Source organism: Neolamprologus brichardi, chromosome 11 (assembly GCF_056152115.1).
Source record: "Neolamprologus brichardi isolate AB-2024 chromosome 11, ASM5615211v1, whole genome shotgun sequence".
In the NCBI taxonomy this organism is placed as follows: domain Eukaryota; kingdom Metazoa; phylum Chordata; class Actinopteri; order Cichliformes; family Cichlidae; genus Neolamprologus; species Neolamprologus brichardi.
Window position 1 is genome coordinate 389,484 of NC_142114.1, and position 60,948 is coordinate 450,431.

The 60,948-nt window shown below is 41.2% G+C and overlaps 1 protein-coding gene across 1 annotated transcript; it reads left to right on the forward strand.

Moving 5' to 3' along the window:
* Positions 1 to 7,171: 7,171 nt before the first annotated feature.
* Positions 7,172 to 53,000, forward strand: tgfb2 (transforming growth factor, beta 2). Its single transcript, XM_006796007.3, has 7 exons — positions 7,172 to 8,455; positions 44,689 to 44,852; positions 47,535 to 47,667; positions 47,758 to 47,868; positions 48,468 to 48,642; positions 49,897 to 50,050; positions 50,165 to 53,000. Exons 1-7 carry the CDS (start codon positions 8,110 to 8,112, stop codon positions 50,321 to 50,323), a joined length of 1,242 nt encoding a protein of 413 aa, XP_006796070.1. The 5' UTR covers positions 7,172 to 8,109; the 3' UTR covers positions 50,324 to 53,000.
* Positions 53,001 to 60,948: the final 7,948 nt, after the last annotated feature.

Sequence of the window (60,948 nt, forward strand, 5' to 3'; positions counted from 1 at the left end):
GCATGTCCAGGCCCGTCTGAAGTTTGCCAGAGAGCACATGGATGATACAACAGAGGATTGGGAGAATGTCATGTGGTCAGATGAAACCAAAGTAGAACTTTTTGGTATAAACTCAACTCGTCGTGTTTGGAGGAAGAAGAATACTGAGTTGCATCCCAAGAACACCATACCTACTGTGAAGCATGGGGGTGGAAACATCATGCTATGGGGCTGTTTTTCTGCCAAGGGGACAGGACGACTGATCCGTGTTAAGGACAGAATGAATGGGGCCAAGTATCGTGAGATTTTGAGCCAAAACCTCCTTCCATCAGTGAGAACTTTGAAGATGAAACGAGGCTGGGTCTTCCAACATGACAATGATCCAAAACACACCGCCCGGGCAACAAAGGAGTGGCTCCGTAAGAAGCATTTGAAAGTCCTGGAGTGGCCTAGCCAGTCTCCAGACCTCAACCCCATAGAAAATCTGTGGCGGGAGTTGAAAGTCCGTGTTGCTCGGCGACAGCCCAAAAACATCACTGCTCTTGAGAAGATCTGCATGGAGGAATGGGCCAAAATACCAGCTACTGTGTGTGCAAATCTGGTAAAGACCTATAGTAAACATTTGACCTCTGTTATTGCCAACAAAGGTTATGTTACAAAGTATTGAGTTGTATTTTTGTTATTGACCAAATACTTATTTTCCACCCTGATTTACGAATAAATTCTTTACAAATCCTACCATGTGAATTCATGGATTTTTTTTTCACATTCTGTCTCTCACAGTTGAAGTGTACCTCTGGTGCAAATTACTGACCTCTGTCATCATTTTAAGTGGGGGAACTTGCACAATCGGTGGCTGACTAAATACTTTTTTGCCCCACTGTATGTATATTTAGAAGTAGAGGCTTTAAAACCAAGTTAATGCTGAAAGTACAAACATCACTAGTGTCACATAACTTTGCCGACATGTGGCCAACAGCAATGTTTTAATGTTCTTCATTATTAAACATTCGCACATGAATAAGTGACGTCATATTCAGTACTTACTTTTGACAGTTCACTTTTCGGCCGCTCCCTTCTGCCGTATTTTGCGGCAAAATTATCCACACCCACCGCCGCGCTATGAATTGTGGGATATATGGGACCACGAAGCGTGCACCGGACCACGCTTGATATTTGGGGAAATCGACGGTGCATTTGGAGTATGCATTTCAAGTACACTTCGAATTGGGACAGCCGTCGTCGCGTGGCGGTGACGTAACCGCACTGAAAATGCGTACTTCAAGCGTGCAGACCCTGAAATGGGACACAGCATCAGACAAGGATATTTATGGCTGAATCTTATAGAATTCAATATCTCCATGTTGTCCAAACAGGTTTTGTAGCTGTTTAATCGAAGATTTTCAAGTTATGCACAAAATGAAAACCTAAACTTGGTTTTGGGCAAGAACTCCATTCAAATGTATGTAACAGTAAGAATTGCGTCTTCTGGTGAAATAAAACGTTTTTGTACAACTTCATAAGGATAGCTGTAAACAGCTGCAAAACCTGTTTTCCCACAATGGGTATGTTGAATTGTATAAGATTCAGCCATAAATACTGTTGTCTGTGTCTTCTTTTTACACTTACAGCTATCTTTATGAAGTTGTACCAAAACACTTTATTTCACCAAGACAATGCGCAGTCAGTTATAAGTTTTCTTTCTCGCCTAAAGAAACAAGCTTCTTTATTTTGTGAATAATTTAGACATAAGACTTTATGTCAAACAGCTGCAAATACCGGTTGCAAACAACAGGTATACTGAATTCTATAGTATTCATGCAGAAATATGGTTGTCTGTATCTTCTTTTAATAATTACAGCTATCTTTATGAAGTTGTACTAAAACACCTTATTTTACCAACACAATATGTTTCTCACCTTTACGTGCACTCGCAGTGGGTTATAAGTTATCTTTCTCACCTAAAGAAAAACGTTTCTTTATTTTGTGAATAATTTGAAGGCGAGGCGGTCTGTCTGCAGTGTAAAATATGAGAGCTTCTTTTTCAACAGTAGAGTACTTTTGTTCTGTGGCAGACAATGTGCGGAAAGCAAACGCCACAGGTTTTTCTGTGCTATCAGGTTGCACTTGAGCAAGTACAGCATCTTGTGTGTTGTGATCTCTACACACAAGGCAGGATCAAACAGTGCCAGTGGAGCATTATTTAACAGAGTTGTTTTTCACTTCTTCACAGCTGGCTTGTGCATCTGAACTTCACAATATGTTCTTTTACTGTAGACAATAAGGTCATCCGGGTAGTTTTGGACACCTGGGAGGTCTTTAAAGATTTCAGCCATCATTTTCCGAAAAGGTGAGGGGGCAGAGATCAGTCCATAATCTGCAGAATCTGAAGTGTCCATCATGTTTAATGAATGCTGTCAAATCTCTGCTATCTTCATGCGGAGGCAGCAGATAGTGTGCATTTGCAAGATCAATTGTAGAAAACATCTTTGCACCTTGTAAGCTGGCAAACAATTCATCTACATGTGGTAAAGGGTAGCAATCAGTAATCACAGGTTTGTTTGGTTCACGGAGGTCTGCACACAGCCTTATTCCGCCAGTTTTCCCAACTGTCACAACAATTGGGAATACCCATGGTGATGCATCAATTTGTTCAATACCAGCTTTGAGTAAACGATTCAGTTATGCCAAAACTGAAGCCCTCACAGCAAATGGGAGCACTAGACAGCAAGGCTAGCTGACAGGAAATGCCAGACACCAACACCAGCCAGCGAGGATAATCGCCTGGCTCCACCAAGCTCAACCACCAACCAACGAAGCTCACAGGCAGGCCGAGCCGGGCTCCACCTACAGGCAGCAAGGCTAACTGCCAGGACAGGCTGGGTTTCGGCAAGCCACAGAGTTGATCTGGGCTTCGCAACTAACCTAATAATAATAATAACTAGAAAGCGAAAATTTCAGAAAAGATTTTAAGTGTGCCTATGCCGCTGCTAATCAGTGTAGTTTGCCATTCATACAGCTACAGAGAGCAAAACTCAGCAGAGCAGCCATTCTCCACCATGAACTATGGTAAAAGCAAACACCGGTCGCGCCTCACAGATGACAGCTTACAGTTTTGTGTAAAGATGAGGGGACTTCGTACAGCCCCGATTTGCAGACGCTGTGCACAGAGGTTCATGAGCAGAAGTCCCATTGTACCACGGCAGACCCGACAATGTTTGCATGAACACGCTTTGTAGCATTACTTTATTGACCACTTTTCACACATGGTTGTTGTACCCACACAGCCGGCTGTAGCTTTTCATCTCACAGCCCGACACACACCAAAAAAAACCAGCCGAGAGAGCACAGACTTTACGCCTGAGAGGCGTGATTGCAGATGCCGCTTAGGTGGGTCCACCTCCCCTGCAGCGGCACTGCAGACCATGCCCCGCCACACACATCAAACACGTAAAATAAATATTTATGCACTTTTGCATTCACTTTTTGTTATTTTTACACAGTGTTCTGAATGATTAACAATTGTCTACAGCCAATCTTGTGTATTGTTATACAAACTTTGGTTGTAAGATTCAGATAACTATTTAATAAAAGCTAAATATTTTATATGAGATTAAGAAAGAAAAGTATATCTTTGTGCCCCCCTTTCCCTGTTAATGCCCTACCTGGCCCCCTGGCAAAAGCTTTGCTAGATCCGCCCCTGCACAGTTACCAGCTGTCAGCTACACAGAAAAAGGAGCTTGGTGTTATTTGTCTCTCAGAAACAGTTAATAACTTCCCTTCAACTCATTCATGTCACCTAAAAGGTAAACCTGTTTCTCCATCACCAGTTCAGCTCTGATGATTCAGTAAGGACATTTCCTGGTTTGGACCAGCCCTTTTTTCAGCTGTGTCTCCAGCAAACATCAGCTGATACTAGAAATTAAAATCAAATGAATTCTAACAACAGCTGATCAAGCTTAAACGTGCTGCTGTTGTTTAGCGCAATAAACAAACAAGAGACAAAAGCCGATCATTGATCAATTTCATGATTGAAGTTGCAACAGGCAAGAGAATGACAGGGGAGGCTGTCATAAAGTTCAACATCAGTAACTTAGCGCACACAGCTGTATAGAAACTCCGTCGTGCTAGCTAGCACGCATTACGAGTTATTGTAATTGATTGTAAAAAGTCAGCACAACGAAAATAAACTACACCTAAACTCTGTTTATATCTGACCCAAATAGAGTGCAGTTCATAACTTCTTACCTGAAATTTAGTTCACCTCACGCTCCGACTGGCAGCCGCCTGCTTCTCCTGCCTTCGGTTTCCCTGATCCATGATAGAGCTCCGCGTCAGCCACCACCGGTCGATCAGCGGCCGCCTCGTATGTCTCTTTCCCCGCATGCCCTTTCTGTCATACACCGGTGACTAGCTGCCTTCTGTTGTAGCTCCGCGTTAGCCACCACCAAACAACTGTTATTTTTTCCACATCGACCAGCATCTGGACAACCACCTTTCACTGTTTATACCGTTACTAAAATGAATAAATGAATCATCGGCCCATATAAACAAAAAATAAGTCCAGCTGAGACACAGACTATTTATGAGCAAGGGGGGGGGGACGAGAAACGAGTGCAAGCTGCCTCACTGAAAGCCAAGCCCGGGTGCTTTTGAGCTAAGCAGCGCTAGCTAGCTAGCTTACTAGCAGCGCTAGCTAGCTAGCCGGCTAGCAGCAACATCGTGAGAAAACTGTTGCTAATATGGGATTTCTGGATAAAACGAGCAGATATTTGAAGTTTACACACCTACATTCTCACCTGAAAATATCTTAAAAGTTTATTTTGTGACCTAGAAACACGAATAAGAGGAATATAAAAACGAGGTGGCAGCCGCCATTGTTTCACTCGGTAGAGGCGTGCTATGAATTGTGGGATATGGAGTGTTCCACCAAGCATACACCCTTACGGTTACGTAACTATTCAATGGTTCGCGCAACCTTAAAACTTCCAATGGTTTCTGAAAGCAGCGACGCTGTGCACGCCGTTGATATTCTCGTCATTACGGTAATCCAAATACGGGTAGACAACCCCCTCAACAGCAACATTGTACCCATCAGGTAAAACATAGGCTACGTTTGCTTTGCCTTGTTGCCACCTCACAACAGTGACATAGTATGATGCGATCCCATATTAGATTCTTGATGAATGTGTGTTTTTGTTATTCAGCCTGGTTCAATGTGCCTCTTTTTAACTTTGAGCACCTGTCCGTTTAAACATCTCTGTACGGCCCTGGAATCATGTATGATTTTCGTTCCATTTCTCACGTGTACACCACTTTGTATTGGCCTTTCACGTGGAATTCCAATAAAATTGATTCATGTTTGTGGCTGTAATGTGACAAAATGTGGAAAAGTTCAAGGGGGCCGAATACTTTTGCAAGCCACTGTATGTAGATTCTTCTGGGTCACTTGGGAAGTTTTGTAAGCAAAATTGGCTATTGCAACGCACCCCATGAGCAGCCACAAAAAACGAAAATACAAAGTCTTAAAACAATAAATAACATGTTGGTAAAGATTGGTGAGCTTTTCTCTGGGAAAGCACACTTTGGAGATGTAGTCACTAAAAGAAATACACATATTTTTTCTTTATTAAAAGATCAACAAAACAATCAGTCCCTTTTCACTAGCTGTGTGCAAACACTGGGGTGACTTCTGCTCCTGAGGTAGAGCAGGGGTTGCACACTTGGATTAAAATGAATTGAAACCAGTGTGGCTTTGTGAGTTCGCCCTTACTGTATCTGCTTGCCTGCAAATAGACATAGCACAATGTTACACACTTTTGCAGTCTCACACAACCCTTATAGGCGCACTGCCTTATGGTTAGTGGCTGGGCTTCTTTACTCCTGCTAGAGCTGCTCATTTTAGGGGATACTCCCTCTTGTGGTGTAACGGAGGAATACCCTTCCTGCACTATGCCATTTTTGGAGACTGGGGCACACATTATTTACAACAATCAAAGAAAATACATATTTGAACAATCAGAACATTTAACTAACTATAATACTGTAACTAAAGATGATGGGGGGGGGGGGGGGGGGGGGGGGTGTCCTGTTTTGTCCACAGTGTCTTTCTTGTCCTTACACTCTCCCCTCAAAAAGTTAATGGCGTCCCGACATTCTACCAATATCAGTCCTTATGTGGCAACTATACGTTGCTTGTAGGAGGCTACATCTCTTTAGGAGTCAGAGTTCAGCATCACTGCTAGCCACAGTGAAACACATGACATGTATCTCCCCTTCATGTCATATGTCGCAGCAGGTGTTATTGTGCACGATAACAGTCCACTGCTTTTTCCATCCATATCACGGGTATCTGCATCTTTACTGAGTAAGGTGCCGTCACCTGGACATAACCTCGCTACATAAAATAGTAGTAGTAATAATAGTAATTGTAGTGTCTCCTCAGCATGGTACAAAGTTGCATGGGGGTGAGGTCTGTTTTAATCTCCAACATATCACGGAGACTTAGGCCTGGGCTTATGGCTCCTGTTTTGTCCACAGTGTCTTTCTTGTCCTTACACAGGTCGTTTTGTTTCAATCCCTGGCTGCTCTAGTTTGCATGTTAAATATACTAACCCCACATTGCTTACCAATGCATCCATTGGAGTGTGGGAGTATTATACCTTATAACATTTAAATAGAAAGTTAAATAAAAATAATAATAACAATAAGCATAGAAGAAAAAAAAATCTTGTACAGATAGGTGAATGAGCCATGCTGTACAAAGGGTTTGAGTGCTCAGGTAGAATAGAAAATTACTATATAAGAACCAATCAATTTTCCATGATGTTTTTCTTAAGTTATGCAGCTCTATTTTTTTCCCTATCATTTGGCAACCCCATTTCTGCTTTTGATTTTGGAAATAAAAACCACTAATCTCATTATGCAATTTTATTAAGATAATATGTGTTTTTGAAAATGTATGGTTTCAATATCTAAAGTTTAAGAGTCAAATTCTGGTTAAAAATAATAATTTAAAAAATCAATTTGTCTATTGTAACAGATCGTGGACCCATGTACACATGCCCAGGCCATATTAGAAAGGACAGAACCCCGGGTATAAGACCCCGCATTCATGACCCGTGATGAGCCAGCGTATTAGAGTACTGTTGCCGCGCTGTCCCACTGTGCAAAACGAACACCCCTGTTTACCACAAATCGTCTGTTGACCTGGAATTGAAAGCATATCCTGCTCCGAAAAGTGAGGACGATAACTGTGGTTCAAAGCTGGTAGAAGGGGTAGCACGCCGTACGACCAGTCCCTTAAAATGCTCCAGTAAGCAGCCACTACTAACAACTTAGCATTTGTAAATAAGAAACGATCCTTCCTCCCACTGGATGAGCTGAAGGGAGACGCTCTGCAGTCGTACCAAGAACAACCTCCGAGTTTTTTTGCTGTTGGTTTATTGTTTTCTTTCTTTCTTTTTTAAAGTGCTCTGCTTTTGCAGGAATACTTTAGCGTCGTGAGAACAAGACTGGAGCTATTTTTGATTCGACTTCGCTTAAGTTTAAGTTTGTGGTGCTGCTAAGAGCACGTTCGAGTTTTGATGCTAGTGTAAACCCATTTATCTGTCTGGACCATCAAAGCGCTGAAGTGTGACAGAGTGACTGTTTGGATTCCAGGAGAGCGATGAGAAGAGCGTTCGGATGCTCAGGCTCGTGGAAGATAGCTCCTCGGTTTTAGGCTCCCCTTCGTCTCTTTAAAAAAAAAAAAAAAAAAAATCCGTGTGGGCTATTGCAGATCCGTTTGGTTGGCGAAGGTCCTTATCTGGACACATTCAGTACCAGATTTACTCCTCACCCCCTTCAACGATCAAACAAGCCGGGAGCAGACCCTCGCTGTCCCACAGTAACGGATTTCTTTTTGGACTGAGGCAGTTGAATGGATTTTCCGGTACACTGCTAAAATTGGTTAAAACGAACTGTTCGAGATTCAAATAATTTTTCGGTACCAGCTTACTCGTACTCGTAAATGCTCCACTTTGATCGTTGATAAAGGAATATATCTGTTTGGCGATATTCAAAAGCAAAGCGCTCTTGATTTTGTTTCCTGATTATTTATTGTGATATTTGAATACGCTGGTGGAGAAAATGAACGTGTATCTCGTGTGCCTTTTCCTTACTTTGGATATAGCCACCGTGGCTTTCAGTCTGTCTACGTGCAGTACGCTGGACATGGATCAATTCAAGAAAAAACGCATCGAAGCCATCCGAGGGCAGATCCTGAGTAAGCTAAAACTCGCAGCCCCCCCAGAGGACTTCCCCGAACCCGAGGAGGTGTCCCGGGACATCGTCTCTATCTATAACAGCACCCGGGACTTATTGCAAGAAAAAGCGAACGAACGGGCGGCGACTTGCGAACGGCAGCGGAGCGAGGAGGAGTACTATGCCAAAGAGGTGCATAAGATCGACATGCAGCCCTTCTACCCGTCAGAGAGTAAGTCTGTGTGCCCGCACTGATGCCATTTCAGGCCAAAAGGCACAACTTCGAATACCACTGTTATGCGTGTTTGTGATTCTTTTGGAAAATCCTCTCCATCACGCTGTGCTGGTAGAGTGTAAGGAAAAGCAGGCAGTGCTAATATTAAAAATAAGCTACACTTTTTATATATCGGTTTCTTCTACTCTTCACGAGGCTGTGTGTTGCCTTGTAACTTTACCATTACCATTACTCTCACTCGAACGACAGCGTCAAGTGTGAGCTTTATTGTTTGCCTGAGTAATGTGATACCAAGTTAGCTGGCCACAATACATTTGTGAGCTTGAACCTATGGCACAAAAACAAGCAAATTACTGGACTTCTTGTTCGCTTCATCATGTCGCTAATTGAACTTGATATGTTTTGCTTCCTGATGTACACATTGCACATGTAAGTTTATTTTCCTTCCTCCTTCCTTTATCTTAGGGCTAAAACTGCAATTTGAGACAAATAATTAACTAAATATATGGCCAGATTCTCTCAGGATTTCATGATAGATTAGTGATCATTGATTAGTCTGTTAACTTATTAATTTGGCATTTACCATCCAGGTGGAATGTTACCCGCATTACTCTGACCACTACAGTTTATATTCAGTCACACACACGAATGATTTAGTCAAGTAGGGTAACAAAAACATACTTTGTAGGTTAAACTTATTATTGCCAGGATTATCAAGGTAACAACTTCCCAGGAGATTTTCCCATAAATATAAATTGTCAGTGCTAATGACTAGTTGAAAAAAAATTAACATTTATGCATTCAAGTTTAATTGTACAAATGGAGTAACACACCAGTGCTGTGGATAGCACTGTCACCTTCAGTGGTGGGATTGTTAAAACCCTTTTATGTAAGAAACAGCATCTGCTACTGTCCCCACTTGCTGGACACGAATGGCCCAAAAATTTTGTTGTGCTTGCTGCTGCGTTCTACCTGTACATAATTTCTTTACACCCATTTTATGTGTACTAGACGCACCTGTTCTGTCAATTCAAAACATGCATTACTCATCCATAAAGAAGAAAGCTTTGGCACTATCCCTACTAGTGAAGAGGTGTGTTGTTTCCACAACATTGCTTTCCTCACAAGTCTAGTGGCATTCAGTCAGTCAGTCAGTGGCATTCAGTAGTGGCCTCAGTGTTTGACACACAGAAAGAGCAACTACACAGCACACTAACCATACACTCCAAACATGCCAAATGTCACAAATCTTTGGGTTCTCTGAGTTCTTGGCTAGCTTAGCATTAGCATGCTGTCTGTTCATTTTTTTGCATAAGCTGAGGTTGTGTTAGCAGCATAATGCAGTTGTTTCTGCCCTGGATGCAGTTTTCACTTTACCATGCTTATGGCCTTATATAATAATAATAATAATAATAATAATAATAATAATTAAAGCTGCAAGCAGCGTTATGAGGGCCCTCGCACCCCAGCGCGTCAAGCCCCGCTCAACACCTAAAACCAGCACGTCCGATCTCATGTCACATTGATGGAATTCATGCATTTAACCACCAGCTAACATTTCATCTCATTAAATTATGAATATAGTCGTCCCACTAGGTGGCGCCATGACCATTATTGACAAAGGGCATAACAAACATTTCCGAGCTCGAGTCTCTTCACGCCTGCGACCTTTGGGAGAGATTGGACTTTGTGTTTTTGAGTGACAGCAGATTACTGCTTTTTGGCGAGTGATTGACATTTATGTGCATGACCACCCCGTTTTCCTGAACGTAAAAAGCTTCGCAATTTAACATCACAAGGGTCTTTAGATTCCACACACTGGAGAATGGTTCAATATGATGAAATCCCTTGGAGGAGTTCGTCAAAGTATGAGGCCTGAAAGGAGGGGAAAATGTTGCCAAAATTACACATTAATTTTAAAATGGCTGACTTCCTGTTGGATTTGGGATGTTGCTCCAAGAGACTTTTTTGTACATCTTGATATCTTCCATAAGCTTACCAGGTTTCAGACTCATAGATGAAACACAGAGCAGGGGCTGTTGTTTTGAAATTTTGTAGGGGGCGCTGTGGAGCCATTTCGCGCTATTCAATGACAATGATCACATAACAACAAAGCCTTCATCACATTGGAGGTGTGCGCCAAATTTCAAGACTTTCTAAACTTTCCAAGCCCCTCAAAAGCCACTTCATCTTTCATGGTGAACCGCGTTGCCACTAGGGTGCGCCGTTCAGTTTAAAGTCACAATTTTCTCACTGAAGCATCATGAGGGACTGATGGTGATATTCACCGCTTTTGAGGTGTCCACGATGAAGCTGTGAAAATCAGTACAACAAAGTGTAAGACATGACATTTCCTGTTCCCACTAGGTGGCGCTCTGGGTATTCCTGACAATGGGCACATCAATCTGTTCAGGGCGGGTCTGACATCATGCCTGTAAAGTCTGGTACTGACCAGATTGGATTTCATTGAGTTACACTAATTTGTTTCTTCATGGCGAGATATCAATGTTCGCCATGCTGCTGGGGTTACACCCTTTCGCGAAAACTCAGTTTTCACTGTAACCCAAGACCAACTCCTTAAGGCTTTCCTGTAGAAATTTGAGGCTGCAGATGTCACCCATCACAATACTGTACCCCAAAGTGTAAAACATGACATTTCCTGTTCCCACTAGGTGGCGCTGTCCTTGATGTCAAAAATGGCCATTGAAATTTTTTCAGGGCTGGAGCCTTATCATATGTGTGCTCTTTGGTCCAGATCAGACAATGTATGACAGAATGAGAGGCAATAAGATTTTCATGGCGAGTCATCGAAATTCGCCGTGGCGCCACGTGCTCACTGTATCACGAAAACTCAAAAGCTCCGCAATTTAACATGGCCCCGGTGTGTAGTTGACACTGACCAAAGATGAAGGTTATACGACCAAATCCCAAGGAGGAGTTCGAAAAAGTTTGAGGCATGGAAATGGCAAAATTAGAGCCAAAAGGTCACCTTCACGTCCATATTGCGGACTTCCTGTTGGGTTTGCGTCAATGGGCCCACAGACTTTTTTGTTTGTCTTGGCATGATACATATGTGTGCCAGATTTCATACATGTAGCTCAAACGATGTGGTCGTAGGGCCGCATTTCACAAGGCATAGGTGGCGCTCTAGAGCCATTTCCCAGTGCTCATATGTAAAACCATTAAAATACAAAATTTTTCACCAGACCTGGCATGTGTGCAAAATTTCATGAGTTTTTGAGCATGTTTAGGCCCTCAAAAAGCCCCTTGTTTTGCCTGAATAATAATAATAATAATTAAAGCTGCAAGCAGCGTTATGAGGGCCCTCGCACCCGGGCGCGTCGAGCCGCGCTCAACACTTACAACCATCACGTCCGATCTGATGTCACATTGATGGAATTCATGCATTTAACCACCAGATAACATCTCATCTCATTCAATTATGAATATAGTCGTCCCACTAGGTGGCGCCATAACCATTATTGACAAAGGGCATAACAAACATTTCCGAGGTCGAGTCTCATCACGCCTGCGACCTTTGGGAGAGATTGGACTTTGTGTTTTTGAGTGACAGCATATTACTGCTTTTTGGCGAGTGATTGACATTCACGTGCCGCCATGACCACCCCGTTTTCCTGAACGTAAAAAGCTTCGCAATTTAACATCACAAAGGTCTTTAGAATCCACACACTGGAGAATGGTTCAATATAATGAAATCCCTTGGAGGATTTCGTCAAAGTACGGTGCCTGAAAGGAGGGGAAAATGTTGCCAGAATTACACATTAATTTTAAAATGGCTGACTTCCTGTTGGATTTGGGATATTACTCCAAGAGACTTTTTTGTACATCTTGATATCTTCCATAAGGTTCCCAGGTTTCAGACTCATAGATGAAACACAGAGAAGGGGCTGTTGTTTTGAAATTTTGTAGGGGGCGCTGTGGAGCCATTTCGCCCTATTCAATGAAAATGATCACATAACAACAAAGCCTTCATCACATTGGAGGTGTGCGCCAAATTTCAAGACTTTTTAAACTTTCCAAGCCCCTCAAAAGCCACTTCATTTTTTATGGTGAACCGCGTTGCCACCAGGGTGCGCCGTTAAGTTTAAAGTCACAATTTTCGCAGTGAAGCATAATGAGGGACTGATGGTGATATTCACCGCTTTTGAGGTGTCCACGATGAACCTGTGAAAATCAGTACAACAAAATTAAAGCCATAACATTTCCTGTTGCCACTAGGTGGCGCTCCACGAATTGCTGACAATGGGGACATCAATCTGTTCAAGGCGGGTCTGACATCATGCCTGTAAAGTCTGGTACTGATCAGACTGAATTTCATTGAGTTATACTAATTTGTTTCTTCATGGCGAGACATCAAAGTTCGCCATGCTTTCGGGGTCACACCCTTTCGCGAAAACTCACAGTTTTCACTGTAATCAAAGATTAACTCCTTAAGTCTTTCCTGGAGAAATTTGAGGCTGCAGATGTCACCCATCACAATACTGTACCTCAAAGTGTAAAACATGACATTTCCTGTTCCCACTAGGTGGCGCTGTCCTTATGTCAAATATGGCAGTTGAAATATGTTCAGAAGTGGAGCCTTATCATATGTGTGCTCTTTGGTCCAGATCGGACAATGTATGACAGAATGAGAGGCAATAAGATTTTCATGGCGAGTAATCGAAATTCGCCGTGACATCACCCCCTCACCGTATCACGAAAACTCAAAAGCTCCGCAATTTAACATGGCCCAGGTGTGTAGTTGACACTGACCAAAGATGAAGCTTATACAACCAAATCCCAAGGAGGAGTTCGAAAAAGTTCGAGGCATGGAAATGGCAAAATTAGAGCCAAAATGTCACCTTCACGTCCAAATGGCGGACTTCCTGTTGGGTTTGCGTCAATGGTTCCACAGACTTATTTGTTCGTCTTGGCATGGTACACATGTGTGCCAAATTTCATACATGTAGCTCAAACGATGTGGTCGTAGGGCTGCATTTAACAAGGCATAGGTGGCGCTCTAGAGCCATTTCCCACTGCTCATATGTAAAACCATTAAAATACAAAATTTTTCACCAGACCTGGCATGTGTGCAAAATTTCATGAGTTTTTGAGCATGTTAAAGCCCTCAAAAAGGCAATTCATTTCGGTGAAAAATAATAATAATAATAATAATTAAAGCTGCAAGCAGCGTTATGAGGGCCCTCGCACCCCATCGCGTCGAGCCACGCCCAACACCTAAAACCAGAACGTCCGATCTGATGTCACATTGATGGAATTCATGCATTTTACCACTAGCTAACATTTCATCTCATTCAGTCATCATTATAGTCATCCCACTAGGTGGCGCTCTATAAAATGCATAACAAACATTTCCGAGCTCTAGTCTCATCACGCCTGTGACCTTTGGGAGAGATTGGACATTGTGTTTTTGAGTGACAGCAGGTTGCTGCTTTTTGGCGAGTGATTTAAACTCCACGTGCCGCCATGACCACCCCGTTTCCCTGAACGTAAAAAGCTTCGCAATTTAACATCACAAAGGTCTTTAGATTCCACACACAGGAAATCGCATCAATCTGATGAAATCCCTTGGAGGAGTTCGTCAAAGTACGGTGCCTGAAAAGAGGGAAAAATGTCGCCAAAATTACACATTAATTTTAAAATGGCTGACTTCCTGTTGGATTTGGGATGTTACTCCAAGAGACTTTTTTGTACATTTTCATATCCCCTTTCAGCTTACCAGGTTTCAGACTCATACATAAAACACAGAGCAGGGGCTGGTGATTTGAAATTTTGTAGGGGGCGCTGTGGAGCCATTTTGCCCTATTAGAGGAAAGTGATCACATAAGAAGAAAGCCTTCATCGAATTGAGGCAGTAGGCCAAATTTCAAGCCTCTATAAACTTTCCAAGCCCCTCAAAAGCCACTTCATTTTTCATGGTGAACCGCGTTGTCACTAGGGTGCGTTGTTCAGTTTAAAGTCACAATTTTCTCACTGAAGCATCATGAGGGACTGACGGTGATATTCACCGCTTTTGAGGTGTCCACGATGAACCTGTTAAAATCAGTACAACAAAGTGTAAGACATGACATTCCCTGTTGCCACTAGGTGGCACTCTGCGTATTCCTGACAATGGGCACATCAATCTGTTCAGGGTGGGTCTGACATCATGCCTGTAAAGTCTGGTACTGATCAGACTGGATTTCATTGAGTTATACTAATTTGTTTCTCCATGGCGAGACATCAAAGTTCGCCATTCTGCTGGGGTCACACCCTTTTGCGAAAACTCAGTTTTCACTGTAACCCAAGAACAACTCGTTTAAGGATTTCCTGGAGAAATTTGAGGCTGCAGATGTCACCCATCACAATACTGTACCCCAAAGTGTAAAACATGACATTTCCTGTTCCCACTAGGTGGCGCTGTCCTTGATGTCAAATTTGGCAGTGGAAATATGTTCAGGGCTGGAGCCTTATCATATGTGTGCTCTTTGGTCCACATCGGACAATGTATGACAGAATGAGAGGCAATAAGATTTTCATGTCGAGTCATCGAAATTCGCCGTGGCGCCACGGCCTCACCGTATTGTGAAAACTCAAAAGCTCCGCAATTTAACATGGCCCAGGTGTGTAGTTAAAACTGACCAAAGATGAAGCTTATATAATCAAATCCCAAGGAGGAGTTCGAAAAAGTTCGAGGCATGGAAATGGGAAAATTAGAGCCAAAATGTCACTTTCACCTCCAAATGGCGGACTTCCTGTTGGGTTAGCGTCAATGGGCCCCCAGACTTTTTTGTTCGTCTTGGCATGGTACACATGTGTGCCAAATTTCATACATTTAGCTCAAACCATGTGGTCGTAGGGCTGCATTCAAGAAGGCATAGGTGGCGCTCTAGAGCCATTTCCCAGTGCTCATATGTAAAACCATTAAAATACAAAATTTTTCACCAGACCTGGCATGTGTGCAAAATTTCATGAGTTTTTGAGCATGTTTAGGCCCTCAAAAAGGCCCTTGTTTTGCTTGAATAATAATAATAATAATAATTAAAGCTGCAAGCAGCGTTATGTGGGCCCTCGCACCCCAGCGCGTCAAGCCACGCCCAACACCTAAAACCAGCATGTCCGATCTGATGTCACATTGATGGAATTCATAGATTTAACCACCAGCTAACATTTCATCTCATTCAACCATGATTATAGTCGTCCCACAAGGTGGCGGTCTAACCATTACTGACAAATGGCATAACAAACATTTCCGAGCTTGAGTCTCATCACACCTGGGACGTTTGGGAGAGATTGGACATTGTGTTTCTGAGTGACAGCAGATTACTGCTTTTTGGCGAGTGATTGAAACTGCACGTGCCGCCATGACCACCCCGTTTCCCTGAACGTAAAAAGCTTCGCAATTTAACATCACAAAGGTCTTTAGATGCCACGCACTGGAGATCGTGTCAATCTGATGAAATCCCTTGGAGGAGTTCGTCAAAGAACGGTGCCTGAAAAGAGGGGAAAATGTTGCCAAAATTACACATTAATTTTAAAATGGCTGACTTCCTGTTGGATTTGGGATATTGCTCCAAGAGACTTTTTTGTACATCTCAATATCCTCCATAAGCTTACTAGGTTTCAGACTCATACATAAAACACAGAGCAGGGGCTGATGTTTTGAAATGTTTTAGGGAGCGCTGCGGAGCCATTTTGTGCTATTCAAGGAAGGTGATCACATAACAACAAAGCGTTCATCACATTGAAGCTTTGGGCCAAATTTCAAGACTTTTTAAACTTTCCAAGCCCCTCAAAAGCCACTTGATTTTTCATGGTTAACCCCGTTGCCACTAAGGTGCGCTGTTCAGGTTAAAGTCACAATTTTCGCACTGAAGCATCATGAGGGACAGATGGCAATATTCACCGCTTTTGAGGTGTCCACAATGAACCTGTGAAAATCAGTACAACAAAGTGGAAGATATGACATTCCCTGTTGCCACTAGGTGGCGCTCTGCATATTCCTGACAATGGGCACATCAATCTGTTCAGGGCGGGTCTGACATCATACCTGTAAAGTTTGGTTCTGATCAAACTGGATTTCATTGAGTTATACTAATTTGTTTCTCCATGGCGAGACATCAAAGTTTGCCATTCTGTTGGGGTCACACCCGTTTGCGAAGAGTCACAGTTTTCACTGTAACCCAAGACCAACTCCTTAAGGCTTTCCTGGAGAAATTTGAGGTTTCAGATGTCACCCATCACTATACTGTACCCCAAAGAGTAAAACATGACATTTCCTGTTCCCACTAGGTGGCGCTGTCCCTGATTTCAAATATGGCAGTTGAAATATGTTCAGGGGTGGAGTCTTATCATATGTGTACTCTTTGGCCCAGATCGGATAATGTATGACAGAATGAGAGGCAATAAGATTTTCATGGCGAGTCATCGAAATTCGCCGCGGCGCCACGGCCTCACCGTATTGTGAAAAGTCAAAAGCTCCGCAATTTAACATGGCCCAGGTGTGTAGTTGGCACTGTCCAAACATGAAGTTTATACAACCAAATCCCAAGGAGGAGTTCGCGAAAGTACAAGGCATGGAAATGGCAGAATCAGAGCCAAAATGTGACATTCAATCCAAAATGGCGGACTTCCTGTTGGGTTTAGGACATGGCCATAATATACTTTTTTGTTCGACTCTGAACGGTAGATATGTGTACCGACTTTCAAACATGTAGGTCATACCCATATCGGGGGCTCGCGTTTTTCATTTTTCTAGGTGGCGCTACTGAGGCAATTTTCCCCTGCCATGTCTGACAAAATTAAAATACGTAAATTTTCACCAGACCTGACGCGTGTGCAAAATTTCATGAGTTTTTGAGCATGTTTAGGCCCTCAAAAGGCCGATTCATTTGCCGAAATAATAATAATAATAATAATAATAATAATAAACAGAGCAGATACAATAGGGCCTTCGCACTGTCAGTGCTCGGGCCCTAATTAAAGCTGCAAGCAGCGTTATGAGGGCCCTCGCACCCCGGCGCCTCGAGCCACACCCAAAACCAGCACGTCCAATCTGATGTCACGTTGATGGAATTCTTGCATTTAACCACCAGCTAACATTTCATCTTATTCTAACATGATTATAGTCGTCCCACTAGGTGGCGCTCTAACCATTTCTGATAAATGGCATAACAAACATTTCGGAGCTCGAGTCTCATCACACCTGCGACGTTTGGGAGAGATTGGACATTGTGTTTTTGAGTGACAGCAGATTACTGCTTTTTGGCGAGTGATTGAAACTCCACGTGCCGCCATGACCATCCCGTTTCCCTGAACGTAAAAAGCTTCGCAATTTAACATCACAAAAGTCTTTAGATTCCACGAACTGGAGATTGTGGCAATCTGACGAAATCCCTTGGAGGAGTTCGTCAAAGTACGGTGCCTGTAAAGAGGGGAAAATGTCGCCAAAATTACACATTAATTTTAAAATGGTTGACTTCCTGTTGGATTTGGGAAATCGCTCCAAGAGACTTTTTTGTTCATCGTGATATCTCCTATAAGCTTACCAGGTTTCAGACTGATAAATAAAACACAGAGCTTGGGCTGATGTTTTGAAATTTTGTAGGGGGCGCTGTTGAGCCAATTTGCGCTATTCAATGAAAATGATCACATAACAACAAAGCCTTCATCACATTGGAGGTGTGCGCCAATTGTCAAGCCTCTATAAACTTTCCAAGCCCCTCAAAAGCCACTTCATTTTACATGGTGAACCACGTTGCCACCAGGGTGCGCCGTTCAGTTTAATGTCACAATTTTCTCACTGAAGCATCATGACGGACTGACGGTGATATTCACCGCTTTTGAGGTGTCCACGATAAACCTGTGAAAATCAGTACAACAAAGTGTAAGATATGACATTTCCTGTTCCCACTAGGTGGCGCTCTGCGTATTCCTGACAATGGGGACATCAATCTGTTCAGGGCGGGTCTGACATCATGCCTGTAAAGTCTGGTACTGATCAGACTGGATTTCATTGAATTATACTAATTTGTTTCTTCATGGCGAGACATCAAAGTTCGCCATGCTTTCGGGGTCACACCCTTTCGCGAAAACTCAGTTTTCACTATAACCCAAGACCAACTCCTTAAGGCTTTCCTGGAGAAATTTGAGGCTGCAGATGTCACCCATCACAATACTGTACCCATAAGTGCAAAACATGACATTTCCTGTTCCCACTAGGTGGCGCTGTCCTTGATGTCAAATATGGCAGTTGAAATATGTTCAGGGTTGGAGTCTTATCATATGTGTGCTCTTTGGTCCAGATCGGACAATGTATGACAGAATGAGAGGCAATAAGATTTTCATGGCGAGTTATCGAAATTCGCCGTGGCGCCACGGCCTCACCGTATTGTGAAAACTCAAAAGCTCCGCAATTTAACATGGCCCAGGTGTGTAGTTGACACTGACCAAAGATGAAGCTAATATAATCAAATCCCAAGGAGGAGTTCGAAAAAGTTCGAGGCATGGAAATGGCAAAATTAGAGCCAAAATGTCACCTTCACGTCCAAATGGCGGACTTCCTGTTGGGTTCGCGTCAATGGGCCAACAGACTTTTTTGTTCGACTTGACATGGTACACATGTGTGCCAAATTTCATATCTGTAGCTCAAACGATGTGGTCATAGGGCTGCATTTAACAAGGCATGGGTGGCGCTCTTGAGCCATTTCCCAGTGCTCATATGTAAAACCATTAAAATACAAAATTTTTCACCAGACCTGGCATGTGTGCAAAATTTCATGAGTTTTTGAGCATGTTTAGGCCCTCAAAAGGCAGATTCATTTGCCGAAATAATAATAATAATAATAATTAAAGCTGCAAGCAGCGTTATGAGGGCCCTCGCACCCCGGCCCGTCGAGCCACTCCCAACACCTAAAACCAGCACGTCCGATCTGATGTCACATTGATGGAATTCATGCATTTAACCACCAGCTAACATTTCATCTCATTCAATCATGATTATATTCGTCCCACTAGGTGGCGCTCTAACCATTACTGACAAATGGCATAACAAACATTTCCAAGCTCGAGTCTCATCATGCCTGCAATGTTTGGGAGAGATTGGACATTGTGTTTTTGAGTGACAGCAGATTACTGCTTTTTGGCGAGTGATTGAAATTCCACGTGCCGCCATAACCACCCCGTTGCCCTGAACGTAAAAAGCTTCGCAATTTAACATCACAAAGGTCTTTGGATGCCACGCACTGGAGAATGGTTCAATATGATGAAATCCCTTGGAGGAGTTCGTCAAAGTACGGTGCCTGAAAAGAGGGTAAAATATCGCCAAAATTACACATTCATTCCAAAATGGCTGACTTCCTGTTGGATTTGGGATATTGCTCCAAAAGACTTTTTTGTACATCTTGATATCTCTTATAAGCTTCCCAGGTTTCAGACTCATATATGAAACACAGAGCAGGGGCTGTTGTTTTGAAAAATTGTAGGGGGCGCTGTGGAGCCATTTCGCGCTATTCAATAAAAATGATCACATAACAACAAAGCATTCAGGACATTGGAGGTGTTCGCCAAATTTCAAGACTTTTTAAACTTTCCAAGCCCCTAAAAAGCAACTTCATTTTTCATGGTGAACCGTGTTGCCACCAGGGTGCGCCGTTCAGTTTAAAGTCACAATTTTCTCACTGAAGCATCACGAAGGACTGATGGTGATATTCACCGCTTTTGAGGTGGCCATGATGAACCTGTGAAAATCAGTACAACAAAGTGTAAGACATGACATTTCCTGTTCCCATTAGGTGGCGCTCTGCGTATTCCTGACAATGGGCATATCAATCTGTTCAGGGTGGGTCTGGCATCATGCCTGAAAAGTCTGGTACTGATCAGACTGGATTTCATTGAGTTATACTAATTTGTTTCTTCATGGCGAGACATCAAAGTTCGCCATGCTGCTGGGGTCACACCCTTTCGCGAAAACTCACAGTTTTCACTGTAACCCAAGACCAACTCCTTAAGGCTTTCCTGGAGAAATTTGAGGTTTCAGATGTCACCCATCACAATACTGTACCCCAAAGTGTAAAACATGACATTTCCTGTTCCCACTAAGTGGCGCTCTCCCTGATGTCAAATATGACAGTTGAAATATGTTCAGGGTTGGAGTCTTATCATATGTGTGCTCTTTGGTCCAGATCGGACAATGTATGACAGAATGAGAGGCAATAAGATTTTCATGGCGAGTCATCGAAATTCGCCATGGCGCCACGGCCTCACTGTATTGTGAAAACTCAAAAGCTCCGCAATTTAACATGGCCCAGGTGTGTAGTTGACACTGACCAAAGATGAAGCTTATACGACCAAATCCCAAGGAGGAGTTCGCAAAAGTTCGAGGCATGGAAATGGCAAAATTAGAGCCAAAATGTCACCTTCACTTCTAAATTGCGGACTTCCTGTTGGGTTTGCGTCAATGGGCCAACAGACTTTTTTGTTCGACTCGGCATGATACACATGTGTGCCAGATTTCATACATGTAGCTCAAAAAATGTGGTCGTAGGGCTGCATTTAACAAGGCATAGGTGGCGCTCTAGAGCCATTTCCCACTGCTCATATGTAAAACCATTAAAATACAAAATTTTTCACCAGACCTGGCATGTGTGCAAAATTTCATGAGTTTTTGAGCATGTTAAAGCCCTCAAAAAGGCAATTCATTTCGATGAAAAATAATAATAATAATAATTAAAGCTGCAAGCAGCGTTATGAGGGCCCTCGCACCCCGGCCCATCGAGCCACGCCCAACACCTAAAACCAGCACGTCCGATCTGATGTCACATTGATGGAATTCATGCATTTAACCACCAGCTAACATTTCATCTCATTCAATCATGATTATATTCGTCCCACTAGGTGGCGCTCAAACCATTACTGACAAATGGCATAACAAACATTTCCGAGGTCGAGTCTCATCATACCTGCGACCTTTGGGAGAGATTGGACATTGTGTTTTTGAGTGACAGCAGATTACTGCTTTTTGGCGAGTGATTGAAACTCCACGTGCCGCCATGACCATCCCGTTTCCCTGAATGTAAAAAGCTTCGCAATTTAACATCACAAAGGTCTTTAGATTCCACGCACTGCAGATCGTGTCAATCTGACGAAATCCCTTGGAGGAGTTTGTCAAAGTATGGTGCCTGAAAAGAGGGGAAAATGTCGCCAAAATTACACATTAATTTTAAAATGGCTGACTTCCTGTTGGATTTGGGATATTGCTCCAAGAGACTTTTTAGTACATCTTGATATCTTCCATAAGGTTACCAGGTTTCAGACTCATAGATAAAACACAGAGCAGTGGCTGATGTTTTGAAATTTTGTAGGGGGCGCTGTGGAGCCATTTTGCGCTATTCCAGGAAAGTGGTCACATGACAACAAAGCCTTCATCACATTGGAGGTGTGGGCCAAATTTAAAGCCTCTATAAACTTTCCAAGCACCTCAAAAGCCACTTCATCTTTCATGGTAAACTGCAGTGCCACCAGGGTGCGCCGTTCAGTTTAAAGTCACAATTTTCTCACTGAAGCATCACGAGGGACTGATGGTGATATTCACCGCTTTTGAGGTGTCCACGATGAACCTGTGAAAATCAGTACAACAAAGTGAAAGACATGACATTCCCTGTTGCCACTAGGTGGCGCTCTGCGTATTCCTGACAATGGGCACATCAATCTGTTCAGGGTGGGTCTGACATCATGCCTGTAAAGTCTGGTACTGATCAGACTGGATTTCATTGAATTATACTAATTTGTTTCTCCATGGCGAGACATCAAAGTTCGCCATTCTGCTGGGGTCACACCCTTTTGCGAAAACTCACAGTTTTCACTGTAACCCAAGAACAACTCGTTTAAGGCTTTCCTGGAGAAATTTGAGGCTGCAAATGTCACCCATCACAATACTGTACCTCAAAGTGTAAAACATGACATTTCCTGTTCCCACTAGGTGGCGCTGTCCTTGATGTCAAATATGGCAGTTGAAATATGTTCAGGGGTGGAGCCTTATCATATGTGTGCTCTTTGGTCCAGATCGGACAATGTATGAAAGAATGAGAGGCAATAAGATTTTCATGGCGAGTAATCGAAATTCGCCGTGGCGTCACCGCATCACCATATTGTGAAAACTATAAGCTCCGCAATTTAACATGGCCCAGGTGAGGAGTTGACACTGACCAAAGATGAAGCTTATACAACCGAATCCCAAGGAGGAGTTCGAAAAAGTTCGAGGCATGGAAATGGCAAAATAAGAGCCAAAATGTCACCTTCACATCCAAAAGGCGGACTTCCTGTTGGGTTTGCGTCAATTGGCCCACAGACTTTTTTGTTTGTCTTGGCATGGTACACATGTGTGCCAAATTTCATACATGTAGCTCAAACGATGTGGTCATAGGGCTGCATTTAACAAGGCATAGGTGGCGCTCTAGAGCCATTTCCCAGTGCTCATATGTAAAACCATTAAAATACAAAATTTTTCACCAGACCTGGCATGTGTGCAAAATTTCATGAGTTTTTGAGCATGTTTAGGCCCTCAAAAAGGCCCTTGTTTTGCCTGAATAATAATAATAATAATAATAATAATAATAATAATAAGAAACGGAGCAGATACAATAGGGCCTTCGCACTCTCAGTGCTCGGGCCCTAATTAAAGCTGCAAGCAGCGTTATGAGGGCCCTCGCACCCCATCACGTCGAGCCACGCCCGACACCTAAAACCAGCACGTCCGATCTGATGTCACATTGATGGAATTCATGCATTTAACCACCAGCTAACATTTCATCTCATTCAGTCATCGTTATAGTCGTCCCACTAGGTGGCGCTCTAGCATTTCTGACAAATGGCATAACAAACATTTCCGAGCTCGAGTCTAATCACATCTGCGACCTTTGGGAGAGATTGCACTTTGTGTTTTTGAGTCACAGCAGATTACTGCTTTTTGACGAGTGATTGAAACTCCACGTGCCGCCATGACCACCCCGTTTCCATGAACGTAAAAAGCTTCGCAATTTAACATCACAAAGGTCTTTAGATGCCACACACTGGAGATCGGGTCAATCTGATGAAATCCCTTGGAGGAGTTCGTCAAAGTATGAGGCCTGAAAGGAGGGGAAAATGTCGCCAAAATTACACATTAATTGTAAAATGGCTGACTTCCTGTTGGATTTGGGCTATTGCTCCAAGAGACTTTTTTGTACATCTTGATATCTTCCATAAGGTTACCAGGTTTCAGACTCATAGATGAAACACAGAGAAGGGGCTGTTGTTTTGACATTTTGTAGGGGGCGCTGTGGAGCCATTTCGCCCTATTCAATGAAAATGATCACATAACAACAAAGCCTTGAGCACATTGGAGGTGTGCACCAAATTTCAAGACTTTTTAAACTTTCCAAGCCCCTCAAAAGCCACTTCATCTTTCATGGTGAACCGCGTTGCCACCAGGGTGCGCCGTTCAGTTTAAAGTCACAATTGTCGCAGTGAAGCATCATGAGGGACTGATGGTTATATTCACCGCTTTTGAGGTGTCCATGATTAACCTGTGAAAATCAGTACAACAAAATTAAAGCCATGACATTTCTTGTTGCCACCAGGTGGCGCTCCACGAATTGCTGACAATGGGCACATCAATCTGTTCAGGGTTGGTCTGACATCATGCCTGTAAAGTCTGGTACTGATCAGACTGAATTTCATTGATTTATACTAATTTGTTTCTTCATGGCGAGACATCAAAGTTCGCCATGCTTTCGGGGTCACACCCTTTTGCCAAAACTCACAGTTTTCACTGTAACCCAAGATTACCTCCTTAAGGCTTTCCTGGAGAAATTTGAGGCTGCAGATGTCACCCATCACTATACTGTACACCAAAGTGTAAAACATGACATTTCCTGTTCCCACTAGGTGGCGCTGTCCTTGATGTCAAATATGGCAGTTGAAAAATGTTCAGGGGTGGAGCCTTATCATATGTGTGCTCTTTGGTCCAGATCGGACAATGTATGACCGAATGAGAGGCAATAAGATTTTCATGGCGAGTCATGGAAATTCGCCGTGGCGCCACCGCCTCACCGTATCACGAAAACTCAAAAGCTCCGCAATTTAACATGGCCCAGGTGTGTAGTTAACACTGACCAAAGATGAAACTTATACAACCAAATCCCAAGGAGGAGTTCGCAAAAGTTCGAGGCATGGAAATGGCAAAATTAGAGCTAAAATGTCACCTTCACCTCCAAATGGCAGACTTCCTGTTGGGTTTGCGTAAATGGGCCCACAGACTTTTTTTTTCGTCTTGGCATGGTACACATGTGTGCCAAATTTCATACATGTAGCTCAAACGATGTGGTCATAGGGCTGCATTTAACAAGGCTTAGGTGGCGCTCTAGAGCCATTTCCCAGTGCTCATATGTAAAACCATTAAAATACAAAATTTTTCACCAGACCTGGCATGTGTGCAAAATTTCATGAGTTTTTGAGCATGTTTAGGCCCTCAAAAAGGCCCTTGTTTTGCCTGAATAATAATAATAATAATAATAATAATAATAATAAGAAACGGAGCAGATACAATAGGGCCTTCGCACTGTCAGTGCGAGGGCCCTAATAATTAAAGCTGCAAGCAGCGTTATGAGGGCCCTCACAACCTGGCACGTCGAGCCACGCCCAACACCTAAAACCAGCACGTCCGATCTGATGTCACATTGATGGAACTCATGCATTTAACCACCAGCTAACATTTAATCTCATTCAGTCATCGTTATAGTCGTCCCACTAGGTGGCGCTCTAACCATTACTGACAAATGGCATAACAAACATTTCCGACCTCGAGTCTAATCACACCTGCGACCTTTGGGAGAGATTGGACATTGTGTTTTTGAGTGACAGCAGATTACTGCTTTTTGACGAGTGATTGAAACTCCACGTGCCGCCATGACCATCCCGTTTCCATGAACGTAAAAAGCTTTGCAATTTAACATCGCAAAGGTCTTTAGATGCCACACTGGAGAATGGTTAAATATGATGAAATCCCTTGGAGGAGTTCGTCAAAGTATGAGGCCTGAAAGGAGGGGAAAATGTCGCCAAAATTACACATTAATTGTAAAATGGCTGACTTCCTGTTGGATTTGGGATATTGCTCTAAGAGACTTTTTTGTACATCTCAATATCCTCCATAAGCTTACCAGGTTTCAGACTCATAGACAAAACACAGAGCAGGGGCTGATGTTTTGAAATGTTTTAGGGGGCGCTGCGGAGCCATTTTGTGCTATTCAAGGAAGGTGATCACATAATAAAAAAGCCTTCATCACATTGAAGCTTTGGGCCAAATTTCAAGACTTTTTAAACTTTCCAAGCCCCTCAAAAGCCACTTCATTTTTCATGGTTAACCCCGTTGCCACTAGGGTGCGCTGTTCAGGTTAAAGTCACAATTTTCGCACTGAAGCATCATGAGGGACAGATGGCAATATTCACCGCTTTTGAGGTGTCCACAATGAATCTGTGAAAATCAGTACAACAAAGTGGAAGATATGACATTCCCTGTTGCCACTAGGTGGCGCTCTGCATATTCCTGACAATGGGCACATCAATCTGTTCAGGGCGGGTCTGACATCATGCCTGTAAAGTCTGGTACTGATCAGACTGAATTTCATTGAGTTATACTAATTTGTTTCTTCATGGCGAGACATCAAAGTTTGCCATGCTTTCGGGGTCACACCCTTTCGCGAAAAGTCACAGTTTTCACTGTAACCCAAGATTAACTCCTTAAGGCTTTCCTGGAGAAATTTGAGGCTACAGATGTCACCCATCACTATACTGTACCCCAAAGTGTAAAACATGACATTTCCTGTTTCCACTAGGTGGCGCTGTCCTTGATGTCAAATATGGCAGTTGAAAAATGTTCAGGGGTGGAGCCTTATCATATGTGTGCTCTTTGGTCCAGATCGGACAATGTATTACAGAATGAGAGGCAATAAGATTTTCATGGCGAGTCATCAAAATTTGCCGTGGCGCCACGGGCTCACCGTATCACAAAAACTCAAAAGCTCCGCAATTTAACATGGCCCAGGTGTGTAGTTGAAACTGACCAAAGATGAAGCTTATATGACCAAATCCCAAGGAGGAGTTCGCAAAAGTTCGAGGCATGGAAATGGCAAAATTAGAGCCAAAATGTCACCTTCACGTCCAAATGGCGGACTTCCTGTTAGGTTTGCTTCAATGGGCCCACAGACTTTTTTGTTCGTCTTGGCATGGTACATATGTGTGCCAAATTTCATACATGTAGCTCAAACAATGTGGTCGTAGGCTGCATTTAACAACACATAAACAAGAACAACTTGTTTAGGCTTTCCTGGAGAAATTTGAGGCTGCAGATGTCACCCATCACAATACTGTACCTCAAAGTGTAAAACATGACATTTCCTGTTCCCACTAGGTGGCGCTGTCCTTGATGTCAAATATGGCAGTTGAAATAGGTTCAGGGGTGGAGTCTTATCATATGTGTGCTCTTTGGTCCAGATCGGACAATGTATGACAGAATGAGAGGCAATAAGATTTTCATGGCGAGTCATCGAAATTCGCTGTGGCGCCACGGCCTCACTGTATTGTGAAAACTCAAAAGCTCCGCAATTTAACATGGCCCAGGTGTGTAGTTGAAACTGACCAAAGATGAAGCTTATACGACCAAATCCCAAGGAGTTCGAAAAAGTTCGAGGCATGGAAATGGCAAAATTAGAGCCAAAATGTCACATTCACCTCCAAATGGCGGACTTCCTGTTGGGTTTGCGTCAATGGGCCCACAGACTTTTTTGTTCGTCTTGGCATGCCAACAAATTTCATACATGTGTGCCAAATTTCATACATGTAGCACAAACTATGTGGTCGTAGGCTGCATTTAACAACACATAGGTGGCGCTCTAGAGCCATTTCCCACTGCTCATATGTAAAACCATTAAAATACAAATTTTTCACCAGACCTGGCATGTGTGCAAAATTTCATGAGTTTTTGAGCATGTTTAGGCCCTCAAAAAGGCCCTTGTTTTGCCTGAATAATAATAATAATAATAATAACAATAATAATAATAATAATAATAATAATAATAATAATAATAATAATAAGAAGAAGAAGAAACGGAGCAGATACAATAGGGCCTTCGCACTGTCAGTGCTCGGGCCCTAATAAGAAACGGAGCAGATACAATAGGGCCTTCGCACTTTAGGTGCTTGGGCCCTATTATGCTAGGGTGGCTGTAGCTCAGGAAGTAGAGCCGGTCACCTACTGATCGGAAGGTTGGAGGTTCGATCCCAGGCTCCTCCAGTCTGCATACCAAGTATCCTTGGGCAAGATACTAACCCCAAGTTGCTCTCCGATGCGTCCATCGGAGTATGAATGTGTGTGAATGTAGTTAGAAAAAGCACTAAGTATAGATAAAGTGCTTGTGAGAATGGGTGTGACTGGGTGAATGTGCCATGTTGTATAGAGCGCTTTGAGTACTCCGGGAGAGTAGAAAAGCGCTATATAAGAATCAGTCCATTTACCATTACCATTTGGGCCCTAATAATACATTTTATTTGAAAGCGCCTTTCAGAACACTCAAAGACACTGTATACAGCAGAATAATAAAAACAAGCATAAAAGCAAGCAATTTACACAATCATAAGAGCATAAAATATAAAACAAATTTAAAATAGCAGAGTGGTGAGGTTATGTGGGATAAGCTATTTTGAACAAGTGAGTTTTGAGTCTAGACTTAAAAAGAGAGAAGGAAGTGATATTTCTTATGTCAGGAGGTAGGGAATTCCAGAGTCGAGGAGCAGAGCAGCTGAAAGCCCTGCTCTCCATGGTGGCAAGACGGGGAGAAGGGAAAGAGAGAGCGAGAGAGAAGAAGATCTAAGACCCCGAGATGGAATGGTGATCTGAACCAAATCAGAGAGATATGGAGGAGAGAGATGTTGAATAGCCTTAAATGTATACAAAAGTATTTTAAAATTGATGCAATATTTGACTGGGAGCCAATGAGCTGTGGGACAGCAGTGATGTGATAATTAGAAGGGGTCCTGGTGATAATACGGGCAGCAGAGTTCTGGACACGTTGGAGCTTGTGCATGGATTTTTGAGTAAGACCAACAAGAAGTGAATTGCAGTAATCAATCCAAGAAGTAACACGGCTGTGAACAAGAATGGCAGTGGCATGTGGAGTAAGAAAAGGATGGAGACAATTAATGTTGCGCAATTCAAAATATGCAAACCGAGTGACATTATTAATGTGTGAATTAAAAGATAGAGTGCTGTTGAGCATGACACCCAAACTTCACAGAAGAAGAAACGGAGACTGGCGAGTTATTGATAGTAATAGAGAAACTGTTGGTTCTGGATAATGTTGATTGCCCAGAACCAAATAAAAATAGAAATTAAAAGTAATGTCCATGACTCTGCTCTAGATCACTCCACCATTTACTAGGGATGCAACAATACTCGTATCGATATTGAATCCTTCGATACAGTGCTTTCGGTTCGGTACGCATATGTATCGAACAATACAAATTTTTTAATTTATTTTTTCAACTTTTCTTCTGACGATGCTGTCTGTGTTGAGCAATGACTAGGGATGCACCGATACCACTTTTTTGGAAACGAGTACGAGTACGAGTACTTGCATTTCAGTACTCGCCGATACCGAGTACTTAATAAAAACATGATTTAAATTTACAGGTAACAGCTTTAGTCCTATAATTTAACAAAAAAAAAAAAACCCCAAAACAAAACAAGGGACTGGTTTGGAATTAAGAACATTTATTTAAAATGAAAAGCATGTTGTATGCAATATATTACAGAATAAATAATTATGGAAAAAAAATTTAACAGTGACAGTGCAACTCAAGTATTGTTTTCAGTTTATTGTAAACTCTGCCGCTTTGGACAACACAAGGGGCATTAATAAACATCTTTGCTATTTAGTGCACAATATTTGAATAAACTAACAACATCCACCAACATAGAACTGTGGCAGTCAGTGCAACTGAGGTAGGTATTAACATCAAGTCTAAGATGACTCACTTAATGGAGAGAAAAAGTGAGTGGCAGGGTTTTTTTTTAAGAAAAGTAGCTTTTCTGCATTATCAGCAGTCAGACTGTTTCTGTTTTCATCTATAATGTGTGACACTGAGCTAAAAAGCCTTTCACTTTCCACACTGCTACATGGGGCTGAGAGGTATTTACTTGTCTGTTTCTCTGTTTAGAAGTCTCACAAGCACAGTCACAGCTGGGATGACATCAGAGGCTAGTGCGTCGTAGCTGCTCACTTTTTTAGTTAGTTCCTCAAAGGGGGCGAGGATGGCAACAGTCGTCTCCATAAGAGCCCATTGGTGAGCGGTGAGAGAGTCAGGGAGTTCATGCTCGGACACATACACGCCCAGCCCTAGTTTTTTCTCAATGAGGGACTGGAGCATGTAATACGTGCTGTTCCAGCACATCTATACGTCCTGCTGCAGTCTCTTTATTGGCTGGTTGAGCTGTCCCTGAATGTCCTCAAGGTGGGAGTAGGCTAAGGCGGAATGTTTAAAATGCCCAACTATTTTCCGTCCCACTGCTATAGCATCACCTATGCTCCTCTGTGCTAATAAGCATGGGTAAATAAGCGTGGGTGAACTCTTTGTACTCGTTGTCGTGTTGGGCTTTTGGTGCTTGATTAAATTACTTGTGTTAAATGCGCTACCTTTTGAGCCTCCTCTGGACAATTTCGCTTAGCACAATTTGCAGTCTGCCTTTGTTTTCGCGTCTTCGTTCACTTTGAAATAGTTCCACACGGCTGACTTGTCTCGCCTGCCCTTCTCTCAGCTCTGAGCTGCAGCCGGGCCTGGGGGCGGGCACTCGGGGCCTGGGGGCGGGCACTCGGCACCTGTGATTAACCCCTTACATGCCGCATAGACAGGTCTCAGACCGTGGTATCGGTCCCCGGTATCGGGGGACTTTTAACGAGTACGAGTACTTTAGAAAATGTGGTATCGAGGCCGATACTCGATATCGGTGCATCCCTAGCAATGACTGTATAAAAGATGGACGACGCGTCACCGCCTCCTACCATTGTGCAAAAATGAAGCCAAAATATCCCGCTTGTGGAGGCTGCCATCTTGCAAATTTGGAGCCAGAGTCTGCGCAGTAGTGACTTGAGGTGGAGCGACTGTGTAACGCTCCCGCCCACACACCCGCTGGACGTGACCGCAAACACGCCCCCCTACACTTTTTACGTAGCCCGGCTGCTCGAGTTTTTTTTGCTGGTTTACCACGACTGACGACTCGTTTATTTAAGGTAAATACAACCATGTCACTGTTATAAAAAAGACACACAGCTTATCATCTTATAGTTCTAAAATCACTCTGTTGTTAATTCGTTAGTTAGATTAGCCGCTAGCATACGCACTGTGTTGGAGGCTTGTTGCTAGCTAGTTAGCGATGCTACACACCTACTACTCTAATAGTCTTTAACACTTGTTTTTTTTATCCATTTTTAGACAGCGATGAGATCAGCTGCACACTCTCCCGAGGCCCAGAGTTACTGTTAATATCAAAAATATAATGCTGTCCTTTGAGATTTTAACATAAGACTGTGAGTGTAATGGATCTAAAACTGTTTAAATCTTCAGAGCCCTCTACAGACTGGTAACATGGAGACTTTAAAAACATCAGCAGAACGTTTCAGTAGTGTAGTCTAATTTGTTCTTTACATTTAATAATAGAGTCCATATTATATCAACAGCTACATTCACCCTGGAGAGAAACTAGTGAGGGAGACCATCAGGACCAAGCTTGGTTTCTGGGTCCAGAGGTTTGGAGAAACTTCTTCCCTTTCTTTCATCACTGCTGTCCTGTGCCATAAGTTCTGTTGACCCGCTGTAAGAGGCTTCATTTAAGAAACACCAGGAAGACTGAAGCTCATGGCAGTGATCAAGCAGGACTCATGATCTTCACCAGCAGCTCCCTCACAGGGAAATCTTCAGCACTCCTCCGTAGGCCCGCCCCAGGAGATGGAAAAACCCAGCATTTCATCAACACTGTGATGAGACCTTTGGTTTGTGTAATGTTATAAATACTCAGATACTCCCTAGAGGCTCCGGACTTTTACATAAAGATATATTATTCAGTCCTGTAGAAAGTTATATATTTAAAAAATATGTGATCCTCTCTGGTTACTCTGGTATGAATAACTCTGAATCACTTTATGGTAAATAACAAACTATGTGTAAAAAAACTGTGAAAAAATTCCAGATGACAAGTTTGTAGTTCAACATACAAGTGACGACCTTCTACCTTCATCAAGTTTTATTTAATTGTGTTAGAGAAAATCTCATATACTCTTCATGCAGCTGAGTACATCAAGTGTTTAAAACAGAAGCTGTGCAGGTCTGAGATCAGCAGCTTTGTGAAACACCAAACTGAGGTCCTGTTAATGCTGATATACAGTGGGCCAAAAAAGTATTTAGTCAGCCACCGATTGTGCAAGTTCCCCCACTTAAAATGATGACAGAGGTCAGTAATTTGCACCAGAGGTACACTTCAACTGTGAGAGACAGAATGTGAAAAAAAAATCCATGAATTCACATGGTAGGATTTGTAAAGAATTTATTCATGAATCAGGGTGGAAAATAAGTATTTGGTCACCTCAAACAAGGAAAATCCCTGGCTCTCACAGACCTGTAACGTCTTCTGTAAGAAGCTTTTCTGTCCCCCACTCGTTACCTGTATGAATGGCACCTGTTTGACCTCATCATCTGTATAAAAGACACCTGTCCACAGCCTCAACCAGTCAGACTCCAAACTCCGCCATGGCCAAGACCAAAGAGCTTTCGAAGGACACCAGGAAAAGAATTGTAGACCTGCACCAGACTGGGAAGAGTGAATCTACAATAGGCAAGCAGCTTGGTGTGAAAAAATCAACTGTGGGAGCAATCATCAGAAAATGGAAGACATACAAGACCACTGATAATCTCCCTCGATCTGGGGCTCCACGCAAGATCTCATCCCGTGGGGTCAAAATGATCATGAGAACGGTGAGCAAAGATCCCAGAACCACACGGGGGGACCTGGTGAATGACCTGCAGAGAGCTGGGACCAAAGTAACAAAGGTCACCATCAGTAACACACTACAACGGCAGGGAATCAAATCCCGCAGTGCCAGACGTGTTCCGCTGCTGAAGCCAGTGCATGTCCAGGCCCGTCTGAAGTTTGCCAGAGAGCACATGGATGATACAGCAGAGGATTGGGAGAATGTCATGTGGTCAGATGAAACCAAAGTAGAACTTTTTGGTATAAACTCAACTTGTCGTGTTTGGAGGAAGAAGAATACTGAGTTGCATCCCAAGAACACCATACCTACTGTGAAGCATGGGGGTGGAAACATCATGCTATGGGGCTGTTTTTCTGCCAAGGGGACAGGACGACTGATCCGTGTTAAGGACAGAATGAATGGGGCCAAGTATCGTGAGATTTTGAGCCAAAACCTCCTTCCATCAGTGAGAACTTTGAAGATGAAACGAGGCTGGGTCTTCCAACATGACAATGATCCAAAACACACCGCCCGGGCAACAAAGGAGTGGCTCCGTAAGAAGCATTTGAAAGTCCTGGAGTGGCCTAGCCAGTCTCCAGACCTCAACCCCATAGAAAATCTGTGGCGGGAGTTGAAAGTCCGTGTTGCTCGGCGACAGCTCCAAAACATTACTGCTCTTGAGAAGATCTGCATGGAGGAATGGGCCAAAATACCAGCTACTGTGTGTGCAAACCTGGTAAAGACCTATAGTAAACGTTTGACCTCTGTTATTGCCAACAAAGGTTATGTTACAAAGTATTGAGTTGTATTTTTGTTATTGACCAAATACTTATTTTCCACCCTGATTTACGAATAAATTCTTTACAAATCCTACCATGTGAATTCATGGATTTTTTTTTCACATTCTGTCTCTCACAGTTGAAGTGTACCTCTGGTGCAAATTACTGACCTCTGTCATCATTTTAAGTGGGGGAACTTGCACAATCGGTGGCTGACTAAATACTTTTTTGCCCCACTGTATAGTGACACAGTAACATGAGTGATTAATCATTTTGTTTTTTTGTCTTTAACGTTATCAATAAAACAGCTGCAGCTTTTACTACAGCACGTGTGGTACTTTAACCTTTGTACTGTTTTCATCAGTTCATTTTGCAGTAAACATGTTGGATGATCTGTCTGCTGTCACTGGGTGGTGCTGAGGTCTGAATCTGAGGGCAGCTCCTGTAATCACAAAGACAACAGAACCATCAAACTCAGATATAAATTTTATCCCTCAAAATTGAAAGAAAGCTGATTCTTCTGTCCTCACACACTCAGGATCTGAAGTTCTTCTCTTACATTTTTTTCAGTATTACAGTACACTACAGTACTTTAATCCATAGTTCCTGATTAATGAGGACTTACTAAAGTACAAGCTTTTAAAAAAAATGTTACTGTCTTTACAGATGTGGCAAGAGACTGAAAACATACTGTTGTTTGCACATATTTAATATTCAGCTCTGCACAGGAGCTGAAGCAGAGTGCAGCCTGTTGCTTTTACAGTATAATACTTGTAATAAAAGTACAGTAACAGTAATTAGTGACTGAGCAGCCTGGGGCGTTTCTCTTGATTTCTTTAGTAAATTCATTCACCTGCACAGCTAAACGAACCCTGACAGCCGAGTGCTCATTTTAGCTAGCTAGGTCTCAGGACCGAGCTAAGGACGGTAGTTACGGATTAGCTTACAAACACGTTTAACTTACCGAAAAAGTGCAGCGGGGCCTCGGGTACTTCTGTCGGGTAGTCCAGTTTACTGAAGAACACCTCAGGCTGTCAGATTAAAACACTCGGTCGTGTTTTCGTAGCGTAAACGCTGGGCGTCCTCTCAGAGCCTACGCTCTATCTGCCATTCGCGAACAGAGATACGCAAGTTTCTCCGTGACTGCAGCTGTCAGTCAAAGCTCTTATGATGACGTTTCACCCCAATTTAACATCACCGCGGTAGGAATTAGAATCAAACTTATGGGAAAGGAGACCCCTTGGACATCAATCAGCGTGATGAGAACTATTGAAAACAAAAGAAAGAATCTTTGGAAAAAAATTATCTAAGGAGAATTAAATAATTTTAGTCTGACCCCAGTCCCGTCCGCTAACATGGAGGAGGCGGGGTTTATGACCTATACTAAGATAATAAGCGATAGAGACGTTTTGGCTTCATTTTTGGGGAGCTGTCGCGTCGCCATGTTTTCTACAGTCAATGGTTTATACTCAAGTTTAAATAAACAACAACACTAAAGCTATTCTGTTATACCTGTATGTAAAAAAAAAAAAACACACTGCACCCAAAATATGTCATAGTTCAGCAACACTGATCAATCTAATAAAGTTAAACCTACTCCATCCTCCCTATTCTGGTATTTTAAAGAGTACTTAGCAGAAATATTAAGCAACCTAACTAATAGGGTTGCAAACTCCCAACAAAAGAAAATAGGGAACCCCCGACCCTCCACCTCATGATGCTTAATCGATGTAATCAACTTTAATTTGATGCAGGGTGAAAAAAATGCACAGAAATAAATTATTTTTCAAGAATAATTAAATAGATTCAACATCTATCTTCAACAGAATTGCAGAATTCACAGATGGTACTTTCCCAAAGGAAAAAGCACTACAGCTTACTAGGGTATATTAGACTTACTAATATACCCTAGTATATTACTATATACAGTAATGGACTTCTATACATTTTACATCAGATTAAAACTTTGGGTGTAAGATTCAGATAATTATTAAATAATTAAAAGCTAGATATTTTAAATGAGAATAAGAAAGAAAAGTATGTCTTTGTGCCCCCTTTTCCCTGTTAATGCCCTATCGGCCCCCCTGGCTAAACTTTGCTAGATCCGCCCCTGCACAGTTACCAGCCGTCAGCTACGTAGAAAAAGATCCTGGTGTAGAAAGTAATATTAAATAAATTCTAACAACAGCTTATCAAGGTTAAACGTGCTGCTGTTGTTCAGCCGCTGGTTTCCTCTTTCTGTTGCAAAGTGGGCCAAAAACAAAGAATAGAGACGGACTCGCGACAGAAAAGCCGATCAGCTGATCATTAAGCAGTTTCACGAAGTAGCAGCAGGAGAGAGAGAGAGGCAGTCGCTCCATATATCGGTTGTTAAGCTTAACATGAGAATGCTTCACAAACATTCAGAGATGAATATACACACTTGCTTTACTTCTCTCTGGAATAACTTCCTCGGAGATGAAATGCCGGTTTGGTAGCGAGACTACAAATACACACAGCCGCTCTATCACCTGAGCACACTGCTCTGACGTGCTAGGGTTATGAGCCGAGTTACGCCGTGTTGCAAGTTTTGTGAGGTGCTTTTTTGGTGCTTTTTTGATATTTAATGAGATTACATTTTTTATTTCACACCGATATCCGATCCAGTAATTTAGGTCAGTATCGGACCGATACCGATACGTAATATCGGATTGGTCCATCTCCAGTTGTGACGTCATACTTTTGCAAGCCAAGCGATTCATTCATTTATGAAATTCCAATGTTGCTAGGACAATATCTATAATGCTTACCATTTATTAAAGAACAGTATCCTGAAATGTAAAGAATTCAAATTGCTGGATTGGCGGACAGAGGCGGTTTCTCGCAAGTTAAGTAGATATTTTTTTTACGGCATTTTTTTCTGAAGTCTCAAAAGTATGACGTCACAACAATGTGATTGGTCACTTGCAATGTTGAACCTGGAACAGCATTTATTATGATGATGTGGGAACAACACCAACACAATGACATCAGATGTTACATGAGTGACCTCAGCCAAGGCCAAGTAAAGAAGTTGATGCAATCAGAAACCGCTAGCTCCAGACCAGTTCGCTTTGGGGATGGTACTGTAGTGTATTCCAGCAAAAAAGTAAAACCTTCGGCCAAAATTGGACAAAAGAAGTGTGACATTGAAAGTGAAGTAGTTCCTGTTGATATCCCACTACCACTAAGGAAAAAATGTCTCTCATACATGGTTACAGTCCACATCAACTTGTATTTTGCCAAAACCCTAACCTTCCTTCTGTGTTGATGAATGAACTACCTGCCTTAGAGGGCACAACTGTAAGTGCAAGAGTAGCTGAACATATATCAGCATTACATGCTTCCAGGAAAGCATTTATAGAGGCAGAATGTTCAAAAAGGATCAGGAGAGCACTATGCAAGTAACTTGGGCCTATAGATGACAAATATGAGGCAGGAGATAAAGTATACTACAAACGAGTCGACTGTACAGAGTGGAAGGGTCCAGGTGTAGTTATTGGGCAGGATGGAGCTGTTGTATTTGTAAGACATGGGGTGACTCTTATAATAGTGCACCAGTCAAGGTTGAGTAAAGTGGATGCACAGAGTGGAGAATAAGTACCACAGAGTAGGGCTGGGTATCGTCACTGATTTCTAGAATCGATTTTAATCGATAAATCGATTATAAAAACCCGCCCCTAGCACAGAGTACTACTGATGATGACACTGACAACAAAGACACAGTTGAAAATGATGAGACAGAAGCACCCGATGGTGGACAGAGTATTAGCGAGGAAGAAGACATCACTAGTGACAGAGAAACTAACACTACAGAAAACATGTCTGTGACACACTGCGAATGAGCCTTCTACATACACTGATCCTGTCTCCTCTGCAGATGTAAAGTTAAGGGGAGGACAGTTGATCACTTTTACTCACAGGGACAACAGTGTTCAAAATACAGCCAGAGTATTAGGTAGAGCAGGAAAAGCCAAAGGGCAATACAAAAACTGGTATAATGTGCAATATCTTGAGCCTGATGGTACTGAAGGTGAAAATAAAGCTTTAGACATGTCACTTGTTGATGGTTTTTGCACTGAACCTGAAAACAGAGATATAGATGTACTCATAACAAAAGATATCTCCTTTGATGCTGCTAAGCAGCAGGAGATTGAGAAATAATGGTGTATTTGATGAAGTGAAAGACCTGGGTCAAAAATGTGTGTCTACTAGATGGATCTGTACAGTTAAAGAAACTACTAATGGTATAGAGATCGACAGACCACGTGACTTCCGCGCATTGCATTGCAGGTACGAGTGGCAGCAAAATCAAAACACTGCATCAAGCGCTAGCATTTCCAGCACGGGTAATCATTAATTCTGCGATTTTAATCCATACTTGCATTTTATTTGCCCCAAAAACAGTTATGTACAAAATAAAGGAGAACACGGCAGGTCCGTACAAAGACAGAGTTGACGAAAAGGCAAAAAAAAAAGTACGAGGAAAAAATCAAAGGAGTGAAAGGGTCAGACTAATACGGGCATACAGAGTGGACTAAAGACGTTAGCGTGCTGCCCAACTTGCATCACGCACATATTTATAACTATATGGTCCTAAGTGTGAGCGCATACACTCACAAAATGTTTAGTAACTTCAGATCCCTGCAACAAGCCCAGGTCCAGTTTACTTTGGTGATTTGGACAATTCCATTTCACAGCTGTTGTTAAATTTTTTTCTTCATCTCCTGTACAGGCCAACGCAGTCTATTTGTCTTCTCAGGTTGTAGTATTACACAGCATTTTCAGATCCAATAGAAATAAAATAAGTGTTTTGTAATTTGTAAAACAAATCAACAATGCAAAAAAACCCAAAAACTTTTCATGGTTGTTTTGATATTGCTCTCTCTCTTAACCGATCAAATCTCACTGTGGTAGCAGCTTTAAACTCTGTATGACGCAGGTTGATATAGGGTGCCCAGTCTGGTTCGCATTCCAGCATTTTTTAGACTGGTTTTCCTACAAAACACAACAAACATTAGCCCGCAAAGCCACAGTAAACAAAGCAGCATAGCGCTTATTTGTGACCTACATCAACAATTATGTTATGATAAATTACGTAACAACTACAACAAAAGACTTACCTTTTTATGGAAATGCTTAGAGCAGACTAACATGTGAGCTGGAGTGTTCTGGAATGTTATATTTGGTCTTCGAATGGCTGCAATCCAGGCTCTTTGTTACTTCGGAAACATGGCTTGAACAATTTCTCTTCCACGATGGAATCCGAACTGGATCTCTTTACCAGTCGGCTTCCCGTGGCTGTTATGCGACTGGCTATTGCAGTTAATAATACAACAGCTTCTTGCCATTCTTTGTGTTTCTTTTTATCGCTGTGTGACTGTTTTCTTCTGAAAGCCAGCCTTTTTGCAAGGAATAGAACTGTCAAGAGACATTTATCTTAGCCACCTGAAGCTGGCAAGGACAATGTTCTATGGAAATTCAAAAAAGTGTGTGTATGGACTTGCAGATGCTTCACTTTATTGGTACAATAAGGTCAAAGACATTATGATCCCGCAGTGTTCTATTGGCAGAATGAACAATCTGAGATTACAGGAGTGCTTGCATGCCACTTGGATGATTTCCTTTGGGTTGGTTCAAGTCACTTTGCAACTCATGTCATTGCTGTACTGAAATCTACCTTCCTTGTGGGACGTGAAGAACATGACAGCTTTTCTTATGTTGGTATGGACATTTGTACAGTTAATGATGTAATAGAGGTGCATCAACAACTTTACATTGACAACCTACAACCGGTTCAGTTACAAGCAGCACGGGCTGTACAGGGGGATGCTTCCTTAAGTGAAACAGAACAGGAGCAACTCAGGTCAAAAATAGGACAGATTTTGTGGGTTGCCAAACAAATGAGGCCAGATGTTATGTTTGACATATACAGCCTGGCATCTAATATTAAAGATGCAACTGTGCAGTGCATTCATTATGTGAACAAAGTTATCCATAAACTTAAGGCAGAGAAAGTGACTCTTAAGTTTCAGCACTTGGGTAACAGTGAGGATTTGGCATTGGTTGTTTTCAGTGACGCATCATTTGGCAACCTTCCTGATGGTGGTACTCAAGCAGGGGCATTAATTGGCCTCATGGGTAAAGGAGGAAAGTTTTGTCCTCTCTTTTGGCAGTCTAAAAAAATCAGGCGTGTGGTCAGAAGTACACTGGCAGGAGAAACTCTTGCCATGTCAGATGGAATAGACAGTGCAGTCTTCTTGGCAACACTTTTTTCTGAGCTTACAACTGATAACACTGGTCTGAATGCTCTTCCGTTGATCTGTGTGACTGACAATCATTCCTTGTTTGATGCACTCAAGTCCACTAAGCAGGTTACAGAGAAGAGACAGAGGCTAGAAATGAGCAGCAAAAAGAGCTCATACAAGCCAAGAAAATCAGACAGGTTTGTTAGTCAGATTCCAAATCCCAACTTGCTGATTGTCTGACAAAAAAGGGAGTTTCACCTTTAACCCTCCTAAAAGCACTAGACGAAGGACTCTGGATACTGTGATCCTTTGTTTACTAAGTTTTCTTTGCATTAAAATGCACTATTGTTTATTTTGTGCAGTGATAGTATGCTTTAAGTAAAGTGAAGTACATTGAAATGTTTTCTGAATGTTCAACAATGTTGACAATTTTTTTGTTTACATATATATTTATGCAAATGTTTTAAAGAGGTGTTTATACTTTTATTTTAAAAAAGAAAGAGGGAGATCGTTAACTTGTTATTTTCTGTTATATCGCGAGAGTACTGTTGCCTGTGAGGAGTTGTTGTTTTTGTGTACGTGGTGTATGATGGCGTAAAGAATAAAGCGCTTGGAGTGAGACTACGACGTGTCTTTTGACTTTACAATCTGTATGTCAAATCATGGGCGAGATACTAACATGAAGTTTCTCTCTGATACGTCCATTGGAGTTTGAATGTTAAAGCACTTAAGCATGGAAAAGAGTCCTTGTGTGAATGAGATAAGTATAAAGTACTTTGAGCGCTCAAGTAGAATAGAAAAGAGCTATATAAGAACCAGTGGAAAACCTAGTTTATGCGTTTATTACTTCTGGCCTGGACTATTGTATGTCACTATTATAAGGATGTCTTAAAAACATTTAATCCAAAATGTTGCAGCCAGAGTATATCTTTGTTTCCTCATTTCAAGGACATTGAAGTGCCTCCCCAAGAGTGTAAACATTTATCCACTCTCTCTGTCAGAGTTTTTTGTTAACATGAATGTTCAAGATGTTCAATAAACATGTGAAGTGCATATATTTTCCCTTTTTTCTCCAGTCTGTTTGCTCATGCAAAATGAAATGTGATTTATATAGAATAAAAATGAATGATATTTAATTATGATTAATCAAAATTAATGCACAGTAACCCTGTGATGAATCTGATTAAACGTTTTAACTGTTTGACAGCACTAATATAATATATATTAGTGCTGTCAAACAGTTAAAACGTATATATTATATATTTGTGTATACTTTTTTTTTTTAAGTTGCATTTCACAGGAGAGAACCTGTGCTAAAAGATCTAAGAAAACTATTCAAATTCTCTTTGAATTTAAGCATACATTCTTTGTGTTTATTCTGCATTTACTTCCTTATATTGCATAAATGTCAGTTACAAGCTTAAATATAAAGTTAAAAAAATATAACTGCAACCATGCTCTTGATCGAGTAATTGTGATTAATTGTAGAAAATTGTGAGATTAATTAGGGTTTTTTTTTAGATTTTTTCAAATCTATTCACAGCACTAGTTTTTAGAATTAATGAATCAATATCGCATTATTCAAACTAAAATCGATTTAAATCAGGAAATTGACTTTATAAAGCCAAGAGTTGGAACACCTCTAGGAATCAGTAGCACCAACTTTCAATAGATTAATATAAGATACGATGGGTCCTGATTATTCAAGACCTTGTATGTAAGGAGAAGGATTTTAAACTAATCCTGGATTTAAGAGGGAGCTAATGAAGAAAAGCCAGGATAGGAGAAATATGCTTTCTCTAGTCTGTCAGTATTCTTGCTGCTACATTTTGGATGAACCAAAGCCTTTTCAGGATATTTTTGTGGCAGCCTCATAATAATGAATTACAGTAGTCCAGCCTAGAAATAATAAACGTATAAACTAGTTTTTCAGCATCCCTGAGACAGGATGTTTCTAATTTTAGAGATATTGCAAAAATGGAAGAAAGTGTTCCTAGGCATTTGTTTAATATGCGCATTGTAGGAAAAAAAACAACTTCAAGATTCCTCATTGTTACTGGAGGTTAAAGTAATGCCAACCAAAGTAAGCATCTGGTTAGATGCCATACTCCTAAGAGATCTTTTATGCCTAAGAATAATACAATAATCTCAGTTTTATCTGAATTCAGAAACAGAAAATTAGAGGTCATCAAGGTCATTCCCACAAAACATGGGATGTATCAGATAGATACGCGGATCATTTCTATATTGGGTCCGTTGCTCCATGACCAATTCTGGACATAAGTTTTCTAAACTAGGCCCACAATTTGGACATCCAACCATGACCCAACCTGGTTGTCAATATGATGTTCAATTTAAGATATGTCTGGAAGACATATCTGATTTCCTGGCTGCTTGGGACGATCTGCGTGTTTGGGCGTGCTCTCTGCAATATCAAATGTGGAGCTACCCAGTGTGGTAGTTCCACACTGAGTAGCTTGTGAATAAGGTAGCAACCACATGAAAATTGTTCTGCTGAGGAAATATGTTTTAATTTTGTAGTGATCTCTGTGTAGAAATGTGACAAAAAACTGCAACATCTCAGTTAAGGTTGGTTTCAATAAAATATGAGTATTACTATAGAGGAACAGAAAGGGACTTAAACATGCAAGGTGAGGACTCAATGAAGAGTTACAGGGCAGGGTCGAATTTTTGGACTATGTTCAAAGCATTGCACCATCTGCCTGGGACTATTATGCACTTGTTCTGAAAACATTTCCCACTCTCATTCCCAATAAATAAAACACCTCAAATGTCACTAGCCCCATATACTATATATACAAAACGTTTGTAGGTTTAACACTAAACAGAAAAATAGTACGTTTAACACTAATCTTCATAAATCATATTTATATGAGTGATTGAAATACTCTTCCCCCCAAATTTTGTGCTATGAAAGGGACACTCCTTATGGAAAAAGCCCAGCCACAAAATATATCTGTCCATGCTTTTCAGCTAATCTTTACTGTTTTTCCATTCTCTATTCTATTCTATTCTCTTCTGAGTTGTACCAAGAATCTGGTCTTCTCTGATTCAATGCTTGTTTTTTCAAAGGGACCAACAGTATTGAGTGTCATACACAGTGAGGCTGTCAACAAGATAGCTGACTTGTGTGGGAATTGTAGGTAGGTGTCCTCTACTGTAATGGTACATGAAATGCAAGTAAATAATAGGTTCATGACTTTCTTAGATGTGGTTACAGCACTTTTGATATAAAATGTAATAACATTTCTCAAAAAGTAACAAAAAAAATGGTAGGAGCAAAGAAGATTTGAAGAAGTACTATTAAATGTTTATTTTCTGTATGCCAGAAAAGTGTAATTAAAATAATGAATGGGTTTATTTATATTTGAGAGAAGTCAGTTGACTCTATTAATAAATTAAATGTTTCAATGAAGCTGCCCTTGTCAACATCTTTATCAATAGCCACACACTGTAATGACTGTAGCAGGCTTTGTGTTGGTTCACCTGATTTGAGGAAACTTGACACAACACAGGGGCGTTCAGCTTGGTGCAACACCATTTCTTTTTAGTTCTTTTTTTTATTTCCCTTTGGATTTTCAGCTGGTTACTTTAGATGTTGCTTACTATACTATCTCTGTGAAGGTTCTCAGTCATCCAGGTCATCGTAGTCAAAGGAGCTTGCAAAGAAAAGCGTCTGGACTTCTTTAAGTTACTTGAAGACGTTTCACCTCTCATCCGAGAGGCTTCTTCAGTTCGTTTGACCTTAGTTTGACCTTAGAACTGAAGAAGCCTCTCGGATGAGAGGTGAAACGTCTTCAAGTAACTTAAAGAAGTCCAGACGCTTTTCTTTGCAAGCTCCTTTGATTACTATACTATCGTTCTCAAAGACAGGGGGAGGCATAATTAAGCAACTGGCCACAGCTGCATTTCTGCATCAGATCTACGTCATAACTTAAGCCATAACTGGGAGTCCCATTTTAACCCTTCGCCACAAGCTTCTACGTAGCCTGGTGTGCAACTCTTGAGAAATGTAACTACATGTCGGTTTGATGCATACCACAACAATTGGAATGTAACGTTGCAATATAGGGATTAAAAGGCGATTCTGGTTACCACCTAAGTTTGGATGTAGATTTCCTGAGAAGTCTAAATCAAGCATTTAGGCCAGGGAGCCATCTGGCCTAGCCTACTGCTACCCCTGCTGCCACAAGTGGGAGAAAAAGAATCTGTGGCCGATTTTCTCTCCCACTCGATCACCTTGAATTTAATGAGGTGTAATGCCAGATATCAGCGGCTGATTCGCATCATTTATGCGATGGAGCCCTGAACAAAGGGTGAAAGGGCGTCCCAGGACATAATAACCCTAACCACAAGGCGGTTGACGCCCTGAGACAAAATCTGACAGTAACCCTTGGTCAAATCCAGCTTTGTGAAAAAACAAGCAGTGCCTAACCAGTCTAGAGGGAAGACCCGCCCCGAAGTCAGCATCAACCTAGCATCACCACTGAGTGCAGCACAGACACTACATGTCCCTACCTATTGTGAGCGCACCACTAAGCATTGTCCCACGAAGTTATCCTGCCTAATCCATTAATCTTAAAAGATTAGGGGTGGACAAGGTGATAGCTCTTGTTAGTAAGAGCAAAGGAACCTGCCATAGCACCCACTATTCCCTTGGCCACTGGTATGCCTTGGCTGTGTCTTTGATTAATACAATGGAAGGCTGCTGCCCCTCCCTTTCTGCTTGTGTTTAGAAGATAATGACAAAGTATGTGCAATTTGTGGGCGCAGTTGTAAATGGTACATGCACTAACATTCATACAGCACTTTTCTTGTCTGGTAACCACTGAAAGCACCCCTTACAGCACTTTATCAGATGCAAACTAACACTAATTGGTGGTGACAATTTTGTAATGTCTTGCTGAAGAACTCCTCAAGCAGGCTTGACTAGTAGGGGATTGGACCATTGACCTTCAGTCCCACAACCCTCTCAGGCTGTGATGTCTTTCCTTAATTGTAGTTTCATTTTAGTAGTTGGAATTGACTGCCTCAGTCCAAAGCAAGCGTTCCATTAGCAGTCATAAAGTATCCAATCCTTATTCAGACATTTCCTTTACATTTTTTTGCAGATGTTATTTCTCCTACACTCTTCAACCCTTACTTCCGGCGGCTGACTTTTGATGTGTCCTCTATGGAGAAGAATGCCTCCAACTTGGTGAAGGCAGAGCTCAGGATCTTCCGTCTTCAAAACCCTGGGGCCCAAGTGTCTGAGCAACGAATTGAGCTCTATCAGGTACAAACACTTTTGTCTGGAGTAACATTCATTATGCCATATTTCCTAAATATGAGTTGCTTTGTGTTTTATAAAGACTAGGAAGGATTGCTTAATATAATTTTAAAATGCAAAGATTTTTTACATTGCAAAAAAATATATTCTGATTTTTGTAGGTTCTTTTTCATAAACTTTGAAGATTCTTAATGATTAGTATAATGAGATTATCAGAATGGGAGCCCTGTGGAATTGTATAACTAACTTTTGTGTGTGGAAGTCTCATCATTTAAATTTTAAAAATTAATTAATCCAATAAATATGACTCAAATCACTGTAGTATAGTTTTCATTCCCAGTTGTTCCAGTGCAATTCAATTTTGCGATTACTGGTGTCAAAAGCAACAATGATCCAGCAGGACATGCATAGAGACAGTCCATTGTCTGGCGTCATTAGGAGATTGTCAGTAACTGACTGGACATTCGTTTTTGTGCTAACTGAAACTTTTCAAACAATTGATTCCTTTCCCAGACACAGGGATTTTAAAGGGCTTTATCAGTAAAAGGAATGTTGGTTGTAGGTCTAAAGCACTCAATTACACTCAACAAAAATATAAACACAACTTCTGTTTTTGCTCCAATTCTTCATGAGCTGAACTTAAAGATCTGAAACATTTTCGACATACACAAAGGACCCATTACTATCAAATATTGTTCACAAATCTGTCTAAATCTGTGTAAGTGAGAACTTCTCGTTTGCCGAAATAATCCATCCCATCTCACAGATGTGGCATGTCAAGGTGCTGATTAGAAAGCATGAATATTGCACAGGTGTGCCTTAGACTGCCGCAAATCAAAGGCCACTCTGAAATATGCAGTTTGATCACACAGCACAATGCTACAGATGTCGCAGCTTTTGAGGGAGTGTGCAATTGGCATGCTGACTGCAGGAATGTCTACCAGAACTGTTGTTTGTGAAATGAATGTTCATTTCTCTGCCATAAGCCATCTTCAAAAGCGTTTCAGAGAATTTGGCAGTACATCCAACCGGCCTCACAATCGCAGACCACATGTAACCACACCAGCCCAGGACCTCCACATCCGGCATGATCACGTCAACGTTGTGGATTGAGTGGCCCATGATGGCGGTGGGGTTATGGACAATGAACACAAGTGCATTTTATTGTTGGCATTTTGAATGCACAGAGATACCTTGTTGAGATCCTGAGGACCATTGTTGTGCCATTTATCCATGATCATAACCTCATGTTACAGCATGATAATGCACAGCCCCATATTGCAAGGATCTGTACACAATTCCTTGGAAGCTGAAAACATCCCAGTTCTTTCATGGCCAGCATACTCACCAGACATGTCACCCACTGATCATGTTTGGGACGCTCAGCTCGGCATATATGACAGCGTGTTCCAGTTCCTGCCAATATTCAGCAACTTTGCACAAGTACTGAAGAGGAGTTCACCAACATTCCACAGCCCACAATCAACAACCTGATCAACTCTATGCCCACTGCACACCATTTTTCTTACTGTGTGAGGCACCATTGTGAGACAAATGGTGGCCACACCAGATACTGACTGGTTTTAGGACATCTGTAGCATTGTGCTGTGTTATCAAACTGCATATTTCAGAGTGGCCTAAGGTGCACCTGTGCAATATTCATGCTACCTAATCAGCACCTTGACAATGCCACACCTGTAAGGTGGGATGGCTTATCTCGGCAAATGAGAAGTTCTCACATACACAGATTTAGACAGATTTGTGCACAATATTTGATAGTAATGGGTCCTTTCTGTATGTAGAAAATGTTTCAGATCTTTAAATTCAGCTCATGAAAAATTGGAGCAAAAACAAAAGTGTTGCGTTCACATTTTTGTTCAGTGAAAATACTTGATTACAGAAGGTCTAAAAGCCTGTGGTGTGCAGCCTGCTGTATGACCCTACTACCGTGTTTTTCGGACCATAAGGCGCACCGAATTATAAGGTGCACTGTCGATAAACGGGTCTGTTTTCATACATAAGGTGCACCAGATTATAAGGCGCATTAAGCGAAACAAAACATTCAGGTAAATCAAACTTTACTCAACTTATTCTTCTTGCTTCCTCCACTTCCGTACCATTGATTCATTAATGTTGAATTCTCTCACAGCTGATCTATTCCCATGTTGTTACAGTATATTAATGACTAACCTTGTGTTGTGGATGGATTATCTATACTCATCATTGAACAAGATGAAATTTTAGCTGGTGGTTCTACGCATGAATTCCATCAATGCTACATCAGATCGGACGTATGATGGGTGTAGGTGTTGGGCATGGCTCGATGCGCCGGGGTGCGAGGGCCCACTTAACGCTGCTTGCAGCTTTAATTTTAACTATTTATGTCTTGAGGATGTCGAATTCTAACGACCCTTAGCCCCACAGATGCCATCTGCAAACCTTTATAGACATACATAGGTCTAAAAAGACCTTTATAGGTAATTTTAGAAACCATTTACCAATATTTTTTGTAAATTGTTGGCCATGACTACAAGGCTACAAAATAAATTTATTTAAATTTTGGCACAGTTTTAGTATTAATGCAGGTATTTTATCCATCTTTTTATTATAGTGTAAATTAGTACTATTGAACAATCAACATTTAATTAATCAGAACTTTGACCTCACATTCCTTTAATTTGTCAACAGATTTTAGGATATAAAGATCTGACATCCCCAACACAGCGGTATATTGACAGCAAGGTAATACGAACACAAACAGAGGGGGAGTGGTTATCCTTTGATGTTACAGAGGCAGTTAGTGAATGGCTAAACCACAGAGGTGAGTACATTCTGTCCCATCAGTATTGCCTTTTCCCAATTGTTTATGCTTTGTGTTAATTAACTTCTCATTACTTTTGTTTTTCCGTAGACCGAAACAGTGGATTCAAGATCAGCCTGCACTGCCCATGCTGCACCTTTGTACCATCAAATAACTACATCATTCCTAATAAGAGTGAGGAGCTGGAGGCACGATTTGCAGGTTATTTGAAAAATGTTGCCTCAAGGCACTTTTATGTTGTAAGGTAGACCCTATAATAATAGTTCACACTAGAAAGCTGTTGTGGTTTGGCACCCCAGTACATCTTAGAATTAATCACCATCTACAACCCAGTCAGACCTCTCACATCATCAGGTTTAGATTTTTTAAATGATCCCAGAATCAGATCTCAGTCTGCTGAGGGTTATTTCAGTTACTGTTGTCCTGTTCTTTGGAACAAGCTGCCTGCTGACTTGAGATCAATTACATCTGTGCGTACATTCAGTAACAGATTCAAAACCTTTTTATTCACACACATTAATTAATAGGTGTTGTCATTTTGTTTTGTGCTATTTAGCCATTTTGACTGTGTCAAGGCATTGCAAATCTATGCAGGTTTTGTGTTCTGTGTTAAGTAGAGTACATGCAGTCATTATTTCTGTCTGACCCTCTCTCCCTTTAACAGAAATTTCACCTTTCTGTAAGCACTGGAGCTATGCTGATAATTTTACTCTGAATACTTTGATAATGTTTTTTTTTAATGAACTTTTCTGTCATTACCAGCCCTTGCGGTGCTGCTTATTAATCTCTTATGTTTTCAGGTATCGACGACAACCTAATCCATGGTCGTGACCTAAAGGTTTTTAGGAAGTGGCAGCACAGTGTTCGGGGTCCACATCTTCTCCTCATGTTGCTACCTTCATACCGCCTGGAGTCCCAGTCCCAACATAAGAACCATCGATCCAAGAGAGCTCTTGATGCTGCCTACTGCTCCAAGTACTTGTCTGAAAACCAAATTGCCAAATGCAAAGCAATAACAATGTCCCTATCTGTTGTGGAGATTTTCAGAAATTAGTCGTCAAGTAAAAAGGGGCCAAGCAACACTAATAGCACTAGGCAATGCACAGAATTGGTTGTCATTAGGTACAAAGATATAGAATAATGTTAACACTCTGACTTCTTGGCTAGAGCCCATAGTGATGTTAAAGGTGAGTGCGTGTTTTAACCCACAGCCCATCAACCAAAGCCTAAACTTCAACAAGTAACAAAAGGCACTGATCATGTTCATGTTTCTAAAGTAGAATCACCGTGGTGATTGGTTTAAGTCTCTTTGTGCTGGTTTTCATCTTTGCTTTGAGTTCATACATAAGTGTAAAAGGAAAAATATTATGTGTATCCTCATTAGGATAGGGTTTTGTGTTGATGTGTTGGATTGTACTCAGGTTTATATTGTTAACTGGTAATTATGTGACAATGCATTAATGTAACTTTAGTGTAACAAATGAGTTTCATTGTTACTTTTGAGTGATGACCCCTACGAAAGCTATTTTGTTCTTACCACTGTGCAATACTTCATAATGCCATGCAATCCTTATTTTAAATAAGTAAACATCTTTACCTCCAGGTGAAGGGGAAAAAGTAGCAACAGTGTTGTAAGAAAAAAAGTCTGTACCAGTTCAAGTCCAACTGAAGAAACTGGAACAATTTTGTTAAACGAAGAAGCCAGGAAGAGAGCAGCTTTCCAAAGTTTTTTCCAACAGAATGCTGACAATTTGAAAACAAACAAACAAATAAAACAAGGTTCTGGATATAGCTTTCCTTTTCTTCGTGAACTACGCTTGATGTACCCTTTCCTGGTGAATTAAAATGAAAAACTGTGCATTGGTTCAGTTCCCACAGTCCCTCTCTATGGACAGCCAATGGGGCATACATACTAAGGCACTGATGCTTGGCAGCACGCAGAGAGTGTCAACAAGTTGACCACTAACTGGTATTGCAAACTGCTTTCAAAACAGGCTGATGGCTGAAGTGAAAGGCAACACCCTGGACAACTTGTTGGCTGATCTGTTTAACTATGTATATTTATCTTGTCTGGTTCAGTGGTTGCCCACAATAAGTAAAGAATCCAATCTGAGCGCATCTTCACCTATCTTCATCTCTCCATCTGTGACTTTTTATAGACTGCACACACTAGTGACGAGAGGATTCCCACAGCTCTGTTATTCACTTTTCCACTTTATGTCTTTACAGAAATGTTCAGGATAACTGCTGCTTACGATCGCTCTACATTGATTTTAAGAGGGACCTGGGCTGGAGGTGGATCCATGAGCCCAAAGGCTATGAGGCCAACTTTTGTGCAGGGGCCTGTCCATATCTGTGGAGTGCGGACACCCAGCATTCCAAGGTACTGAATGAGGAAGTTTGAAAGGCTACACAGTAAACGTAAACATGAATGCAGTTGCACTGCACTGTAAATCAGATTTTATTTTATGATATGGTTCTAATATGTATATTCCAGGTGTTAGGTCTGTATAACACCATCAACCCTGAAGCATCGGCATCCCCCTGCTGTGTCTCCCAAGACCTGGAGCCTCTCACTATCCTGTACTACATCGGCAAGACCCCCAAAATAGAACAGCTCTCAAATATGAAGGTCAAGTCCTGCAAGTGCAGCTAGAGGTCCTTAGAAAATAAATACTCTTCTTTCATCCAGAGTGGAGTGAGTTAACGTACCGTCAAAGTGCCGCTGCACTCATTTACTAGCAATCCTACAGCAGTCGTTTCACACAGGCATGGCCAGGAATGGTGTATTAGAGACTAAAAGGAACAAGTCAATGTGAGTTCAATGCATATTCAACATACAGGACCAGAGCAGTTATAATACCAAAAAGTTTAGTTCGATGCACTGTATGGACAAAAATGTTGGGCCTTCATGTAAATTCATGTGTGTTCAGTCTTGTTGCTACAGGTGTTAATAATCATGCACCGAGCCATGAAGTCTGCCTTTAAAAGATCTGTAAAAGAATTGGTCATTCTAAAGAGCTCGTTGACTGAGTATGGTACTACAATAAGATTTAAAGATTGCAACGAGTCATTTTGTTAAATTTTATTTCTCATAGATATGAAGTGATCAACTGTAAGCAGTTTTATCGCAAAGTGAAACAATATCTCATCCAGGAAGTGAAAGACCGTGTAAAGTTACAAAGGAGTTCTGAAGCATGTTGTACATAAAAGTCGCTAACGCTCTGTTGATTCAATAACTACAGAGTTAATTTATTATTTATACCAGAACTGCATACCAAAGCTGTCAGAAGCTTCATGTATAGGTAACCCAGTACTTTTGTTTATATAAGAAGAATTGTATTTCTGTATTGACACAGGTTTGCAAGTAAAATGAGCTTGTGTGCTGTTCTCCTAATAAATGGTCAAAGAAGAATAATACTTCTTAATAATATTTCTTAGTAAGGGTAATTTACACCATGAAGGCCTGCTCTCAAAAACTGATATAGATAAATCCAGCTACACAAACACTTAAAGTTTTTTAGAAAATGTTTAGTGCCATCTTGTGTCAGTACAGAACATTATGTCACCTCGTTGGTTTGTTGGTTGCTGTTAACAGACTTGGACTGAACCAACCAACTCAGGTGAAAATAAGGACACTAAAACTAACCCTAACCCTTTTCTACTCTCCCGGAATACTCAAAGCGCTCTATACAACACGCCACATTCACGACATTCACACAAGCACTGTCTTCTATGCTTTTAAGTGCTTACTAACTATGGTGGATGCATCAGAAAGTAAGTTAGGGTTAATATCTTGCCCAAGCATATTTGGCATGCAGACTGGGATCAAACCACTGACCTTCCGATCAGTAGATGCTCTACCTCCTGAGCTATAGCCACCCTACAGAGTAGGCAGCACTAAAGTGAACCCTTTAAATGAAATTTTAGTTTTAGCCTCCTCATATTCCACTGAGTTACTAGTTTGCTGAAATAAACGGAAGTCAAACAAACCAACCAACTCGGTGATGTAGCATTCTGTATCACAAGATGGTGCTAAACATGTTTAAAACAAGCACAAGTTTCTTAAATCCAGCTACAAGGAGTGTTAAATCCATATCAGTTTTTGAGAGCAGGGCTCCATGGTGTAAATTAGCCTTTGTCCACTTTAATCCATCAGAAAAATAAATAATGAATAGTTCACATAGTTTTTTTCCCTCACCAATATGCAATACTGAAATATTTTCCTCAATAACAAAATTATCAAGTCTAGTATTTACAGTTAATTTTATTATTGAGTCTTCGTCATTGACTTTTTAGGAGTCTTGTTAAAATCCAGTGGTGTTTTAGATCATAACAAACTTTCCACCAGTTATATTTTTGGTTCATTACATGAGGCTAGAGATTTGCTTGTTTGTTTGTTTTTTTAAATCATACACTTGCAGAGTTCTGAATTTTAAAAAACTGAAAAGTACTGTCATCTCCAATATCTTTTTGAAATGTTGTGGTGCTAAAGCGGCACATATTCAAAAAATCCAGGCCGGTATAGTTTTCAGTACCAAGTTATGTGAGAATACAGCAAACACTGGAAATGTAAGTGATATGTGTATATATGTGAAATAAGTCCTTGAAAAAACAGATCTACTCAGACCTACCTAACACTTTGCTTTCAACCACTTAGCCCTTCAGCAAATATCAAAGGCACAATACCACATCCTTATACATCATTATTTATTTTATTCCTTAAGAAGTATTCTTTAGTTTTGCATTTTCTGATTCTGTACAGTAAGACATTGCAGTAAGATGTCCTGCAACCTTGCAGTGTTGACATATATTATCTACTCCATTTTGTAGTTTATATAATACACACGCACAACTTTTGTTAAGCCGTCATGAGAGAGAATAAGATGTTGCATTAGAATTGTAAAGGCTATTTTGATTTATTATGGCAATAGTATTAATTTTATAGCTTCCCATTTATATTATAAAACACTTTTTTAAGGGGTAAGAAAAACAGTGTTGTATGTAATAACTTTTAATTGCTAAATTGGCATACTATGTTAACAGTTTTAAGCAGTAATAGAGCGATAGTCTCCTTCCAGAATTTCTTATGAAAATTATTAGTTTTGTTTGTTTGGATGAACTGGCAACTGGCCCTTTTAAATCGCCCAGTATAACAGATGCCATAACACGTTTAAGTAAAAAGCTTAGATTCTGAATCATTACAACCCCGAGTCTGCTGTCTGTGTTGTTTAAAAATGAAAATACATGTTTATTTATGATGTTCAGATTTCTGAAACAGAAAATTCTGTAAATGTGTAATGGCAATGAATAAAATGTGTTTTCATCATTAACAGGTTACTTGCTAAAATTAGTTTACAATGTGAGGTCACATCCTACGTATAATTGTGACAGTAATACTGTACGGTATTAGTGACAATAATACATACAGTAAAACTGTTGACAACAGAAATATTTCTGACTTTATGAATAACAACAATACTAATAATAATAATAATAGTAATAATTTTTAAATTATTATCATTATTATTATTATTATCATAGCAATTTTAAAGATATTATAATTCTTTGCATCAGTTCAGCAGTGTGTGAATGTGTGTGTGAATGGGTGAATGGCTTAATGTGTAAAGCGCTTTGGGGTTCTTAGGGACTAGTAAAGTGCTATACAAATACAGGCCATTTACCATTTACCATTCAGCAATTTGAGGTAGGTTGGGATAGAGAGAATATAAAACATGGATATTAATTAAATAAAATCAAATTCAAACAATCTTATTGAGCTGAGTACTGCACTTCAATGGAATGGGAAAATGGAAACAAATGTGAAAAAAAAAGGCCTGCTGCTCAGCTCAATGAAATATCCAGTTATTAGTGCTTAAAATTAGTTTGCAATTTTCACATTAAGATTGTTGAAATATGCAACCCTAAGCTCCACCACATTTTATGTTATAATGGGGAAAACTAAAGATTATCCAGAGGCCATCCAATTCATTTTCATTTACATAGCACCAAATAACAACAATAGTTGCCTGGTGGTGCTTTACATTGTAAGGTAAAGATGGTAAATGGACTGATTCTTATATAGCGCTTTTCTGCTCTCCCGGAGTACTCAAAGCAATCAATACAACATACCACTTTCACCTATTCACACAAGCACTGTCTTCTATGCTTTTAAGTGCTTACTAACTACCCTTCACACACATTCATACTCCAATGGATGCATCAGAGAGCAACTTGGGGTTAATATCCTGCCCAAGGATATTTGACATGCGGACTAGGGGGAGCCAGGGAACCACCAACCTGAGCCATCAACCTGTGGCTTTAGCTCAGCTCACAGGGGCAGATTTGAGCAGCGAGTTCAGGGTGAGGCGTCAGGGGAGGTTAGTTTTCGCAGCCGGCAAGCACCACCTAATAATTCCTTCCCTATTTCAGTAGCGGCTTGGCCAGACAGGAGAGAAGAGCTGCTGGAGCAGAGAGAGAGAGCACTGAGCACTGCAAAGTGCAGAAGCGCAAGAGTAAAAGTGCAAAACACTATACACAATAAAATATCGTGTGGAACACCATAATTAACCTTTTTGTGTCAAGAAGACACAAGCATTGGAGAAAAACTAGATAGATATGCTTCAAACTACTGTATTGCAGTACCGTTAATTCATGCTCTAATCCAGGGGTGTCAAATTCATTTTACATTGTGGGCCACATACACTTTGATCTTAAGCGGGCTGGATCAGTGAAACTCCCCTTTCTGTGAAGTTCCATATTTAACTGTTTTTCTACTATTAAAACCCAATTCTTTGATCCCCGTGATAGAACAGAGAAAACCTGACTCCTAGTGGTCAAAACATTTATAATTCTTTTTATTCAATCATGTTCCGGAAGAGAGAGCCCTGCACAGCCCCAAAAGCCAGTTGCAGAAACTCTAACATTAGAATCTAAGAACGTCTCACATATAGGTGTTATTTTGGTACTTTACACGTCACACAGTTTCGATACAAACACTCCTTATATGGTACAAGTTCCTCTTTTCTTTCTGGCTTCCTGTATTTATTAATATGCTTGTATAGCTCTACAGTAACTTCCTGTTTTTCAGTCTGGCTGAGCACTTGGTTGGTTCCGTTCGGTCTGGGGCTTCTAGGATTCTCGCCACCCCGGTCCGGAAATCTTCTCCTGTAGAGGATAGAAAACAAAACGCCTCTCTCTGCTACACCTCAATAATCTACTGTGTTCATCTATTGTTCCCTTAATTATTCAAAGTTGGTTCAAAATATCATGTTCTGGGCTCTATCCTTTATATTAACTTTACTTAATCTTTACTTAATCTTAATTTACTTAATCTCAATGTTCTTTATGTGTGTGAGCAACACTTCTAATTTTATTAAACCCACCCAGGGTAAGATATACACCATCACCATATCAGCATAAAAACAGACAGAGATGTTCCTCTTTCTGTCACATTCTTCCATAGCTGGCAATTTGTTTCACCTTGCAGATGGTTCCTGGGGACTTACAATTTCTTGACTCTTCTTCTGTCACTTGTTACTAGGCAAGCTCAACTGCAGTTAGAAGCTAAATGAATTCCAGGCCCTCGGCCTGGCCTATGTTTAAATCATTTGTGTTTGTAAGCGTGTATGCGGTTTAACCTTCTATTGCTCCAAGTCACTTACACAATAGATCGTCGGGACATTGCACCAAACGAAGCTTAAGACCTTGAATAGACTGGGCATCAACTCTTTCATGAGCACAATATGCAACGTGTGTATACAATGATTATAGCTTTAGTCTAATGCCAGTAACTTTAATAAACATTTTAATGCAATGTTAATGATGAAGGCTATATTGTAGCAGTAAAATATTTTCTTTATTCCCAGGATTATTCTTCCCTCTCTTGACCTTTCAAAAAGAAAGGTCACCACACTTCGTGTTGTGTGACTCCTCGGCCCATTCAGCCGCTTCTAAGTCCATCAATGGCATCATGGCCACCGGAACTACCACTCCGGGGTCCGCTGCCCTCGTTATTACCTTTTCCAGCAGTCCTCTGGCACAAGGAATGAGACAACAACTGCAGGTGACCAGTATCCCTAAAAAAGCGGCAGTAGAAAACATTGCGGACATGAAAAATCCCTTCCATTTCCCAAACACTGAGGTCATCCAGCTGTCCAGCGGATTGTCAATTCCCGAGTGTTCATGCATGGTTTTAGACAGAGTTTTAAAATACAAAATCACACACACACAAGCAGAATATGCATTAACCCTACTAACACAAACACAAGAGAGCTCATGAAGATTAGACAGCATCTTGAGCATGTGAGTCTGTTTATCATCTTGTCCAAGTCACTTTGTGTGATGCAAAGACCAATGGACTCATAGCACATTAGTTAAAAGATGATCAAATAATAGCAGAGAAGTGTGTAGGAAAGGCAGCTTTAAGAACATGCTCTGCTGGAGATGCAGCTCCACAGACATCCATTAAACCTGCCTAATAACAAACACACATGCAATGAAAATTAGCTTGTTATCTCTCATCAGTGTTAAAATAGGGTAAATTTAACAGACACTTGTTATCAAATGCTGAATTTATCCAATGCTGATAACTAACTCTCTAGGTTACAGGACAACAGTTTTATTTTTGTGGGAAAAAGATTTTGGTTTGACCAACCAGTGATCAGACAATAAATTTAGTTGTTAATATAGTAAATTGGGAGATGCTTTCTGCTTGATTGATGCAGCACAAGTAATTTACTGTATGAGGGAAATTCTATTTTTGTGATAACATTTTGAACATGCATTTCTGTTGTCCTGTCAACTTAGTGGGTTAATAACTGATATGCAAATTAGTTGATCGCAATTGGATTAATGAAAGGTGACTAAATTCTAGCACGAGTGAATGGGATATGTTGGAGTTTGTTAGAGTGGAGACTCTAAAACACTGAGTTTCCTGGTTTTGATGTGCGAGTGAACCCTGTACCCAGATACACAACTCTGAATACATAAGAACAAACTTCTTTTGTAAAGTACATGACAACATGTCACGTTTTATGATGACGGGGAAAAAAGGAAAACTAAATAAATCTGTGGCCTAAATGAATGAGAAGCACAGACCTGGGGATTAAACTGATAGTTAATAAGACATTAGGGTTATGTTGTGTGTTGTGTGGCTGATGGATGGTTTGGAGTTAATCTAGCTGATGATTTTTCTTTTGTTGTGAAGTTGAGCCTGCCAATTAGTATGATGGTATGATAAACCATGCCAATGGTATTATTTACCCTTCTGAGATGAGGAGCTTGTGTCATGACTTAACAAGGCCTTTTTATTTTGATACTTTCACAGTGCACTGGAAGTTTGGTTTGGTAATCTCTGTAGTTTGAGCAGATCTGCACGATTAGAATGAAAGCGCTATACGACACGTCGTCGAGAAAGCTGTTGCAAGTGAGTTTCTCCAAAATTACAATGGGCTCAGGAGAAAGTCACTTATCTGGGACAATTAGAGAGTAAGTTCCTGCCCAAAAAGGATTCAGCGAGGTAATCCGAGCTAAAGTTCTTCTTTTTCTTTTGAAATGACGTCATTTTGCTGAGGGTGGAAATCTAAATGCGATGATAGGTTCCACTATCAGCAAAGAAAGAATGAATGAATGTATGAATGAATGAGTGAAAGAGAAAAAAAAACCTGACTGGTAAAAGCTGACAAAAGCTGACAAGACTTGACCACTACTCAAGGTTAACCTCCACGTAGACAGGACAAAAGGGTGGATGAATTTATGTGTGTTTCTTTTACAGGAGCAGAAAGATGACAGCAACATCCGAGGTTGTGTGAGCTTTGGCCATACCGATTTAGCTTTTAAATGCCACCTTCTGTGTCTGTGCATCTACCAGGGGTGTTATTCACTACCTTGTGTTGCTCACAGAGGTAACTGTGACAAAGTGTGTATACATCTGCGCAGCGCTAACATTTGCATTTTCTTCTCTACAGCATTACAGTTCTTCATGTGAGTTGATCATGTGATTTATAACAGGACAACTGGTTAATGTTTTTCTACTACAAGATTTCTGGGTTTATGTGTGAAGAAAACTGTTTACAGGTTATGAGTTGGTGATGCTGTTACACTGTGTTTTTGGGAAAATGTGAAGGTTACTTTGACAATGTGAATAACATGTGAGACAAAAACATGTTTCCTGTGTTGAAACTAGTGTCACTTCTTTTCACAGCTATGGATGGCTAACTTTATGGTCTTTTTATAGCACCTCTGGAACCTGTCGACCTGCGCCTGACCACCGGGATGGTCTATGTGTGTTTCTAATGTTGGTTTTTCTAAGAGTGCATGTAGAGGATTCAGTTGAGACGGACAAGTAACATGAGAAAGTAAATAAGAGATGCAGTGTTTGTGGAATAGTTTAATATGGGGCTCATTAGCTGGCCACTACTGAGCTCCTAGTGATACATGAGTGGAGTGACTTTGCTTCAGGGAAGTCACATTAATGTTGACTGAGTACATGGGAGGCAAATTATGGTAATAATTGTGGTTTACTGATTTGCGAAAACCTGCACATGATACTTGTCTTGCTGATGCTGAATGCTTTACTACTCCATCCATCCATCCATTCGCTTCCGCTTATCCTTTTCAGGGTCGCGGGGGGCGCTGGAGCCTATCCCAGCTGTCATAGGGCGAGAGGCGGGGTACACCCTGGACAGGTCGCCAGTCTGTCGCAGGGCCAACACACAGGGACAGACAACCATTCACACTCACATTCATTTGCACATTCACACCTAGTGACAATTTGGATTATCCAATTAACCTATCCCCACAAGCTGCATGTCTTTGGACGGTGGGAGGAAGCCGGAGTACCCGGAGAGAACCCACGCAAACACGGGGAGAACATGCAAACTCCACACAGAAAGACCCCAGCCTGATGTTGGAATTGAACTCAGGACCTTCTTGCTGTGCAGCAACAGTGCTAACCACCGTGCCACCGTGCTGCTTTACTACTCTTATGATACAATTGTTTATAAGTGTGAAGTTTGATTTCACTTCCAGATCTTGTTTTCCAGGCCATGATGGTGTGTATGCAGAGCCAAGTTTTAAGCAAACTTAATATGCAAATGCACTGACATCTTTTATTGCAGGGTTGTAGGTCCGGGGTGGTGCTGCTCCAGAGGAGGAGATGCCCTGATGTTGCCTGGGACGTGATCTAGCTAACCTTTTTCTTTCAGACAGGAATCTGGTTTTGATGAGTTGACTCATGGGAGTGTCCATGTGTCAAGAGGAGGGGTCCAGAATTACATGAATTACATGAAACTATGTTTTCTATGTTTTCTAAACTATGTTTTCAAGATTGTTGCAGTGATTTGTGTGATTAACAGTTCATTCAATGGGTATTAAACCTATACAAGTGGTGCATCCATGTTTAGATAAGGCTTTGATGGCCTATAAGTGAAGTTCACTGAACTAAAGAATGTGGTTTGATGATTGTTGACATGCTTTCCAAATAGAAGTTTTTCCTCCTAGCAAGGAAATACAGGTGCAGCAGTCAGAATATTGCTGAAAGGAATCTCCTGAGAAATCTTCAGAGGCCCAGTGAGAAGCGAGAACCATTCCAGGCATAGCTGACAGCCCAGGCAGTGGTTGAGGTCAAAAGTCGAGCTGTTTGAGCCCATCATGAGATCAGATTTCGGAGCCACAGCAAGGACCATGAAGCTGCATTGGAATGAGAGCTGTGCCAAGGGGGCTTTCCAGAGGCCAACAGAGGAGATTGTGGACAACAGACGGGCACCTGAAGGATGAGGGGAGCGTGCCAAGCTCCATCGACAGCGCAGAGGGAGTCCAAGGATGGCATCATGATTCTGTGAAAAGCACAGGAACCAGAAGCTATGGTGGTGATGACAGCAGTTTCCTATGAACATCACCTAATGCTGTGTCACTGTACTGTGCATACGATGACACTGCGAAGACTGCTGGGATCATAACAGCAGTAAGATAACTGGATCCAACACCCTTTCCACAGAGTGGTTGCAGAGATGAATGGACAGTAGAGGAGTTATAAGTACCCCCCTCGCAGGACGAAGGCCTGAAGTGAGGTGATGGGGGTTGATAGAGGCCATAAAACAAGAGTGCTGACGAGGCCTGCAGCTTTGGAGATAGCTGAAAGCCTCATTGACAAACAACAAAACCAACTGGTATGTTTGAATTTCTATTCTACATACATTTGGACTCTGGTCCTATGGACAGTGATGGAAACAACTGGAAGAGACATTTATGACACCCTGCAGAACTTAAACGACTCTGCAGAGAGACATGTGATTTGCACACCCAGAGGAGCACCACCAAGCTGGGATGTTTTTGAAAATGTTAATTTCTCTTTTGACTATTAACAATTCATTTGTTTGCTTGTAGGATGCAGTGTGCAATTGGATGAGATCAATGGGGAATAGGATAACTGCTAATACATTTGTTAAACTGTGTACGTTTACAGTAATTTAGGGTGATTGACATATGCTGAGTATAAAAATGTTTGCATTGACACTGTCAGACATGAGGTGATCATAACTGGGAACCTTTCTAGCATAAAGGTCAAAAAGGGGGAAATGTTAGATTTGTATTGTTGATTGTCATTTATGCTTAGTAATATTTAACCATATATGCTTAGAGGTGTATAATCGATTGTGAAGTGATAGGATGTGTGATCCTTAATAGTCTGCAAAGGCTTTGTGTGCATTCCAGAATGTTCTGGCATTCACACCAACATTCTGGGAGCATGGGAGAGGTCATACCTTGTCTTATTTTTTTATGGTAGGATAAACGTATCTATATATGTTTTAGGCTAAGTGCCTTTTGTTTAGATGGACCGCTAGACTCCTGGCACCAGCTTTGGTGCACCTACTTACACAACGCACAGGCAAGGTACTCTTTGTGTGTATGTAGACGTCATATGTTAATGAACCTATGTATATTCATGTGAGCTCAATAAAAGGAGTGCTATGGGGAACCTGGCTGAGAGTCTGACGGAGGTCAAGTGGGTGGAACGACACTTGGCTCCAGGCAGGTCTCCCTCATGCATGAGTAACACGAAGAACTTTGCCTACTTGGTGTTCAATGCTTTTGCTGTGTAGTTAAATTGTCTCGTTCCAGCGGTGGGCCTGTGCTAGACAGACCCAACAGTCTACCACAGAGATAATTTGTAACCTTCAGTTTGCTGTTTTACAAGTACTCTTTCAAGAATTTTTGAGATAAAGGGAAGGTTGGAGATCATTTCTTCACAAGTAAATTTTAACATTTAGAGAAAAAAAT

Excerpts from the sequence above, each read along its gene's own strand:
- tgfb2 (XM_006796007.3), top strand. The coding sequence starts at position 8,110 with ATGAACGTGTATCTCGTGTGCCTTTTCCTTACTTTGGATATAGCCACC. Across the intron at positions 47,668-47,757 it reads TGAATGGCTAAACCACAGAG|ACCGAAACAGTGGATTCAAG; the intron begins GTGAGTACATTC and ends GTTTTTCCGTAG. Across the intron at positions 47,869-48,467 it reads GCTGGAGGCACGATTTGCAG|GTATCGACGACAACCTAATC; the intron begins GTTATTTGAAAA and ends TTATGTTTTCAG.